The sequence below is a fragment of the Vigna angularis genome, chromosome 2, assembly GCF_016808095.1.
Source record: "Vigna angularis cultivar LongXiaoDou No.4 chromosome 2, ASM1680809v1, whole genome shotgun sequence".
Classification (NCBI taxonomy): Eukaryota; Viridiplantae; Streptophyta; class Magnoliopsida; order Fabales; family Fabaceae; genus Vigna; species Vigna angularis.
The window spans coordinates 45,768,598-45,820,100 of NC_068971.1; the positions used below are offsets into that span (position 1 = coordinate 45,768,598).

At 29.8% G+C, this 51,503-nt stretch overlaps 5 protein-coding genes and 2 non-coding genes across 9 annotated transcripts; 3 read left to right on the plus strand and 4 right to left on the minus strand.

Moving 5' to 3' along the window:
• The first annotated feature begins 1,709 nt into the window (after nucleotides 1–1,709).
• On the plus strand, nucleotides 1,710–8,386 carry LOC108326888 (kinesin-like protein KIN-5C). Its single transcript, XM_017560482.2, has 23 exons — nucleotides 1,710–1,904; nucleotides 1,993–2,122; nucleotides 2,241–2,399; nucleotides 2,489–2,838; nucleotides 2,923–3,061; nucleotides 3,167–3,264; nucleotides 3,359–3,515; nucleotides 3,948–4,017; nucleotides 4,129–4,205; nucleotides 4,467–4,520; nucleotides 4,617–4,697; nucleotides 4,778–4,889; nucleotides 4,970–5,056; nucleotides 5,142–5,317; nucleotides 5,462–5,623; nucleotides 5,724–5,831; nucleotides 6,000–6,158; nucleotides 6,246–6,329; nucleotides 6,452–6,657; nucleotides 6,734–6,835; nucleotides 7,396–7,505; nucleotides 7,691–7,842; nucleotides 7,955–8,386. Exons 1-23 carry the CDS (start codon nucleotides 1,846–1,848, stop codon nucleotides 8,150–8,152), a joined length of 3,030 nt encoding a protein of 1,009 aa, XP_017415971.1. The 5' UTR covers nucleotides 1,710–1,845; the 3' UTR covers nucleotides 8,153–8,386.
• Nucleotides 8,387–17,228: 8,842 nt separating this feature from the next.
• LOC108328364 (beta-fructofuranosidase, insoluble isoenzyme 1) lies at nucleotides 17,229–21,213 on the plus strand. 3 transcript variants are annotated; one of them, XM_017562223.2, is made up of 7 exons: nucleotides 17,229–17,476; nucleotides 18,816–18,824; nucleotides 18,900–19,762; nucleotides 19,888–20,046; nucleotides 20,158–20,396; nucleotides 20,471–20,564; nucleotides 20,660–21,213. In XM_017562223.2, the coding sequence occupies exons 1-7, from the start codon at nucleotides 17,293–17,295 to the stop codon at nucleotides 20,837–20,839; spliced, it is 1,728 nt and encodes a 575-aa protein (XP_017417712.1). In that variant the 5' UTR covers nucleotides 17,229–17,292; the 3' UTR covers nucleotides 20,840–21,213. The 3 variants fall into 3 exon arrangements, with proteins under 3 accessions (XP_017417712.1, XP_052729768.1, XP_052729767.1); XM_052873808.1 differs by lacking the exon at nucleotides 17,229–17,476 and having other exon boundaries at nucleotides 18,584–18,824; nucleotides 20,660–21,212; XM_052873807.1 differs by lacking the exon at nucleotides 17,229–17,476 and having other exon boundaries at nucleotides 18,584–19,762; nucleotides 20,660–21,212.
• Nucleotides 21,214–22,703: 1,490 nt separating this feature from the next.
• LOC108328043 (ubiquitin-60S ribosomal protein L40) lies at nucleotides 22,704–23,791 on the minus strand. The gene is made up of 4 exons (XM_017561820.2): nucleotides 23,634–23,791; nucleotides 23,365–23,554; nucleotides 23,037–23,103; nucleotides 22,704–22,915 (listed from the first exon to the last, which is right to left on the minus strand). Exons 1-4 carry the CDS (start codon nucleotides 23,734–23,736, stop codon nucleotides 22,889–22,891), a joined length of 387 nt encoding a protein of 128 aa, XP_017417309.1. The 5' UTR covers nucleotides 23,737–23,791; the 3' UTR covers nucleotides 22,704–22,888.
• A 3,368-nt stretch (nucleotides 23,792–27,159) lies between these two features.
• Nucleotides 27,160–31,378, minus strand: LOC108327084 (uncharacterized). The gene is made up of 5 exons (XM_017560796.2): nucleotides 31,035–31,378; nucleotides 30,716–30,951; nucleotides 28,482–28,594; nucleotides 27,768–27,908; nucleotides 27,160–27,564 (listed from the first exon to the last, which is right to left on the minus strand). The coding sequence occupies exons 1-5, from the start codon at nucleotides 31,273–31,275 to the stop codon at nucleotides 27,315–27,317; spliced, it is 981 nt and encodes a 326-aa protein (XP_017416285.1). The 5' UTR covers nucleotides 31,276–31,378; the 3' UTR covers nucleotides 27,160–27,314.
• A 69-nt stretch (nucleotides 31,379–31,447) lies between these two features.
• TRNAL-UAG (transfer RNA leucine (anticodon UAG)) lies at nucleotides 31,448–31,527 on the minus strand. Its single transcript has one exon. It is a non-coding gene; the product is annotated as a tRNA-Leu (tRNA).
• A 5,097-nt stretch (nucleotides 31,528–36,624) lies between these two features.
• On the plus strand, nucleotides 36,625–37,879 carry LOC108328327 (uncharacterized). Its single transcript, XM_017562187.2, has one exon. It carries the CDS (start codon nucleotides 36,923–36,925, stop codon nucleotides 37,553–37,555), a length of 633 nt encoding a protein of 210 aa, XP_017417676.1. The 5' UTR covers nucleotides 36,625–36,922; the 3' UTR covers nucleotides 37,556–37,879.
• A 6,502-nt stretch (nucleotides 37,880–44,381) lies between these two features.
• LOC128195699 (small nucleolar RNA Z266) lies at nucleotides 44,382–44,481 on the minus strand. Its single transcript, XR_008247495.1, has one exon. It is a non-coding gene; the product is annotated as a small nucleolar RNA Z266 (small nucleolar RNA).
• Nucleotides 44,482–51,503: the final 7,022 nt, after the last annotated feature.

The window sequence follows — 51,503 nt, forward strand, 5'->3', positions numbered from 1 at the left end:
AAATCGGTGGAGGTTGAAGCTATTAGACATTTTAAATTATTACTATGTATTGGTTTTTATCATTTAAGTGTAGTTTGATTTTGGCTTCTTATTTGGACAAATTATGATATTTTTATTCAATTAAAAATAATGAATTCATATTATCTTTAAATTCTAATGAATTCATATTATCTTTAAATTCAAATATTGTTAGAAGTGATTCACTTTTAACTCATTATAAATTATGTATGTTTGATAAAGTGACTTTCATGAATTCTTAAATACAAAATTACATATTACTAAACATAAAATTGACGAACTATGATTTAGAAACATTATGGCACATGCATATAGGTTATATTTCTAAAAAAGGAATTGAACAACTTTTGTCAAATGAGATATTTAACTCTGATTTTATAGTTACATAAAATCATACTAGCGAAAAATCATTAAATATTTAATCCAACTTTTACACGATGACTTGTATTATTTTATATTAAATGTTTTGTAATAAATTATATCAAAATAACTATTGAAGGAACTAATTGTATCAGCATTAATTTATAATATATATATATATATATATATATATATATAAATATATATATATATATATATATTAATTGTTTAACTTTTCATATTTTATGTGTATATATGTTCACTGCTTAAGGCATCAACTGAAATTGCAAATTTATTAACTATTTAATTATTTTAAATTTTCAATAATGATTTTACTTTTTTTAAGTTTACTTAATTCGATATTATATAAACCTTTCATAGTAAGTTTTTATTCAAAAATATTTTAATTAAACTGTTATTTTCAAACTAGCGTTATGCATATATTTCGACAATAAGCAATTAACGCATTATAGTTATTTAGTACTCAAAATTTGATGAATGATCATTAAACAAACAATTGTTTATGCAAAAAAAAAAAAAAACTAATAAATATGAGAAATGGATAGTCTCGAATACATGTTTGGTAAATTCTTTGTTTTTGGAAGTAGAAAAAAAAACGTTTTAGTGTTATATTTTTCAAAAACATTTTAAATAAAGTGAGATTTAACTTTCTCAACCTAAAATAAAAATTTTACAAAAAAATATATATTAAATTTATTAAATTATTGATATAACTATAAATAAAAGTTTAAATAAAAACAATACATTATTTTAAATATCTAAAAAAATCATATAAATATTTCCGGAGTGCCATGTAGCGTTCTCATTGCTCTTTTCGTAACCTTCTAAAAAACTATTACGGAAAATAAAATGAAAGTTTATTGGAATAAATTTGAAGTCATTTCAGGAAATTTGTTTTGTTATTAAAACTATTAATTAAAAGCAATTAAAATTAATCAGAGTCAATTAAATTTTGAATGCATTTCAAATTTTTCATTACAGGATCAATATTTCTTGAAATGTTTCGAAAAGTTTAATTTGAAAGTTTTTTTTTATATATGCACATAAGATAATATTTTTGACATTATTAAATTTTTAAAAGATTAATTTCAGTATTTTACTATAACCTAAAGAAATTACGGAGGTGTAAAAAGTAAAGAGGATTTTGGACTGATTGTTAGGGTAGTCCAATTGAGTCGAATAATCAAACATGCCAACGATAATATAGAAACGGGAAAGACAGGGGCAAAACAGTAAAACTTAGACAGATGGGAACACCGTTAGATCACGACCCCCCCAACTCTGAGCCGTAGATATATATGGAAGGGGAAATGAGAAGAGCGGATTTCAAAAATTCAAATCTCAAACTCACCACCCTTCATCCCCGCTCTCACACCTTTCATACACACACACACACACACAGAGAAAGAGAGGAAGGAACTTTCAGAAGCGGATCTGTGACTGAAAATGTCTATGCGCCACGAGAAAGAAAAGGGCGTCAACGTCCAGGTCCTCCTCCGTTGCAGGTATGCCGTTTACGTTTCCATTTCCCTTGTTTCTTCGTTTTTTTTTTTGCGTTCTGCAACTCTAACCCCGCAATTTGATTTATCGCAGGCCGTTCAGCGACGAAGAGTTACGGAGCAACGCACCGCAAGTTGTGACTTGCAATGATTACAGTCGAGAAGTCGCCGTCTCTCAGAGTATCGCCGGCAAGCACATCGATAGGGTTTTCACCTTCGATAAGGTATTGCTCACTCTTTTCTGTTGTTTGATAATCTCACTTTGAAAAGTAAATAGTGAGAAGAGAAGTAGGTTTTAGGGGGATTGCAAATCTGAAATATGTTCACTTTTGCTTTGTGTAGGTTTTTGGTCCTTCTGCTAGGCAAAAGGATCTTTATGAACAAGCTGTTACTCCGATAGTTAATGAAGTTCTTGAGGGGTTTAATTGTACTATTTTTGCGTATGGTCAAACTGGTACAGGGAAAACCTACACTATGGAAGGGGAGTGCAAAAGGGCCAAGGTATACTCTGATTTTATGAGGTGTGCTGATTTTATGTGACGCATGTTAATGAGCAATGTTAGTAATTTGATTTTACTATTCTAAAACAGAGTGGTCCCAATGGAGAGTTACCTCCGGAAGCTGGAGTCATTCCCAGGGCTGTCAAGCAGATTTTTGACACACTTGAGGGCCAGAATGCGGAGTATAGTGTGAAGGTCACCTTTTTGGAACTGTATAATGAAGAGATCACCGATTTGCTTGCCCCGGAGGAGATTTCTAAGGTTTCTTTGGAGGAGAAGCAGAAAAAACAGCTGCCTCTCATGGAGGATGGTAAAGGTGGAGTTCTTGTAAGGGGATTGGAGGAAGAGATTGTGACAAGTGCTAGTGAGATTTTTACGCTTCTGGAGAGAGGGTCTGCTAAACGACGGACTGCTGAAACTTTGTTGAACAAGCAGTCAAGGTGACTGTTATTTTCTATTTCCTTAATTGACAGGTGGTGGAATCATGTTTTCATATCTCTCACCAATACTTTCTTTGTCTACAGTCGGTCACATTCGTTGTTTTCAATTACAATCCATATCAAGGAAGCAACCCCGGAAGGAGAAGAACTAATTAAATGCGGTAAACTTAATTTGGTTGATCTGGCTGGGTCAGAGAATATATCTCGTTCTGGTGCCAGGGAGGTATTTATCATGAACATACCCTTTGTTCAGCGTACGCTCTGGCTTTCTCCTAATACATATTAATTTTGAACTATTAAGTTTATATTTGTGTTTGATAATTGTTAGGGCCGTGCAAGGGAAGCTGGGGAAATTAACAAAAGTTTGCTTACTTTAGGACGAGTAATCAATGCATTAGTGGAGCACCTTGGTCACATCCCTTACAGGTTTTTTTTGTGTGCCTTTGATACTGCTTCATTCTATTGAGTCTATAGCATTATCCTTTTCTGGGTGTGCTCACATGGAAATGTTGGCATATAGGGATAGTAAGTTAACTCGCTTACTGCGTGATTCACTCGGGGGAAGAACCAAGACATGCATCATTGCAACAGTGTCTCCTGCAGTTCATTGCTTAGAGGAAACTTTGAGCACGCTGGATTATGCACACAGGGCAAAACACATAAAAAATAAGCCTGAGGTTTGTTAGTGATTGGCATGGTGTTTAAAAATCTCCATGATACCATGCATCTCTAGTAGTGATAATGTCTTTGAAACATTTCATGTAAATATGTTACAAGCATAGTGCTTCTACAAAGATATTTAAAGTATTTGACTGCATTGTGTTTTAGATTTATTGTCTTAGTATACGATAAAACTGTCTTAAACAGAGTGACTGATTTGAATGTTCTTTTGTATTAGGATTAGGATATAAGACAAAATTATGAGCATGATTTGTTCATTTTGTTTAAGGACTGAACGAGTGCTGTTAGGGACATTTTCGTTTTAAGAACAGATTTGTGTTGATCTATTTAGCTCTAGTTTAGCTGTTTTTATTTTGACAAGATATGCAGGATATGAGATGCTTTTCGTTTTGTTCCCTTAACCTAGTTTTTCTTTTCTGATATTTTAGGTTAACCAAAAAATGATGAAATCAACACTTATCAAAGACCTTTATGGTGAAATTGAACGTCTTAAAGCAGGTGAAATGTGTGGCTCATTAGTCCTTGCTGAAGTATCTCTTGGGTTCTTCAGGTTTCTTGGTATATTGTCTTATTTAAGATATTAATCATTTAATTGGTGACTTTCATCAGAGGTTTATGCTACGCGTGAGAAAAATGGTGTCTATATTCCAAAGGAAAGATTCTATCAGGAGGAGAGTGAAAAGAAGGTTATTTTTCTCTTCTTTCTATTAGTCTGTTATCTTTTATTAATATGAAAAATTCATTTAGAGCAGTACTATTGTTCCATGTAACTTTCAGTGCCCAGATCGTGAAGATAATTTTATTTTAGATCCCTGGACGTTTTTTCTTGCATGGATTTTAATATTGTTCATGGGTAGATATATATTGGTTTGATGTTCATTTTTATGATATAGTTGTTAAAATCACTTTTGAGGCCTTTCATTGGTGCATTCTTTTCTTTTGTTCAGGCTATGTCAGATCAAATTGAACAGATGGGGCTCACAATAGAAACGCAACAAAAGGTTTGTTTTATTAAACAACCTATTATGCTTAGAAGATAGGGCGTGCCTGCTTGTTCTTTCCTGTTATATCTGACTTGTTTTCTATGTTTCAACCAGCAACTTGAGGATTTGCAAAACAAATTAGTCGACCAAATTCAACAGTGTTCCGATTTGAGCAACAAACTCGATAGTACCGAGGTGAGTTAACAAAATTTGTGCTCATTATTTTTATGAGATATACATCCTTGCTGATTGGGAAATTGTGATAAACCACACAGAAAAACTTGAACAAGACTAGCAAATTGCTTGCCAACAGAGAGGAAGAATTAAAAAAATGTCAGTACACTTTGAAAGAGAAAGACTTCATCATTTCTGAGCAGAGAAAAGCAGGTATGCCAAACACATGATCATCTTCTATCCCTGTTTCTTGTTTAATAGTCCTCTGAGATTATGTTAATTATGTGTGACAGAAAATGCACTGCATCATCAAGCATGTGTTTTACGTGCTGATTTGGAGAAATCTCTTCAGGATAATGCTTCGTTATTTTTGAAAATTGGTATGACTTATTCAATGCTCTGTTTTTGTTGACTAAGAATTGAAGTTGTATCTATTAACTTGTTTACCTGTTTGTTAATTTATAGGCAGAGAAGATAAGTTGAACTCAAATAACAGAACTGTAGTGAACAATTACCAGGCGGAGCTCGCTCAGCAAGTTGGTTCTCTTTGCAGCACTGTTGCAACGTCATTGTCTGAACAGAATGAACATCTGGAAGGTGTGAAGAAGCTCTGTCATTCGTTTTTGGACGTTCATGATAAGGTGGGTACATAAAGAATCCAATATTGTTGTTTGTCTTTCTTTCATGGTCTTATCCACTTCATTAAATCCTTGCTTTCCCCGTATTTTTGTGTGTCTTGTTATATTTTATCTCTAAATCCTCTAATTCCTCTTTGTTTATTGTAGGCCGTTGTTGATTTTAAAAAGAAAGTGACATCTCTGAGGTCCTTGTATATATCTCATATCGAGGCAGTACAAAATGTCGTGCGCTTGCATAAAGCGAACTCTGATGCTGCCTTTGAGGAACTTACTTCTGTTATATCCTCCAATGGCGATTCAATAGAAAAAGTATGTTTTACTTGTTTCAACTTTTAGCTAGTGGTGTGCTCTTTTTTCTAAGCTTTTCATTGCTAGTACTAATATAAATCTATAATTCGTGATAAATTAGTTTCTTGCATCCGAGGCTACCGAAGCTGGTTCAATATTTGATGATCTTCAGGGTTCCCTTTCAACTCAGCAGGGTGAATTGGCAGTTTTTGCGAGCGAGTTACGAAATGTACGTGCTTCAAGTTTTCCTTCTGTTAGTTCTAAACTAAATCGTCACGTGTTATGCTTTTCTCTTTTCTGTCCTGTACAAAACTGTTATTATTTCTTTTTTCTGTTCAGACTGGTGGTTTTTTTATCTTCTTCTGACTGTTATATTATTGTGTATTGTAAATCAAAGAAATTCAATCTCAGCATTGAACAAATAAAGGATATCTCCGAGCGCTCTCAAGAATTTGTGGATAAGCTTTTTGAAGAATCAAAAAAGCTTGAAGACTACGCTTCACAGGCTGACCAAGTGCAAATGAAGAGCATTGATGAGTTTAAAAAAGCTTACGAGGTTCTAACTTTGCACCAACAAGTATTATTTGAAAGATGGTTCTGGTTGTTGACATTTGATGTGGACAGCTTATTCTATTCTGTGCAGGAGCAATCAAAATCAGATACAGAGAAACTTATTGCTAATATGACTACTTTAGTTTCTGATCACATTCGGCGACAAATGGATCTGGTCAGTTTTGGATTGTTCATTTTATTTTGAGTGGTGGTTGTGGGGGAAGGGTCGGAAAATTTTATGTTCCTGTCAGTTTAGTTTGTCGTTCATATAGAAATCAAATGATGTTCGGCTTGCAGGTAGACTCAAAGCTTGTTGATCTTAGGGAAAGCGGAATGAAGAACAAGTCCTTCTTGGATGGACATTTGTCTTCAATGGGAGATATTGTTACCAATGCTAAAAGGAAATGGCAGGCCTTTTGCGTTCAAGCAGAAAAAGATGCAAAAGACACTTCGGATTTTTCTGCTGCTAGGCATTGCCGTATGGAGGTGCTCATGCAGCAGAGGTAAGTGTTCTTTCCCCAAATTTTCTTTATCCGGATACTCTCACTCACAATCTAACACTCTTTTTTAAATCCCTAGTTTTAAGACTGCTAAGTCGGCTTTTGAGCATACAAAGAGGACACATGATGCTGTGAATGAGATGGGGACCAAACATATTTCGGCAACAGAATCAATTGTCAGGTGCGTGGCAAACTGATTGTAATGAGTCCTAAGCACTAGTACCTTTCTAGAATAACGTATCACTGTGTTTTATACGTCTTCGTGTCCCACCGTTCTTAACCGTATACAATTGAAAAAATAAAATTTCAAGTTGAGATACCGCTTCAACACAAATTTTTGTGCGACGTTTGTTTTCGTAAGACTTAGCTAGTTATTTTAACTATCATGATATATGTTTCTTAAAATTCTATTATTAGAACCCTTATTATGGAAAAACCATAAAACTTTGGAAATTTGTTTTTGTAGTGATTTTATATGATTTTTAGTTGTGTTGAGAATTTTGTCATGCAAGTCATATGCACTGTAACCATATTTTATATTTTGGACATTAACCGTGTGTGTCATGGCGGAGCCAATGCTTAATATAATGAGCCTCTCTTCGCTGCCGATCTTTAATATAAAGAGGGAGTGTTGCACTAATGTCGTTATTACCTCTGTTTTTCTTGGGCCATTTTACTGCTTTGATGCCTCACGAATGGTCCATGCGATTTGATAGGGTGTTGCCGTTTTGTTTGGTTCAGGAATGCTACTGATGGCAATGAGCAACATGTCGTTGAGGTCAATTGTGCACGAATTTCAGCAGAAGAAGATGTGGCAAAGAATAGTGAGGAGCTTATTGAGCAGTTTGATGGTGAGTTATGATTCGTATCATGGTCCTTTGATTAGCAATATCCCGCAAATTTACGTCTGAGACTTGGGTTGTTTGATCATGATTATTTTCTTTAAGTGAATGCAATGCCAAGATCTCACCTTTTTCTATCAAAATGTGTTTGTGTATGTATTTATCCTTTTTTTCTTGGATTACATTTTTTGCAGTCACTTCAGCACAGGAACGGGATTCCATATCTGGCGTATTAAATGTGGTGAGAACTCATGCAAATACACTTGAGACGCTACGAGAGGATCACGATGGCCAAGCTGCTTCGATTGAACACAGAGCAAGCGAAACTTTTCAACAGCAATTCAGGGTATGTAAACTCGGTTTCTATTTTGTTTTCCGAAGTTATAAAACAGTCATTGTTGACATTATTTAGCATTTGATACAATAATGTGAGGGTTGTTGTTTCTGATGTCTTGCAGGATTATGAACCTACCGGTACAACACCAATAAGATGTGAAGCTGATGTTCCGACAAAGGGGACAATAGAGTCTCTTCGATCCTTGCCAATGGAATCCCTGCTTGAGGAATTCCGGGAAAACAACCCATTCGAATCTTCTGATGTAAAGGAGTTGAAACCATCTCTTATTCCACGTTCGCCTCTTACTCAACTGAACTAAATGGTGGTATAGTATAAGCTTGCACGGTTGGGTCCTTCATTGTTACAAATTTGTATTTCTATTGTAACATCACATTGCTTTTGTTAGCCATAATTGTTCAAAGAATGCATCCTTGGAGGATAGGATTGTAATGTGATATTTAGAGCAATGTACTCTGTAAATCCCACCTTGGGATGAAGTATAGGTTAAAATAATGTTTAATTTTAAGTAAGGCTCTCGCTTTTGTTTAAGTTTTTTATTCTTGTCATATTTAGAGCATACTTGATTTGTATTTTTCGTGTGCAGTTCTTGGAAGATCAAAACATTTCTTCGCTGCCTTAAATTTGAAAATATTTATGTTTCGCCATTGTAATCAAACTGTTTGATTATTTTCTTTCTTTCTAGGTATCGGGCAAGAACAAGTGATTGATGCGACGTGATTCATTAGGGTTGGAAAATGCGATACCATTTTGCCAATGGGGAAAAAATGTTGATAATAAGACAAGTAGTTCTGGAAGACTTCATAATTATGCCAAAAAGAACAGTAGCCAAACATTTGTGTTTGGTTACTTACTTTTAATTTCAGTAAAAGTACATTGGGTCAAGTTGTTTTAGTGTCTGATTTTGGTATTGGAAAAAATATTAAGATAAATAATTGCAAAACGGCCATTAAATGGCAAGAGAATATATTTTTTGGATTTTCGTTATTTTCCATAATATTCATTATATTGATTTTCGTTATTTTAATTGAAAATTTTCTCAAAAAGTCATTCGATCAAAAAGGAAAGTTATTAATAAAAATAAAAATATATTAAAAATTAAAGAAATTGAAAAATTGATTTAACATATTTATATTACTTAAATATATCAAATAAAATATTTTTTATAGAGGTAAATTTTATTTAAATTTATTCTTCTATCAATTTGTTTTTATTTTTAACTATTCTTACATAAGTAATAAAGTATCTATATTTATTCATGATGTTTTTAAATGTAAAAGAATATCTTAATATGTTTCATATATATATATATATATATATATATATATATATATATATATATATATATATAAATAAGGGTTTGCTACATTTTTTTTTTGGGTTAGTATATTTTAGCAATGTGTACCGAGTTTTAGAAGACAAAAATACCCTCATAAATTATGAATTCTAAGTTTTAAGGTCAAGGGTATTTGAATAATTTTCATTCTCAAAACTAAAAAAAACAATAAACCTTAAAACTCTTACTCACTTTCCTCATTCCTCTCAACCCTTTCTCTTTCATCTCTCTCACTCTAACATTTTTTCCGTCAACCCTGTTGTAGCCTCAACTAAAAAAATCAGAAACACTCGCACAATTTGTCTTTTTAAAGAGTTGAGTCATTGACATATTCGCCTTCAGGCAAATGTTCATTCAAGATCTCTTCAATTTCATCGTCTTCACTAACCTCATTATAAAATTAGATAAAACAAAAATTATAAAATGAAAACTCATTACAAAATCATTTTATGTAAGAAATTGTTTAACAACAAGTGTTTCTGATTTTTTTAGTTGGAATTACAGTAGGGATGACAAAGAAAATGTTGGAGTGAGAGATGAAAGAAAAAAGATTGAGAGGAATGAGGGAGGTGAGTAAATGTTTGAGGATTTCTTGTTTTTTTTTTAGTTTTGAAAATTAAATAAAATTAGATGAGACAAAAATTATAAAATGAAAACTCATTATAAAATCATTTTTTTTGTAAGAAATTGTTTAAAAACCAGTGTTTCTGATTTTTTAAGTTGGAGTTACAGTAGGGATGACAAAGAAAATGTTGGAGTGAGAGATGAAAGAGAAAAGATTGAGAGGAATGAGGGAGGTGAGTAAAGGTTTGAGGATTTCTTGTTTTTTTTTTAGTTTTGAAAATGAAAATTATTCAAATATCTTTGACTTTAAAACTTAGAATCCATAATATATGAGAGTATTCTTGTCTACTAAAATCCTGTACACATTGTTAAAATGTACCAACTGACAAAAAAAAAAGACACACGTAAGTTAGTAAACTCATATATATATATATATATATATATATATATATATATATATATATATATTTCCAAATGTATGTAGGTATAAACTCATTAAAACGTTGAGATAGATCCAAATGTTAAGCGAAAAATATAAGCTTAAATTAATAGAAAAAGCCTACAATCTTATTTTGGTTTCTCGTTTTCGAGGTTTCATAATTTTCTCTCCAAAAAAAATATTTTTCTTTTGATCCACACTTTTTAAAAAAAATTTAACTATATTTAACAACTTTGTTTTTTAATCCTTACACAAAAATTAAAATTATAGTTAACTATTAAACCAGGCCTATTTTACTCCTATTGGATCTTTGCAATTAATTTATAAATTGTTTTTCTTTTATTTATAGCTGCAATTGATAAATATCTCTTGAACTTAAAAGTCTAGAATTAAGTTTAACACAATTTTGAAATACATAGTTGAGAATTTTGAAAAATATCAAATGAAATATGCGAACGGACTTCAATAATTCATATAAATATATTAAATCTTAAATTCAAGAATCAGTGTTAAGCCTATTTTTATGTTTTAAAATAATAAATTTATTTTAATATTTTATATCTAATTTAAAGTGTTATTGGCCTTTTCACTATTTAGTATTGATTTAATTTAGCTAATTTTTATTCAAATAACCTCATTTATTAATTCAAGTTATGATTTAGAGAAAAATGATAAAATTTAATTAAACAGAAAGGACAATAAATATTCAAAATAACAATAAATACGTTCTCATTCTATTAATTTTGTGGGCGTACATAATTATTTGTTCAAACAAGTTACAAGTCATTATTTGTATCCAAAAGCAGTCTTTATGAGCATGACGTTGAGATTGGAACACACCTTTTATAAATTTCATATGGTACACACCAGTTGCACAGCCACGTTTTAAATGAAAAAAAAATATTTTTTTCTTGTCGTGTGAGTTAAACCAATAAAACATCTCTTGAATAATTAACTCAACTCAAATTAGATTATCAATTACCTGATTAGAAAAATCAAGAGTTCAGGGGAAATCACAAACTGAACTTAAATTTAATTACAAAGTTTCAAGTACATGTCTCAACAAATGTATTTAAAAGTATAAATAACTATTTATTAGCCTGATTCCTTTTTCGAATAATTTCACAGTTCAATTAAAAATAATGTTATATAAAAAAACCTATTAAAATTATAAAAGTCTTTCAACTGGATTAAAATAAGAGAAAATACGTAAATAAAAGAGTTATTATTGAATGGATTGAACAGTAAGTTACTTTTAGATAAATTGTGTTAGTACAACTGAATTTTATGAATTTAAGTTAATGCACATGTTGTGGTTATGCAGAAAGGATCTAAGCAAACTGCATCATATATTTTTAAGTATACATATTTAAGAATATATTTAAAAATGTAAAATATTTTTCGTTCTCCTAATTTTCACCTGCAAAATTTAGATTGAAGAGATAGAATAGGGGTGTTAAAGCTGTGAAAATCAAGATATTGAGATCGTTTAAAAAATCATTTGCTTTCATTTCATAAAGAAAATTAGTCGGTACAAGAATCTTGTGCATATAATTTGTCTGTTAGTTTAAAAACTAATTGAAATGAGTTATTTATTTTAATTAATTTTTACACAACTAGAAATTGATTTTTGCTTGTTTGTGGTAAAAAGAAATTAATTAAAAGTTTAAAGAATGAAAGGTAAAAGAAAGTTTTATACGAAGAAGAGAAAAAAGCTAAAATGACACCAAGTATAATAACGTTAGATCCTGTAAAATTTGAAGGATAATTTGCTAAACAAAATTGATAAACACAGTGTTAAAAATTACATCAACAAAATATTTTATTAAAATATCATTTTAAACCAATCTTTTGTTTGGTTACTAAATTTTTCTTTCCCACTTATATTTTCACACACTAAAAAATCATATATTATGTTTTTAATTTTTACAAAATATTGGTTTCTATTATCTCAAATAGTCTCGTATTACTTAAAAGTTCACGTCTAAAACAATTTTAACGATTTTTTCTCTTCTATCGTTCAAAACTCCTTTTGAAGACAAAACCGTAACAAAGTTTCACGTTTCAAAACTGACTTTAAATAGATGATCATTGAACCAAACAATATCATTTAACAAATTTAACATTGAAACATTGACATCCACCATAACACCGATAATAAAGTTTTTAGATGAACCAATATCTAAAACTCTAAATTAAATATTTTTTCATCCTTCAAAATGTCTTTTAATTATAAAACCATCATTTCAATCTTAATATTTTAAAAATGTGATAATTGACCCAATAATTCTATCTGAACGAATTTAGAATCAGAAACATTCTTATTTTTGTTTTTAATATTTATCAATTTTTCTTTGTTTTCATTTCCTTTAAATTTGTTTTTAGTTTCTATAAAATAAATAAACTTTGATTTCTGTGTCGGTAAAATATTTTTACAGATCCATTTATTCAATCATTTAGTTTTTATATTGAATTTATAAACAACTAAAAAATATATCCTAACTTTTTCACAGGTAAAAATTATTTATAAAGAAAAATATATCTAAACCTGATTTTTCTTAAAAAATTAATCATCAATAAGATCAATTCTTAATTATCTACTTTAGAACACTGGACCACGTCGATAAAAAAAATATCATTGAACTTGAAAAAGGCAAATGTGTCCAGTTCTGAACGGAAATAAGGTACAAGGTGGGCTGTTCTTTATTTTTGAAACTAAATATACAAAGAAAACAATACTATCACAACATTTTGGATACGATTTTGTCGAAATAGCACACTGAAGTAAGTGGGTGCAGTGTCATATACCATTTTCACTTTATAATCCTATGTGTTTTTAACTTGCCATGTGTTACACCTTTTTCTCAATGCCAATTCCAAATGTGATTTATGGACTATAATATATTGTGAAATATTTATTATTATTATCATTATGTACCAACACCATTCAAAGAAATGTATGATTCAACATCATAAAGTACATATATATGCTAAGTGCTCACTTATACTAATTTAATCATACTTTATGCCTTTTCTTTATATCCTTTCCATTTTTTTTCTCACATTCAGCTTTGATGATATTGTATAATAAAAAAGAAGAAACTAACGTCCTTTTCACCTTTTCTTTAACTCAAATTATAACTTATAAAAACGTTTATGTTGCAATAAAAAGATGGTAATAATTTAAATTAATTTCAAAATATAAATGTATAAGATGAATAATATTTAAGTAAAAAATGTTAGAAATTTAAGTATGAATTTTAATCTTCCAAGTTGCATAATAATTATTGGATATATGTTTTAACTGTTATAGTGCTAGAGACAAGTTGATGGGTTTAATTTTTAACCGAACAAATATTGAAAAGAAGATTGTTATAATATTAATTATTTTGTAACAAAGATAAATCAAGTTATAATCAATTGTGGTGTTTAACTACACTCTTTAAGAAAAAAAAGTTATACTTGAGTCACTTATAGTTTTTGATTTAATGGTAAATCAATCCAACAATTCAACAAGAATGATTATTACAATATCTTAGCAGTGTCACATGGTTTAAATTTAGAGACTAAATATAATTTAAATACATTTTTTTAAGTCAAACTTATAGTAAAAGTTTCAATATATTATATATGGTGATTAATTTTAACGATATTATCTTTTATATATATCCAAAATGATAAAATTAAATAAAATTTGAAAAATAAAAATACTTATAAACTACAAAATTAAAACTTTGATTTAAAAATACTATTTGAAATCTAAGTTTATTCATACCTGGTATTGAATATTCCTTATGTATCTATTTATCAATTAAAAAAATTACTATCAACATATTTTTCTTTAAAATTGAAGTACATAATAATTTCTTAATTTTTTATATAGTTTTATTAGATATTACATTTTCTGATCACTCTTCAACAATCCTCACAACAAATGTTTACTTTCTATTATTTTCATAATGCAGATATCCCAAAATATGGTATAATAATTGAAAATTTTAAAGGTTTAAATTGTGGACATGTATGAAGGATATTATATTATGTATTGAATATATATATATATATATATATATATATATATATATATATATATATATATATATATATATATATAGGGTTTGCTAACGCGCGTATGCCTGTTTTTCAGTTGGTACGTTTTAACAATGTGTACCGGGTTTTAATAGACAAAAATATCCTTATATATCAATGGATTCTAAGTTTTAAGGTTAAGGGTATTTTAATAATTTTCATTCTCAAAACTAAAAAAAAAAAAAAAACCCGAAACCCTTACTCACCTCTCTCATTCCTCACCCGAAACCCTTACTCACCTCTCTCATTCCTCTCAACCCTTTCTCTTTCATCTTTTTCACTCCAATCTTTTCTCTGTCATCCATCCATACTGTAGCCCCAATTGAAAAAATAAAAAATTTCTCTCAACATTTTCTCTTTCATCTTTCTCACTCCAATCTTTTCTCTGTCATCCCTACTGTAGCCCCAATTGAAAAAATCAAAAACACTTGCCGTTAAACAATCTTACAAAAAAAATGATTTTATAATGAGTTTTCATCTTATAATTTTTGTCTTATCTAATTTTATCAAATTTTTACAAGCATAAAGGAATTGGTAATTGACCTGGAAAAAATCAGAAATACTCGTTGTTAAACAATTTTTTACAAAATGATTTTATAATGAGTTTTTATTTTGTGATTTTTGTCTTATCTAATTTTCACAAACATAATGACATCAAAGCAATTGATGATTGGCCTTGAAAAAATTAGAAACACTCATTGTTAAATAATTTCTTACAAAAAATGACTTTATAATGAGTTTTCATTTTATAATTTTTGTCGTATATTATCTAATTTTCACAGGCATAATGACATCCAAAAGAATTGGTAATTGGCATGGAGGATTTTTTTTTAGAGATGATGATTCAGCAGATGATGAAATTAGAGAGGTTAGTGAAGATGGTGAAATTGAAGAGATCTTGAATGAACCTTTGCCTGAAGGTGAATATGTCAATGACTCAACTCTTTACAAAGGCAAATTGTTTAAACACAAATGTTTCTGATTTTTTCAATTGGAACTATACAGTAGGGATGACAGAGAAAAGGTTGGAGTGAAAAAGATGAAAGAGAAAGGGTTGAGAGGAATGAGAGAGGTGAGTAAGGATTTGGGGGTTTCTTTTTTCTTAGTTTTAAGAATGAAAATTATTAAAATACGTACGCGCGTTAGCAAACCCATATATATATATATATATATATATATATAAACTACATTGAAATAATTTATTAGGCGTCGACAAACTAATTCCAATTCCCAAATTAACTATTAAAAGCTTTGAGTAAAATAAGATCAGAGAATACAGAATTAAAAATATATGTTATTTTGAGATTCTGTCGAAGAAATTATATAAAAAGTTCTTATTTATAGCAATGTTGTATCGACCACTTATTATTATCGTCATAAATAAACTCTCCGCGTTTTTATAATAGCTAATAACTTTAAGTTTTAATTGCATAAATCAAGTTTACGAATTTTAATGTCGTTTGGAAACTTTGATTAAATTCAAATTAACATATACTATTTCTTTTTCTCCAAAATATAAGTATTGTTTATAAAATTATGTAATAATAAATATATAATTTGGTTTGCTTAATAGTTATGATGATGATATCAGGATATTTATCGATTGAAAATGAAGTGAATTAAGGAAATAGTTAACAACTCAAAACTTGAACTTCAATTAATTTGATTTTCTAAAATGTGTGAAATATGTGCCATATCCAATTTATTAAGTCACATTAATTTGCACTTACTTACACTCTTCTTAACGTAACTAAACCAAATAGTACAAGTTAAAGTCAAAACAATTTGTGGTGTCTCGCAATATATTGTTTTCAAATACTTAATTGCTAGGTCTACCTTTTGCATATGGCAATTAATATCCAATAACATGTTTAAGTAAATGATAAATAATGTTATTACTAATTTTAATGATTTTTTAACTTATAAAAAATTTAAGTCAAGTCAAGTCAATTACATTAATAAAAAATTGTGCTAAGTACTATTACTTTTTCATGTGTTTTACTAATTGCTTCCCACTTGTCGTTTCAAAATTAGAAACATTAATTTTCTGCATTATTAAAAACATTTCAATAATATAACGTTTATCATTTCATCTCAATATTACTATTTGTACACTACAAACCACTTTTTTAATGTTCATGGGTTAGATTATATAAAATTTAGATAAATACATTACTTCATTTTCATTTTTTTTATATTTTTAATGCTAAATCAAAATCATCTTTGAACGAGTTGGGTTAAATTAGCTTAATTAAGTCATAATTAAAAATAGTGTAATTTTCAAATATTAATCTAATTGAAAAATAATATTTTTTTTTACAAAAACTAATATAATATTTGAAGGCAATATCAATAAATCCACCCAAAGCTAGTGTGTTCGACATGGACTGTATATCAACACGACAATAATAAGAAATCTATTGCTGTCAGAAAACATTTACCTAAGTTACCTAATGACAAAATTATCTTTTACATTAGCATATATTAATAGATAGATTTCTTACCCACCTGTTTATTTTAATTTGAAAGTAGTCTTATATCAGAGTTTATAAAACAAATTAAGATTTATATCTTTAAAATAGTTCTTTATCATAAATTTTAATTGTAATATAATTCATACATTAGGTTTTAATTGAAGTACCTATATTTGGTATTGTATTTTCGAAAAGAATAGGCTAAACAGTGAAGATTAAAAAACAAAAATAATACTTTAATACATATAAAATTTATTTTTTTATAATTATTTTATTTTTATTTTTATAATGTGTGTTAAATAAATGTAAAATATATATTATTTGATCGTTACTCGAACAAGTGCAGCTTTTGTGATAGCTAATGTTTCTGTTTTTTTCTTTATCTGCGTCCACCTTCCTCCATAGAAATCTCATTCTATAAATAGTGGAATTCATTTTATTCTCTTCACAGTTTCGGTTTCCATATTTTGCTTTCCCAAGCTTCATCATCCACGCAATAAATCCTTTTATCTGATCTCGTTTTCTGTTTTTTTTTCCCGATGGTTTTCCCTAAGTTTAGCACTACTTTTCTTTTTCTTTTATGGCTTCTATTATTACTCATCAACAATGGCGTTGAAGCTTTTCATAAAGTATATCCGCATCTTCAATCCGTTTCAACAATTTCCGTGGGTACACAACACAGAACTGGATACCATTTTCAACCTCGTAAACATTGGATCAATGGTACGTGTAGTACTACTTTTCAAGGAATTTCACTACAATTTTCTTTTTCTTCTTTAACTGTTTAATGCGAATCTGTCTTCGTTTTTTTTTTTGCTGTTTTTGACTTGAACATAATCATTAACAATCATCAACTGGGTAATTAATGCACAACTGCTTTCATAATATATAAGAAAAAATATGCATTGAAGAAAATCTTCTATAAATATATTTCTGCATAGAAGATGTTTTAGTTTATTCAATATTATATGGCAGCGGTTTCTATTAGCATCTAAACAACTGAAGAAAAAACAGTACATCATAGATAGGATCTAACAACGTGTTTACTTGCCTTTTATCTCTATACTCTTGATCATCGCCATTAGGTTGTTATAATCTGAGGGTGTCTTTGTTGTGAATGGTTTTGGAACATCCTTTTGAAGCTTAAATAATCGTTTCTATTGCATTAAGTGGTTTTTGATACAGTTAGGTGTAAAGGTATTTTTGGTTCGTGATGTAGAATCCTTGAAATTAATATATATGGAGCTAAACGTGTGCCTTTTTGCATGGTTTTCTAATGCTTAAAAATTATGCATGCGAAACTATTCTATTGGATAGACGAGGAGGGGTTATAAAGCTACTTTGCTAAAGTTTTAACGACCTGATCTACCACTTCTAAAATAAAATAAAAGAAAAGAAAAAATATTGAGTTTTTTTCACCAATACTGTAATTTTAAACATAAATTTTGAAATTTTAAAAAATTATGTCTATTAATAAATTGTATTTACATGACATGATTTTATCACGAACATTGTATTGTACTTGTGCAAAGTTTAACATTTATAAATAAAACTAATTTAAAATATGTAAATATACTTACAATTTTATAAAATTAAATTAAATTTAAAATCTACCTAAATTAAAAATACAATAATTAAATATTATCTAATTTCAAAACGAGACATGAAGTCAGGTTATCCGACATTTCTTCACCAGTGAAGTCATGTCTTACGAACACAATGCATAATCTTTGTACATTTTGTCTATTTTCATATAGAATTTTTAAAATTATATGGTGGGGATGAAAAAAAAAAGTTAAATTAATATTTTTATAAATTAAAATTACCTAATGTATAAATTAAAAGTAAACCTTTAACAAAAATTGAAAATTTTAATTGTTGATCGTTCAACACCAGAACTTGTCATCACTGCATGGATTTCATAAACGTAGAAACTCATGGAAGAAGTAAGTGATACCCAATTTCTGCTACCGAAAATTTCTTGAGTTTCCTCAGTATTTAACTTGCTTTGTTTTGATGGTTCCGCAACAACGGCTGGAACGGACGCAACCATGGCATGTAGATCCAAATGGTAAGGCAAAACATAATCATCATTTTGTTATAATTTTTTTGAGGAACAGCATTTGTGATTTTGCGAGCAAAACAGGACCCATGTACTTCAACGGATTCTACCATTTATTCTATCAATACAATCCGAACGGTTCGGTGTGGGGGAACATAGTGTGGGCACACTCAGTATCGAAGGATCTGATAAACTGGGAAGCTGTTGAACACGCGCTGTACCCATCCAAGTCTTTCGACAAATATGGGTGTTGGTCGGGCTCGGCGACAATAGTCCCAGGTATTGGACCCGTAATCCAGTACACTGGAGTCGTAGACGAGAAACAAACTCAAGTCCAATGTTACGCTATACCCGAAGACCTCAAGGACCCGCACCTCCGGAAATGGGTAAAACCCGATGGTTCCAACCCGTTTGTGGTCGCCGACAACCCTGTGAACGGTAGTGCGTTTAGGGACCCGACAACGGCTTGGTGGAGCAAAGATGGACACTGGAGAATAGTGGTGGGTAGCAGAAGGAAGGATAGAGGAGTGGCTTATATGTACAGAAGCAAAGACTTTAAGAAATGGGTTCGGTCCAGACACCCGCTCCATTCGAGGAAAGACACGGGTATGTGGGAGTGCCCCGATTTTTACCCCGTTTCGCTTAAAAGCAATTTGGGGTTGGACGCGTCGGCGGAGGGAAATCAAACGAAACACGTGCTGAAAAATAGTCTTGATTTGACTAGGTATGAGTACTACACTGTGGGAACATATCGTAGGGATAAGGATAGGTATGTTCCTGACAAAACATCAGAAGATGGTTGGGGTGGATTACGGTATGATTATGGTAATTTTTATGCTTCCAAGTCCTTTTTTGATCCTAGCAAGAACAGAAGAGTGATATGGGGTTGGGCAAACGAGTCTGATACCAAAGAAGACGATGTTCGTAAAGGATGGGCAGGGATTCAGGTACTGCATTTAAGTTACTTTTCAGGAGATTAACGTTGTTTTGATTTCAGTGTTTTGTTTGCATTTTGCATAGGTTTTTTTGTATGTATTTGAATATGCATTTGAATGTGTGTTGAAATAATCAGGCGATTCCACGAACGGTGTGGCTGGATCCAAATCAGAGGCAATTGTTACTGTGGCCAGTTGAAGAATTGAATAATCTTAGAGGAAAAGAAGTTAACATGAACAATCAGAAGCTTGAGAAGGGAGAGAAAGTTGAAGTAAAAGGAATCACTGCTGCACAGGTAACATGTTTAATAGGTTAAATTTGTTTACTCTCTAAACATGTTGAATTAAAAAACTTCATGTTGAATTAATTACAAACGAAGATAAAAGTGTATTGTATATGATTGCAGGCAGATCTGGAGGTTGAATTTTCAATTCCAAATTTGGAGAAGGCAGAGAAATATGATGACAAGTGGGTTGATGCACAGGAAGCTTGTGCCAATAAGGGTTCAAATGTGGAAGGTGGTGTTGGACCATTTGGGCTTTTGACTTTGGCTTCTGAAAAGCTGGAGGAGTTTACTCCTGTGTTTTTCAGAATTTTCAAAGATAAAAAGAAGCATGTCATTCTCATGTGCTCTGATGCAACAAGGTTAGTGTGATTAAATTTGGGATAAGAACATTAATTTTCTGTCGATTTAAAAACTAATTTGTTATTTTGAGCAGATCGTCTTTAAAGGGTGATTTGTATAAGCCGATATTTGGTGGCTTTGTGGACTTGGATTTGACAAAGGATAAGAAAATTTCTCTTAGGAGTTTGGTATGTGCAAATATGTAACAATTACTCTATTTGGTTTTTTATGTGACATTTATTAGAACTGATTAATGTTTTTGATTATGTTAACTAAATGACAGATTGATCACTCGGTAGTGGAAAGTTTTGGAGCAGGAGGAAAGACAATCATATTGTCTCGAGTTTATCCACAGCTTGCAGTGTTAAAGCAAGCTCATCTTTTTGTGTTCAACAATGGCACTGAACCAATCACCATGAAAAAGCTAAAAGGATGGGACATGAAATCTGCTCAAATAAAATGATTAACTAGAAATCAATTAGTATGCAGAAGATAATATATACCTTATCAGATACATTGTAAACAAAAAGAAAAAGTAGAAACAAAATCTTCTTCACATTTTTTTATCACACACTGAAGAACGAAGAGCATCATGTTTAGAAAAATGTGATCAGAAGATACTGTTTTAGGCTTTTATGTTATTTTACTTTAGTAGATTAAGAGTTCCAAATTGTGCTACCACTATATTTATGTGTATTAAATGACATTGGACTTTGATTATCTGGGTATAAAATAACTTACTAATAAATAATATCCTCACATTCAAAAGAATATAGTTTTTACCCGAGTTCAAAAGTACAGATTGGACCTAAGGTATTATTATTCATATCTATCTGTTACATGTATTCAATTTCTATGAATACTAACATTTGACATACAATAACCTAAAATTCTATTAAAATAAATAAATAAAGAGTGTGTGATAATATCATTGATATAAAAAAATGTTTAAATATTTTTTCCTAAAATGTGTGGGTCTATTTTTTTGGTGAATAAATTTTCTATTTGACTTTTGGTTACTGGGATTTCTTTTTTTTTTCTGTCCTTGTAATTAATACATCATTAGTTTTAATTCTTATCATGAAGTTGTGTATAAAAACATTAACTTGTAAAAATTATCTTATTTAATTTTAGATATTTTTAGGAAAATTGCTAAATATATATTCAGTTCCTTTTAATATATATTTTTTATTTCTATCGTCTTAGGTGTAACAATAATAAAATTGTCACATTATAAAAATATACCAAATTTACATGTTGAAAAGAAAGTGATATTTAAATAAATTAAAATTTTTAAAATATAATTTATTCTTAAGTAACTAGAAAACACGTAAAACTAGCATCGACAACTTCATAATTCCAAATAATTTGACAATTCTATTTGAAAATTGTTCCAAATCTTATATTTCATTTTAGTTCCTCATGACATTTTAATAGACCGATCTACTATAAAGAGGTTCTATATACTAGTATTGTTAAAAATTCAAACATATAAAATGATTGTAAAAGATGAAAAATACGACTACAGAATCAAATAGGAAGTTCAGCTAACAATAAAAATATAACTAACAAAATCACTCAATAAAATTTTCAAATTATCACGACATAAAATACAATTACACAAATATTGTGGATTATTATAAAAGAAGGACTCTTTACATTTCCCTTTACTAAATATTCCAATCTTTCATCAGCGATTAGTTGATCACTTAAACCTTAATAAGAAAATTAAACTCATTTGTTAAAGAATCATAATGAGAATTCGCACCATTCGGCGTAAGACTTCAGATGGCTACAATTCCATGAATTACTGTACTACCGATGGATCACAAAAATTTCATATTTGATTATCAAATAGCTTTCAACGGAGAAAATCATGATCAAACATAAATAACTCAATAAACAAACTAAATTTAAGACTATACCAAGCTGAATTATTTAAATGTATACAATAACTAAACAGTTAATTCACCACAAAGAGCAACATTGAAAAAAGTAAATCAAAATATGTAGTACGTATAATCCAATGATCGAATAAGCAGAAAATTAGAAAATGTTTACATTGCTAAATCATTGTCGAGCACAGTTCGTTATACTGAACTAGATATCTACTCCGGCATTCAACAAGATAAAAGAGGCATTAATGAAACTTATAGGATGCTGCAATCGCAATGTAGTTGTTTGAAGTGTTGGATTATAAAACACTTATAAAATTTTAATATTATAGTCTTCGCTTCTGTTTTAAGTTGAAGGCTATAATTTGTTAATCGTAACGTGAACAAGACAATATGCAATTGTAAAATCGACTAAAAGAATGCAATCGAATATGGATGTGAAAAGGAAGCATAATTTAATGTCGTCATCATAACAATATAACTGACCACTACAAAAATATCCACCAAAACAGGTCACATTAATAAAACCAAAGACAATTAACGACAAGTATATAAATCAACAAACCAGTCCCAGTCCCAAATCCACAACGAAAGAGACCGACAACATCAACCAAGATTTACTTGATCTTCTTCTTTGGCCTCAACTGCAAGAACGAAATGTTCAAAACGTTTTCAACATATTGGAATAAAAAAAAGGACCATGTTCAAAAACTGCTCAAAATAATGGAATAAACATGACAAGTGGTATAATTAACATAGACTGACCTGATTACTGTGGCCACACTTTTTCTTGCGGCAGTTCACAGCCCTTGGGTGAAGACGAGCATAGCATCTAACAAACCAAAAACAGGATATTGAGAACAGCAAAACTTTCATATCAAATGAAAAGATGTTTCACTAATAAAAAAAAACAAATAGGAATCAAGAAAGAATGTACCAACCATGAAAATCAACTGTGAATAATAAACCACAGTTAACAAAGTAGAGAAGGATATTAATATAGGGAGCAATTATAACCCCTCTTCCATTGTAAAAAAAAGGGAGCTAAGTTATCGTCCCATTAAAAGACAAGTAAAAATAATAGAGCACATACTTGCGGCAAATCATCTTGTCTTGGTTGTACTTGCGAGCCAAAGCCATGAGCGAAGGCTCAATGATTCCACCACGAAGCCTGAGGACAAGGTGAAGGGTAGATTCCTTCTGAATGTTGTAATCGGCCAAGGTCCTTCCATCTTCGAGCTGCTTCCCAGCGAAAATCAAACGCTGTTGATCCGGAGGAATACCTAAGCATCCATTCAACGAAGATTGATTATGTCATAGAAATTGAAATTGTGATCAATGGAGTTTGGAATAGGTTGTTACCTTCCTTATCTTGAATCTTGGCCTTGACATTGTCGATGGTGTCACTACTCTCAACCTCGAGGGTTATGGTCTTCCCCGTTAGGGTTTTCACGAAAATCTGCATATTTGCTTCTCCCTCTATTCTGCTGCTGCTTCACTATGACTTAACAAATGCCGAACCAAAGCTTTTATATTCTCCTTCCTAGGGTTTCAAATTACTGAGGCTGGGCCTTGGTTTTTATGGACTCAGGCCCACTCGTTATGGCAGTTTTGTATTGTTGGGCTGGATTTTGATTAATGACTGAATACTCAAATATTTGCATGAAGGGCATGTTTGGGTACAGGTGCAATTTTTAAGAGTTTTTCTACTTAAAATATAAAAGTTTTTATTTTTATTTTTCACATAAGAATCCCTCAAAAGTCTTCTAACCTTGCATCTTAACTGTCTGAATCTTTTATGTTGTCCTTATCAGTTATATTATTTAAACGGATAAAGTTTAAAACATAAAAACAAACTAAGGAATAATTTTTTGTGACCTTAATTTTCTTTTTGAAATAATGAAAGTTGCAAAAGTACAATCAATGAAAATCTTTGCTGTTCCCTGTTTATTCTTTTATAAATTAACAACCTTATCATGACAATGTTGAATAGATAATGATGTAAACAAAATTACATTGTTAATAATTATTTGGTATAACTTTTGTTTGTTTTGTTTCCAATTTTCAAATGTATGTTCATAAACAATGACAATATTTATTGTTCTGTTTACATTTTTTTGTTATATAAAAAAAAATAGTTCTTAAAATGAATATAAAATATGACTTTTTTTTTCTCAAACCAATTAGTTCTTAAACTCTTTCGGTTTAAGCATTTCTTTTCGTAGTATTTTTTGGTATATGATTTTTTTAAAAAAAAATTGGTTATTAATTGCTATATTTTTGTCACTTTTAAAACAAATTTCAATATATTAAAATGTTTATAAAGAGGGTGTTAAGTTTTAGTCTCATTGACATGTGTTTTAAAAAAAAACTGGGATGTATTTTCTCTTATTCTTATATTTGTATTTATTAGTTTTGTTTGTTCAAAAAGGAGAAAATTGAAAGAAGTGAAAAATAAATGAATAGAAGAAAAAAATGAAAAATAATATTTTTTTTTTATTAAGGGAGAGAAAGAAAAAAAAATGAATAAATAATTTGACAGATATGATAATTTTTCTAAAAAAGTATAGAAAAATATGTTTATAAAATTATGAAATTATTTTTACTGTACAGTTTAATTTTAATTATTATTAAATCATAATTCTATCATTATTTTATAATTTAACTTTATTATTATTATTATTTCAATTTTATTATTTTATACATTTATTATTATTATTTATTATAATTTAATTACTTTTAGTAGTACTATTATTATTTTAAATATAATTATTATTTAATTATATAATATTATATAATTAATTATAGTACATCATACAATATAACATAAGTAACATTCGGTTTTAATAGCTAAAATATTAATAAAATGATAATCAATCAAGGGCATGGATACACTATATATTAGAGCCATCCTTCCTTCAAACATGTATTGAATATATAAAAGTTATACACACATTAATTTACAATGTAGAATTTTTAAAGGAAAAAGGAATTATGCAAAATAAAATAATTCCTATATAAGTTGGAGCATCTCCTCTACTTTATACCGAATCGTTAAAGTAATAATTACAAACAAAAAAGACAGACAAACAAATAAAGATATGTGAAATGATAAGTTAATATATCAAAAGATATGCAAATCCTAACACATGTAAAGATTTATATCAACCAATCATGAGACATGCAAATCTATATTTGATCATCCGAATACATATATTGATATCAGACTTGGGAGTTATGCACTTATAGTGGTGAAACAGGTTGTCCCCAAGCTATCACTCACAAGGTTAGTGTGTCAACCATTTTTTGTCAAGATAAAGTCCATTGACTATGACCTCCTACTCCTTTCACTATATACTTCATGTTTTTCTACCTGAGATTGGATGATTGTTATGGAATCTCTATATAAATACACATACTACTTGAATCTAAAAAAAAAAACTTCTCACTAAAATTTCTTTCATAACATACTTGATACATTTATAAAGTTATAATATAATAGAAAATCACGTAACAAGAGCTCAGACTAACATTCAACGGATAAACTTTCGTAAAAAAGAAATTTTGGCATCAAAGTTTTTGCACTTTTGCTTCCTCTAAAAAAAAAAAATTAATCTAGACCTACAATAATATCTTACACTTATTGATTATGTTATGTTATATAATGTAATATAATTAATTATATAACATTTTATGTCATATAATTTGTAACATTCTTCTTTCAATTGTTTGCTATGTTATTTTTTAGGTTTATTTGTAATTGTATATTTTTTTATGTTTTTTTTTTTATTTCTTCTTATGAAAATGGACGAACGATTAATATATTTTCATTAAAATTAGTTGGTTCTTGTTTGCATAATAGCATTAACGTCCTACACAAAGGAATTCCAAATTGTTAAAGTATTTAAAGTGCACGCTTAAGGGCAAAGGTCCCTAGTTTAATAATTATTTGATGGAAACTATACAATAAAACAAATTATATAATATTATTTATGATTAAATATGAGTTTTCTTTATTAAAATTATCATTTAATTTTAAAATTAAATATATTTTTCATTACTAAATTATTATTAAAAAAACATTTCATTCTTAAATTAAATGATAAAATATTTAGTAACCGAAAGTTATTTAAAACATTATCGTGAACCACAATATATTTAGATACCGTTGGTTGAGAAAGATATTTTATATGATTTTGATAAAATTCAGTTTATTTTAAAAACGAAACACAATTTTATTATAATAATAAGTAACATAATTTGTTTATGAGTCACAATAGTTATAAATATAAATTCATATAAAATAATATGTTAAATGAAAAACTATGCTATATATTTCATGTAAAATTATATAAAAAAATACAGATTTTTATTTTATTCATTGTTACATTTTCTTACAAAATTATAAATAAATAAATTGTACAAGATTTGTAAAATTAATATTATGATTCAAGTTTTCTTTTTGAAAAAAAAAATATAAATAATAAAAAGATATTTTAAATTTTAATTATCATTACACTTAAATTAAATATATATACAAAGATGGGATGAAGAGAGAGAACTTATCCTTTTTTTTTTATTGAACCTAATTCATCCTTCTTTAATAATAAGAAATAAACTATTGAGAAGATAAGTGACAAAATAATCATATTATACTGACACAGCAGATAATAATTTACAACGAGATATAATAATTATCATAATAAACCCAGTCCACTGAATGAAATTTTAAAATGTAACCACACTATAATTTTTAAAATTAGAGCACATTTAAAGATGAACATGCATACATATATCGTAACAGTTAAGATACCAAAAAATAAGAGTTGGGAAGTACACTTAACAGTTGTGTATACTTATAGTGTGGTTTAAAAATCTGGCACAAGGATATTCAAATATACAATGAATTGTGTATAAATTATTTAGTACTATATAAAATTGCACATAACCAATTTATTAGCCGCCAACCTTTTGGGCTTATTGTTAAGATTTTCCACTCTGGACGCAACAATTTTCAATCACTAATGCCTCGAGCTCATAATCTCAAGAACACAGAATTTTGGGAGCCATAATCTCAAGAAGTCCCTTTGGGCTGTCCACATGAACCCAATGACCAGCATTCGGAAGAACACAGAAGGAAACTTTTCCCAAAGAGTCGGATCCTCGCTCACTGGCTAGTTTCTCGATTCTCTCAATAGCATCTTTGTCCCATCTATCACTTTTTTCAGCACGCAAAATTATTATTTCCATACCTTTGGGAGGCTTCTCCAGAAGATTCCAGTACGACTTTTCGCTGCATAATTGTAACGTTGAAGATTTGTTACTTTTGGCCGTGGAGGAAGATCACAGAAAGCATTCTAGAAAATAAAAGGCTTAAATAAACTTTCCACACATCTGTTTCGAATAACTGTTTTCTATTTCTATTACTTATTTCAAATATTTGTGTAAAAGATCATTTCAAATGTTTTTACTCAAACTAAACGATGCTTCATTTACCAGTAAGAATCGAACATCTCTTTAGCATTTTCAAGATCAAATATCCACGTCTCATGATCACCAACTTTTTTCACGTTGGTGCCTATCCAGTCCGACAGTGCTTTAGAGTAACCAAGTTCCATAAGATGACTAACAAGCCACCTGCAAAAAGGTGCAGTGTATATTTTAGTCCAACAATTGGCAGGAGGAAGATTCGTATATAGTACATTTTTTTATAGTGTTTGGTAATCAATACACTGCACTTTCAATAAGTTTCAAGACCTCAGTCAGTACTTTTGGATGTTAGACAAACAATCCGGTCATCAAAAGGAAATGAAGAAAGAACCTAGAGTCTCTTTCCTTCGGCAACATCAATAACCTCAATCACCATGCTTAAAATGTCAAAAAAGCATTTGTAGATTTACACAGTACATCAAATGCAATATCCAACACTGTGACCGGCACTTTATTTCATTATATAGAAAAAAGCAGATTATATACACGAAAAATGGGAAAATGAATAATTTTCAATCTACAGTCTCTAAGATCCCTAGGAAGACACAAAATTATCTTCAAACGTACTGATTATAATACATTCATCATATATCTTGTACTACTAAAATGCTACTAAAGGAAGAAACATATATCATGACATAGATAATGTCCACTCGGTACACCAAAAGTTATTACTGGCCTAGCATCATAACAAAAGGGTTCAGGGATATAGAGTCTCACTTGCGAGATGGGAATTGTTTTGGTAAACTTTGCAAGGTTGCTAGAACATCCCGGACTTCATCGTTTCTGTTTTCAGGGTTCACTTTACCAGGGACAGAATCCAATACCCAGAGCTGTTCTTCAGGAGGGATAAAAAAGAAACACAAAGAGGACTTCAGGCCTATAGTAAAAATGCTTCATTTTGAAATCCATAATACGATTCTTGAAAAACAGCAGAATTTGAGACAGAGAGAAAGTGAAAGAATTTATTAAGCTGAAACTTTTATCCAAATCAGATTTCGAGGTAAAAAACCAGCTCTGTTCTACAAAGATCCGACAACAGTGAGGTAAAATGTTTTGCCTCAGATGCCCATGAAACTGGCTTTGGATCAACTTGAGCTCACCACGAATGTTTTAGTATTTTAATTCATCTTCAATTTAAGATTGATTTCATTAAAATCAGACCTGTTCTACCCGGATACAAGAACAGTGGGACAACATTAGTTTCCAACTGTGTAACCTACATTTAATCATCTTAATTAACTACGAGATTTACCAAAATTATTATCACAAAAAGAATGCAACACAATTTTGAATATTAATTTTACAGCAACTCTCCATATATAATTCAAAATTCAATTCAGCAGCATATATATATATATATATATATATATATATATATATATATATATATATATATATATATATATATATATATATAGCCCATTAATAGCTTCTGAATATTACACAACTGAAGCAAAATTTCAAATACAACAACAGAAGGGTATCCACAGACGAAAGGGTCAAGAATGTGAGTTAGAGAACCCCCCTACCAAACTTAGGATCTTCTTTTCTTAACACACTGGTAAGATATTGTCCGCTTTGGGTCAAGCCTTCACGGATTTGCTTTTGGTGTCACTCCATAAGGTCTTTTACCAATGGAGGTATCTTATGTGTATATAAACCCATGTCCATCTCTTATTCGATATGGGACTTTGTTTATACCCAACACCCTCCCCTCAAACAAAGGACTATGGTTCTTCTATCTCCCCTAGAGCGGAAGTCTTTTCTTATCCTCGAGTACACCATGGTCAACACTGAGCATCTCTTTGCCCTCTTTCACGATCCATGGTCACAACTGAGCCCGGTCGCCAAACCTGAACCATGGGTTTTGATACCATATTAGAAAGTGGTTTTTTAAACCTAACTCAACCCCACAAAACCGACTTGTATGGTGAGGTTTGGACCCCACTTATATATTATAATTTGGCCTTATCTCTAGTCGATGTGGGACTTCCAACACACACTCTTCACACCGAGGTATAGACATCTTGAGCGTGAGAGTACAATTAATGGGTGGTCCGATAATGACCCGACAACGGGTGGAATAGAATGTCCACATAGATCTCGCTAGGATAGGCTTTAATCATGGCTCTGATACCATGTTAAGAAGTGGATTTTAAGCCTAACTCAACACCACAAAACCAGCTTATAAGGTGAGGTTTGCACCCACTTATATACTATGAATTGACCTTATCTCTAGTGGATGTGAGACTTCCAAAATAATAAATAACTAATATTACAGTTGGACAAAAATATGGATAGAAGATGGGAAAAAAGAGTCGCTCAAGAGGAGTTGAAGCCCTACTCTCCCTTTTTCTAAAAATGGTCGTGTTCTGTGTATACTAATGGACTTTATGCAAAGCTTTCAAAGTAAGTTTTGGCTTCAACAAGTTCAATTTTTAGGGCATGTGGTGTCCAATTACTCGATCTTACTAAAGTAGAAGCAGTAATATGACGGAGCCAATCCACTGCACCTACAAAAGTAGAAGTTTCCTAGGATTGGTAGGGTATTATAGAAAGTTCATTGAAGAGTTATATAGTTCGAGTATAACATCAATTAGTGCATTCTACTCAATACAAGAGTCCAAAGTCCTCTAGTTTGTGGTATAACAACATATGTTGTCCCTCTTTTACAATTTACCATACACTCACAACAATGTAAAACATGACTCAAATCAACTGCTAAATAACTTATCATGGCATCAGGAACTGTTTTCTGTTTAGTTAACTATGGTTAGTTTAGAGTTTGTTATTCCTTTTTTTGTATCATGAGCTCCTATATAAACTTGCTCCATGCACCTTCTTTAGGCGTGAAAAATGAAATATTCTCATCTTTCAAAGTTCACTGCATGATATTGTATTCAACTGTTGAAAATATAACTAGCTATTACAATAGAGAAGAGAAGAGAAACCTGTTTAGGAGACAGAACAGAATGGCCATAGTCACCGCGGCTACAACTCTCAGCAAACTGCAAAGCAACCTTTCCACCCATGGAGTGACCTACGACGACCTCAGGCCAAGGCCAGTCTTCAGCCTTCACCAAATCGGCCAAATCTTTGGCCGCAGATTCAATATTGTGAGGCGGATTCAGTTCTCTCTCCGTCGATTTCCCGTGGTTCCGCATATCCAACATCACCGTCCTCCAATCTGCACGGAAAGAAAATCGATAAATGATAATTCGATTCAGAGTTACAAAAAAAAAAGGAACATGAGAGTCGAGCGCGAGGTACTGCTAGAGGGAGAGGAATTGGAGAGAGAGGCCAAGAGGTTGCGAGAAAAAGAGCGCCAGTTTCTGGAGGATCCCAAAAAGCCATGGATGAAAACGGCCGTTGAAGTGTAAGGCTTCTCCGGATTTGCTCGCAATTCCTCGTAGGCTATGGTTTGTAGCGACCTTGGACGAGGGAGAGTTGCTGAGTTGAGGAAGCGAGTTAGTAGAAGGGAACTGTTTCTGATTCTCAGAGATGCTGCCATTCTCTGCTTTGTTTTTCCTTTTACTGGGCTTTTAGTTTTGCAGTGACATTAACGGTAATGGTGGACACCTTGGACCAATGGAGGCATTAAAGACACTATCGCCCTAGTTTAGGGTAGAAGTTTAGTTAAAAAATAATCTATCATAAGATGAGAAAAATATAAAACATAATTTTGACAGCTGTGGGATTTGAACCCACGCCCTTTCGGACCAAAGCCTAAATCTGGCGCCTTAGACCACTCGGCCAAACTGTTTCATATTAAAGATTTTCAAATTAATATTTTAATCACAAAACATAGCTTCCCCAAGCTGACAATGAAATTTGAAGTTGAAAATGGCTGACCGATTTTTTCACTTTTGCAAATATTAATGTATTATGTATGTAGCTCGATAAGCTGGTTGTGCTCATCAAGAGAACTGGACAGAGGGAATTTGGAGTAGTTTTTTTACATAAGAGTGAGTTTGTTGGTATTTATTTAGAAAAAAAAAACATTAATATTTTTATAATGAACTTGAAATAATGAAAAACTAAAAAAAAATTATAGGACCAAGACTCCTTCTATTTTTCAGGGTATAAAAAGAATTTAAACTTAAAGAATGTTTAAAAATAAGATAATTATATGTTTTTAGACGTGTAAATATAACTGAGTAATGTATATATTATTTAATTCAAATAAGTTACTTTTGTAAAAGTTTTTGCAAGTTAATTTACATATGAACTAATTTTAATATTTTTTTGTTCTCCTATAAATCTTTGTAGAAAACTTTGTTCATTTAAATTGTAATTGAGATATTATATCTATGGTCAATATAACTTTTATTTGTTTAATTGGAGTGTAAATTGAAAGACCAAGATTTAGTGAGATGACACAATAAATTGATTATCACATATAAAATTTGAGACACTAACTTGGACCCTAATTTATAAAAATATCCAATTGTGATAGTTTGCAACACCACAAATTGTTTCACAACTATTGAATGACATGAATTTAATGAGGTGATATTATACTTTCACCTATTTCGGGAAATCTCCTACCCTACCTATTAAGAGAAGCTTCACAAAATTGACATGTGTAATGATTTGATAATAATTACTTGACAAAAGCATGTAAAGTGGATTTGTACATGGAATAACATGCATGAGCTAGGATTGGTTTATCAATGCAAGGACTATTATTTCACACTCAATAATACATGGAATGCTACATAATCAATTTGATATATTTTTACCTTTGTTACACTTATTACACGATTAAATGACTTATAAATATATTCAAACATAACACTTATTACATTTGATCACGAATCAATTGAACCCAACACCCATGACACTTGCTTTTATGTCCTGGTTTATAGGACATTCGCATATACAAACACACTGTAAGTAGATGAAATATTTTGTCTTCTATTTTTAACATTCTCACTCGTGGCAGTTTTCTTTTTGTTTTTCAAAACCACAATCTCATGACTTTCATCAAAACAATAATTTACTTTCATGACCGTAGGTGTCACTGTTACTCAAAATTTTAGGTTTTATTATTCGTTTAAAAGGATTTACTACAAAGAGATTGAAAAAGAAATATTTGCAAAGAAATAACGTGTCCTTTGTAAATATTTGATATTAAATTAAAGTACGACGGAAACATTTTACAATATTATTCTATTTAATAATTTCCAACTTGAAGGGAATAAGAGCATTAGTTATTTAATAATTTATAATTTAATAATTTTCAATGTGTGAAAAATAGGAATATTAATTATTTAATAAATTTTAATTTACAACTGTAGAATAGGAATATTAGTTATTTAATAATAATAATAATAATAATAATATTAACAATAATAATAATAATTTTAAAAAAAATATTATTTTAATTATTTAATATATTTTTTAAATTTAATATTTTAAAATAATTTTTACCACAAAAATATTTTACTGACAGAAATGTTACTCTTCATGCACCTTATTAACATGATTCCAAAGGTCATAGACTTTTTAGATTGTGACTAGAAAGAAGAATATTGATGTCCACTTCAAGTTAGGTTTGGAATTTTATTCATAAATCAATTTATCGAAAAATTATTTGATGTGTTCCAGATGTTCTGATAAGTGGTTAGGAAACTTCCAATAAATTATGTTTTCTGAAAAACATGGGACATAAATAGATTGATTGTCTGTATAAAATATTTAGGATCTCTCAATCAGTGGTTAAGAATAATTATTAATAATTAAATTTTACAAACGTTTATAATTAACTATGATATTAAGTGAATTATGATTTCAATAATTATTAACGTAATTTAACTTTATTTAGAGGATAAAAATTTTCATAAGTATTATACAATTGTAATTGATAATTTATTTGATACATACAAAAAAGTTAAAATATAATTAAATAATAAAATACTTTTAATGTTTGTGCAATTTCTCTGTTTTTTTAATTCTTCTTTTATTTTAATGTTGCTAAAAATTAAAATATAATTGAATGTAAAAAAAGCTTAAATTAACATATAAATCAACAAAAAAAAACAACTGAGTGTATTAACGAAAGTAATAAAATGTTAAACATTTAACATTTAAAAAAAACAAATAAAATAGGAATTTGATATTTCATGCTGATTTCTTGATAACCTTTTGCAACATTCCTGTTAAATTAACAAATTTTCATGTATTAAACAAACAAACATTATTTTAATATATAAAAATATTAATTATAAAGACATTAAGCTAGAAATATAAGAAATTTAATTTACTAGATAAGTGAAAAATAACAATAGCATTAAATTTAAACTTGCATCTCCACTAGCTTTTTTCTTCTTTTCCCTTGCATGATCAGTATTTTGAACATTTTATTTCAATGGGCATCTACGAATGTTTTGTCCAATACCTTTACACAATCCACAAATTATTCTTATTTTGTGATAGTTATTTTTCACCTTTACATAGTCTTTGTTTCAGATGACCTTTTGTTTTTAAAATTGGAGGACACTGCACAACATTTTGTGAATAATTCATTGTTACTTATTGCTCAACAGTCTGTTGTACGTTGCTATTGTGATGTCAAGTAGTTGTAAGGGACACGACAATCTTTATGAATAAAATTGCCGAGAATATGATGACATAATTTTCCCAAAACTCAAAATGCTTACAACCACAAACCAACTATTTTACCATCCCAAAATACCTTATGTTTCTTACTATTTGCATCTTTATAATATTGCAACACATTTACATTACTATTTTCATCAAGAATATCAAGAATTGAATATTGGATGCATCTTTCATACTCCTCTTCAAACTTCCCAAAAGCAAATTGTGTGAAATTTTAAAAGTACTGGACATAAATACGACTGTGTAGACTATTGAAATTATAAAGTATCTGTTTTATGTTTAGAAAATAATTGTGGGTATAAAAGAAAAAAATGATATTTTTGTTTTTAGAGAATTTGTTATATTAATTTATATTATTTTAATCAGTGAAATTAATTATTCTTTATTTTAACATAAATGTAGAGAATTAAGGATCATTATTTATGTCTTAAGTAATGTTTTAGTACACTAATTAGCTTTTGCCAAACTATTTATATAAAGTCACAATGAATAAAGGATATATTTGTAAAATAAATTATATTTATTACTCGAACAAAGAAAAGAAAAATGAGTGCATATTCATGCAATAGTTAAAGGTTTAATTTTAAAATTTTAATTAAATTTTTTGTTTAAAATATTGATAAGGTGAAGGATAAAAAAATATATTTATAGGGTTTTGATCAGGTGAACGATTATAAAATATATTTATAAATGAAGGGGATGAAGGTGGTATGGTTTTTGTTGTGGCTATGTTGAAGATTTTTCTCACTATAAAACTCAAATTACAAACTTTTGCACAACTTACCTAATTTTCGTTGAAAAAATTGATAAAAATATCTCGGGTTGGCTCGAGTCATATTCCACGAGGTTTTAAGAAAGAAATAAATACAATGTTATTGAATTCACTTCTAGTAATAAATAACTTAAAAATCAAGTATTCTTTTACTAATCTTAAATAGTTTTAAAATAAATTCTTAATCAAAACAAAAACAGAAACTTTGCTAACAATATTAAATTAAATACATATACATTAAAATAAAAGATAAATATAAATAAAAATAAATAAAAATAAAAAAATTAAAAAAGTTTTGTTTGATTTTTGTTTAATCTAATATTTGGGTGTAATACACTTAAATTTCAATTATTAATGAAAAATTACTTAAATTTTTAATCTATAAGTTCCTTCATTACAAACAATAAACTACAAAATTTACTCATACTACCAATTAAAATTTTATATTATTAGAAATAAAGTAAATAAATATTTATTAATAAATACATTTCCCTTAAATATTAATTAATATTAACATAATCACTCAAATTTATTTTATATAAAATAATTTTTTATATGTCATTATTAATACTAATGATTTTTTTCCAAATAAAAATTAAGAACAACATTTAATATTACTTTGTATTACATTATTTATTCTAAATTATTGCAATATTTAATTTAAATTAAATTGAAACATTAGACTAATACAATATCTAATATTGTTTTAAATTAAATTATTATATTTATTAATTTATATTTAAATAAATTTAATATAAATATTTTAACACATGGTCATTGGAATAATCTTTTGGCGTTTGAGTAGGTTCGGAAAAAAAATTACAATTCGCTATATATTAATTTAAATAAACTTTTTCAAACTTATTTTAAAAGGTAACCTTTCATATTTTAAATAAATTTATTATTTTTATGTTAGCATACTTTTAAAGTGATGGTCTGTTATTATTATTCTAATAATATTAAAATAATCAAATTAAATATTACTAATTATTAATTAAAACTCCTAGTCTTTAAAAAAAATTAAATATTAATCAATTACTCTATACATAAAATCATACTAAACATATCAGTTATTAAACAAATTCATCAATTTTATTAAATTAAAACTAAACAATCAATGTAACTTAATTAAAAAATAAATAAAGAAATAAAAAAAAAAAAAATCAGGTCTGGAGAGTCTATTTATGCATGTCAGAGATCATCAGTAATTAGGTAAAGTAAATAAATTGATAAAAAGTTTATTTGAATATTTAGAAGAAGAAAAAATATAGACATGGAAATAAAGTAGAAGTAAGAGTAATTTTTGGAAAAAAATATTAAACGAAATTTAACTTATTTAAATGAAAGTCACACTTAAACATATAGAAAAATACAGAAAAAAAGTAAAAAAAAAATAAATGAATTTTTTTAAAAGTTGAGTGTACCTTGTTTGAAGTGGTAAGTGGACCTTGGTGTTTGGATTGAATGCGTGGCTTGAATTTGAATTCTGGTTTTCAAGGTCTGTATGAGGACTTCCAGGCTATGACTGGACAAAGAGGAGAAAACTAAAACCCGTTTATTAGCAACTTTGCCACGTCATGGTTAAAAGCGGGTCCCACAGAAAAAGAGGTTTAAGATTTTCTCATTCTTTTGGTTTTATTTACCACTCTGCGACCCTCCGCCACATCACCCTCTCATTTTCTTTCCCATTCACATTCACTCCTCTCTTTCACTCTTCCACTCTTTCCTATCCCCACACCAAACAAAAAAAAAATAACAACTAATGGACCCCACACCCTCCTTCCACCGTCGATCCTCCTCCTCATCCTCCCACCGCCTCCTCGGTCGCTACCCCGCCACCGCTGCTGCATCCCCCTCCCCTGCCGATGAGCTCAGCGAAGCCGAGCTTTTCTGGGCGGCCGATTCCCCTGAATCGGAACCCCAACACCACGCGCCCTCGCCCAAGCCTCGCCTCCGTAACTTCGATCGCCCCGTCGATTCCGGAATCCTCGTCGTGCTCACGGAGCCGGATTCCCGTGGCGGCGTGTTCCGCAGCAAGTCCCCTGTTCAAACCTCCTCGCGCATGACGATTCCGTCGCTGCCGAGGCCGCCGGCCTCCGACTACCTTGCGCAGTCCGCACCTTCTAGAAAGTTCCAGCAATCGGCGCCCGTCAAGGTTCCTATTCTGATTGCTGCCGGCGCCTCCAAGCGCCGCAACGCCGACGAATTCGCGCGCGTGATCGATGACGACGATGACGAGGAGATGCTGCCGCCGCACGAAATTGTGGCGAGAGGCTCTGGCGTTTCGCCCAAAACCACTTTTTCGGTGTTGGAAGGAGTTGGGAGAACCCTCAAAGGGAGGGATCTCCGTCAGGTTAGAAACGCCGTTTTGCGCCAAACCGGTTTTCTTGATTGATTAATTTAATTTTACTTTCCATTTCTATCTCTTTCTCTCTCCCGTTGAGGTGGGGAAGTTAAATTTTGATAGCTTCTCTGCACTATCCATGAAAGTGATAGTTTCGATCCACGTAACTTCGTTTTCGTTTTCGGATGCTCTTTTTGCTCTGTGCTTGGTATAGAATCTGGAAACATGTTAGTTGATGGACCAAACTTGGATAAAGTCTATCTTTTTTTTTCTTTTTCTCTTCCTCTCCATTTTTGTATTGGATGAACGGTTTTGGCTTCGATTTTGTTGGAACATTTAAATGGCTAAACTTTAATGTTCCCTGTTTTTATCCTACTTCATTTGCACTGACTCTGAAAGTTTAGTCACTGGAGATAAATAAATGAAACAATCCTGTGTTGATGAATGGAGTGAATACTCATCAGATAATTGGTGCTTTTCATGTGATTGTAAGCATTATTCACTTGCTTTGAAAGCAGGGGAAGTACAATGATTGTGCTTTGAAAAGCTTGGAGAGTTGGTGAGATTGTTGTCCGTATTCGTGTTAACATGTTTCATTATGAATCTTACACCAGGATTAGGTTCTTATTAAGCTTAATAAAGAACCATGATTACTGGTTGTTAGATCTAAATGCGACTTATTAGGTTTGTAATTTTCTGATATGGAATAGTTCTGATTTGTTAGTGACATTCCATGTTTCTGCATGTTCTGTTTCTCACTCTGCTTTCAGCCTAATATCGTACCATAGAGATGTCTGTCATGTAGGGAAATTGGTTGGGTAAAATGCTGATTACTATAGAATATAGGCATTGGTTGGAGTATATACAAGTTAAAGATTTGGTTCATTGACTTGTGTTGGGTAGATGATGAATTTTGCTCAGGTGAAATCCATTGTTTGGCCCACATGAGACAAAGTTGTGGGCAAGTACATCTATTCGTGGCCACGGGAAGTTTGGAAGTTGCTTGTTGAAGTGGTATTACCAGTCAGGGAAAATGGACAAATCGTTTTCATAATCTAAAATGTTTTATTTCTTCTTCAACCAAGGAAGCAAGTTGGACAAAAGTTTCAACATCAATTCATCTAAACACATGTTTTGTGTTGTTTTACAGAAAAGTAGAATGGTGTTTCACAAGATTGAATTTATTATACTGCTCCCGTGATAATCAAATGGTTGAGAGCTGGATTAAAATGGATCAATAGGTGCTTGCAAAAAAAGATACTTAAATTAGTTTAGTGTGAGAAAGGTATATTTAGATTTGGATAATACCGAAATCTAAATTAGTAATATATTTGCACTTACTTTAAGCATTGTGATTTAATTTAGGTATTTACAGGAATTGTTCTCTGATACAAGTTTAAAAACCAAGTTAGCGGCGTCTCTTTTAAGATGCCACTTAATTGTAGTTTAAGGTTTAAGATTTCTTTTCGAAAATCTTTTCTTTTCAAAAAAAACCTTTTTAATCTTTTTCTCCTAAATTTTTTCTCTTTTCTTTGAAAAAAATGTATAAAAAAGCAACCTAGTCACAATATATCTACCAAAACCCAATCAATTCTTCCAAGTCCAAAATTAGTCTCCCCAATGCTAAATTATGACTTTTTTTAAATATTGTTTTAAAAAATATTTTTTTTAAATTATATCAATATATAATTTATAAAAAATATTTTTTTAAAATTATATCAATATATAATTTATAAAAAATATTCATTTAGTGAGATACTATAAGAGTAATTTAATGCTAGAATGAGATTAATAAATTGGAAAATGAATAACTAATTTAAAATATATTATTATTAATTTAATTTCATTATTAATAAATCTATTATTTGAAAATATATTTTTTTAATTTAAACATTTTATTATTATTATTGTTAATAAATTTTAGTTTTATAAAAAATTTAAATATTTTTTATTTAAGCTTTATTAAAGTAGTTGGTTAAAATATTCTCTTTCTTAAGCTTTATTTTAAGGATTTAGAGTTTTTTCTTTTAAATCTTAGTTTGATAATGATCTATTTATGTCATTGAATCTAACAAGCTATTAATAGAATCAAGCTTGTAAATGGTGCCTCAAAACTGAAATAAATAAATATCTAAAGAGAAGTTTTTGAGGGAGTCATTACGTTGTTCTCTTAAATAAATATTCTGGCATGTTCATTTTTATTCTACGCTCTCAACTTACAATTTTATAAATTTTTATTTTATTATAATATTTTTATCTTTATTACTTATAATATTTTTATTTTATTATAAAAAGAAAGTGTTGGATGTAGATAAAGAAAAAGGCGGTGTTAACAAATATTTTTCCTCTTAAATATGCTAAGATTGTTTTTTTTTTATTGTTATTTTGGTTTTTATGTAACTAAGATTAAAGATATCATTTATGAGTTTATAAATTCTGAGCACAAATTTGCGAACTGCCCATAACATTGAGAAAATGAAATTAAGGATTTTATTGATTATATTAATAATAATATGGACAAACGTAAAATCTAATAATGATGCTTGAAGATTGTTAAAATGGTTTAAACTCTCGGATGATCCTCGTATTTATATGAAAATCTCAAATGGGTTATCGTTTTTTTTTTCGGTCTCAATTGGGTCATATTTTTTGTAAAAATGAGCCAATTTTACCCTAACCGTTAAGTGCTCTCAGACGGTGTTAAGTTTAGCTGAGCTGCATTTTATATTTTGATGGCGTGACATTGTTCATTAAAATTGAATGACTGATGTGTTTTAAATCACCTTCCATGGCACCGATGCTTCACCATTACAGTTCACAAACATTGATGTGTTCATGTTGCATTTGAAAGTGAGACCAGAAGAGAGAGAGAGAGGAATAACGGAATTATTCATGGATCATCTACAAACATTAAATTAATATGTTACTTTAAAGTTAAAATTATATCAATTTTTCCTTTGGGTCTGGATATAGTTTAGGGCTCCATGTTTGATTTTGTTTATAGTGCTTAATATTATTGACAGGATGATGAGGTGGGAGAAGAAGGGCGTTGGATTTGTTGGCGGAGAGGCAGTTCCAGCCCTTGAAGATCTCCTTGCAGGTGTGGTCGTAGGTTGGAATTCTGGGAGGATGAGTGATCCATTTTCCATCGGAGAAATTGCAGGAATATTGGGTGTGTTTGTGGAAGGTGGGAATAGAGTGGGCTATGGAAGGGGAGGAGGTGGTTCTGAATTGGGAGAGAAGGAGGAAGATGGAAGTGAAGCAGAGAAGAGAGAGAAGAGGAAAGAGAGGAACTTTCTTCTTGGGACTTTGCGAATATAAGCTTCCCTTATGGCCATTCCAATGCGAGATGAGCTAACCTCTTTCATCCTTTTGCATCTCACTTTTTCTTCTTTCTTCTCTCCAACTTTTGCAGATGTACCACGTCATCAAAATATAAAATACAACTCAGTTAAACTTAACGTCGTCTGAGAGCACTTAACAGTTAGGGTAAATTTGGCTCATTTTTAAAAAAAATATGACCCAATTGAGACTGAAAAAAAAATAATAACTCATTTGAGATTTCCATATAAATACGAGCACCATTCGAAGGGTTAAACCTTGTTAAAATATATGTTTATAGTGTGATTAGATTTGTAATGATAGGAACAATACTTTGAGACTTAGGCAACTTTACAACTTATTTTGTATTTAAATTCATATCAATATATATATATATATATATATATATATATATATATATATATATATATATATATATATATAACTTTTAGTAAGAAATCTAGATTTCATAAGTTGCTAAATTGAGATTTTCAAATCATCGGTATTAATTTATTGGTAGAAGTTAAATTAAAAAATCATGATTATTAAATTAAAAACAAAATAACATAAAGGAGAATACACTAAATTAAGGACAGTTTTTCAAAATGAATATTTTACAGTAATTAACTTCATATTAGCATAAGTTCAAATAAATAGTGATATTAAATTTAAGTAGTATTTAAATTAATACAAAATTTATTAATTCATCATTTTAACACAACTCTTCTATTATATAATGCAGTTAAATTAATATTTTAATTCAATGTTTGTAATTTATTAATTTTAGATATATTTTCCCAACTCATTCTTTTATAGAAAAAAATTTGATTTAAATTTGACCTCCAAATAGCTGAATTCCACTCATGGAAAGTCATTACTTCAAGTTCCCCAGTTTCGTTCCTGAAAAATCATATTCCTAACATTTTTTGGGTGAAAGGTCACGACGAATTTGAATTTTTAAAATCCAATTTCTGCTTTCAGAGAAAAAAGTAGCTCCACCGTTATTAAATAAAAATTGGGAATTATTTGTTTCTCAAATATTTCGGAATAAATCTTTCTTTTAAAAAAAATAGTTGTAAAATTGTTTAGTAGTTAACTTTTCTTTTTACTTTCCTAATAAATGCACACAATAATAAAAGTTAAGCAAAAGAAAATATCATAATTGAGAAAAAGAAAAAACGTAATTTGAAACTGATGGTTAAATAACATTTTTTTTAAACTTGCCACTTAAATAAATGAAATGAGCACAGTAATACATTTTCAAAAAATGTACAATTGTTTTGAAACTTAACATTAACAAATTTTTAGACATTTCATATCTACTTCTAAAAATAAATTATTAATTAAAGTAAGTGGTGTAAAAAAAAATCTTTAAAAAAAATAAAATCGACACCTGTGGGAATATAACTATTAGAGTGAAATCTTTGGCCAGTGATTGAAATTTAGGAATTTTTTTTTCCTTTTTTTTTAATTTTATAAAATCATTTCAAAACTAGACCTATATTTGATAGTTTCTTTTTTTTTCTCTCAAAATTCACAGTAATATCAGTGCATCATTAAATTTTGTTTGTCCTTTGGAAGTCTTCATTTCATATACAGATATCATCTATTTGATTGAACATAAAGAAAAATTGGTATAAACTAATCCTTTTTTTTATTTTTTCATATATTTATTTGATTGAACTAACCCTAAAAGTTGCATTTATTCCTTTACAAAACACGTTTAAACTCATTATTTATTAAGTTTATTATCAGCTGCTCAACAATGTCTTGTCCCTTTAAAACTTGTGTATTCATTTATCTGAGCTTATATTTGTGACTATATTTAAAACATTATTTTTTTGAAATACACATTTAATTAATTTTTGGAGTGACAATAAATGAACTGTATTTATTAATGAAAATGAATATTAGTATTATAATTAATACTATGACAAGTTATAAATATGTCAATAGAGTGGAATTAAGCTTTAAATAAACTAAAGATTCAACTCTTATAAAGAGAAATTAAAAATAAAAAAGGCTTTAAAAACAACATTTAATCTTGTCTAAATTAAATCAGTAAACAAGGTATAGTCAACATAACTTTTTTAACTTAGATGGTGTTTCATAATCTTTTGTAGCTACAAATATAAAAAAAGATGAAAAATTACAAATTATTGAAAAAAGTTTAGTATAGTAACGTACTTAATTTCTTTTTCTAAATCTTTAAACTAACAAAAAAATTGAATTATTTTATTTAAATTAGTTACAATTTATATTTATATATTAATAATGGAAATCAGAGAAATAATTCAAATATCATCTCTTTTCGGTGTACACCAACTTTATTCTCTAAACAGTGATTCCTTTTTCAATTAAAATAATTGTTTTATTACATTTATTTTTTAACCTTTTCTTTTAATTTATCCTGTTCTTAAACTTTATTTTTTAATTCTAAACTACCTACAAAATTTATAAAAACTATAACAACCTAAAAAATAGAGTATTAAAATAGATAAATATATTAAAATAATCACACGTACATTTTATTTTAAAATAATCTTATAATATAAATAAAACTTTTTAAAACTCGACTGACTTTTTTCTATTCCTCACATTTGAACTATTTGTTTGATGATACCCAGACAATCACGACGTTAAGAGTTACACATCTCACCAATCAATTGGGTGAATCAAGTGGGTAAGCCGTCAATCCTTTTCTCTAAGGTCTAAGGTTTTTGATTCTACAAAATGCTTATGTTTGCATGGATCAAGAATTCATTTTTTTTAATTTCTAGCTCAATTTAAGTTCTAAAGTTGGTTTTCATCACCATAGGTGATTTGTAGGATTTTTTTTAGAGTTGTATTGCGATGCAAGCGAAATTTCGTTGAACTGTTAATTAAGGAAAGCTAGATTTATGCTTTAATGAGATGATATTGGATTTGTTATTAGTTGTATAAAATGTTTGAAGTTTGTGATAATGTGGGTGATTTTGAGTAGAGGCACATTATCATGTTTAAAGTTGATTTTGAAGATAGTAGAGTGGTGGAAATGAGCATTTGGTGTGAAATTGGTTTGTGGGAAGGGTGTTGGCAAGTCAAATAGGACTTTATTGAGTAAACAGTGAATGTCGAATTATTCTTTTTTGTCGAAAACCTTTTATTTTCCAGAATAAATTTGAAAGTAATGAAAGAAAACAAAACTCATTCCACCAATTAGTCTTTTAGGTTTTAAATAAAGATGACAAAAAATGATATTATTATTAAAATTAATGTCCAAGCATTTCTAAATCATAACAAATCAACCATAAATCATACATATCACTCTAATCAATAAGACATTTACAAAAATACAAAAAAATATATCTTCAAAATTCTTTTGACTCCATTCACTATGGAGTTTAACAACAAAATTTAATCAATTTTCAAATTCAAAAAGCTAAATCTAGAAAATCCTAATATACTTGTTTCCAAATCAAATATTGAAACCTAGAAAAAAAAGAACACAAAACCAATCAAAATTGTGTTATCTTCGAATAACTTAAATCAGAACTTCACCAAGAAATCTTACGAGTGTAGGCAAGTCAGGTATATGAATGGATTGCCTCAAGATTTTGAATTCAGAAAGGAAATTTCCTTTCATACATCTAATTGAATCATCATCCTTGCCTTCTTGTTTCCCTTAAAATACGAAGAATAAATAAACACCACAGAATAATAAACACTCTAAAGCTAATAAAAAACAAATGGTTCAAATGTTCTCCACCAGATACAGAGGCACCGATACATGACCCAACCAAAGGAGATGAAGTCCAATTAGTCGAATCTAAAGGCAAAGCGAGAAAAACAATCCCACTTGCCATAGAAATCAACAAAAATGAAGATTCAAACTCCAGTGGAATACAGAGGGTTCAATGAATCTTGATAAGAAGAGAAAGGTGGAAAATAGAGGACTCAAAGGGAAACCCTAAAGAGAAACCTCAAAGCGTGTTGATATGGCGCTGCTATGACTCGACACGCTTCCATGGAGAAATTGGGAAGGCGATCTTAAGGGCAGCGCTTATAGCAAACAGATTCACCAACCAATTATATCATTACGAAACGGAAACGAAAACAAAACGAAAATGCTGTCTGAAACGAGAGAAAGAAGGTAAAACCCTAGTGGCTGGAGAACGAAACGAGGGTATATATAGTCTCATGGATATTCTGGAAGACAAGATTACCCTTATTGGGCTTTTCTATATCATGGTTCTGCTACCCGGTAAATATGGGCCGCAACTAATTTCCGTTTTTAATTCCGCATAGGGGGATTGCTTTCTACTCAATTTTTTTCTCGTCATTTTAATCAATTTTTTAAAAATCTACATGGGAATTTTGTTTAAAAAGAATTGAAGATAAAAATTAAAGTTTTAGGAATTTAATAGGAATTTTCTAAAATTTCTGGAACATAATTTTGAGAATAAATTTCTAGAATAATAAATATGTTTTATATCAAAATTTCTTGAACAAAACTTAATAGAATAAGCTTTTCAAAATGTGCGATATGTATATAACTAAATTTTTGGAATAAACTCTCCAGGATGTATATAAAATCTTTTAAGTTTTTTGCAATGACAATTCTGGAAACATATGAAATGTATTCCGAGGGTTTAAAAATGCACTTTTTTGCTAGGCTTATCTCTTCTTTTTCCTTTGCAGCATTTTCAATTATTCTTCCTTTGTACTGGAGGTGCATTTAGTCTTTGTCTATCAGTACGGAGTGCATTTAGTAATAACAGGAGGCAGGAAGCAAAAGGCCCAGACACGATATTCTTGAAATTCTTCCTACTAATGGTTCAAATAGGGTTAGTCCTTCCACCACCATAGTTGCTCCTGCATCTCTTCAACTTTTTTTATTTTTAAAATTAACCTTATTTAAATATTTATTTTTTATTTTTACTTATTTTAATCTAAAATTCTAATTTAATCTCATTCTCTTTCACTAAGAGTGGAGCAACCCCACACCCGAACATCACATAAAACCCTAATTTAATTTCATTTTCTTTTACTCTTCACTGTCGCAATCCCTACACCCCATACCACAGAAACTTATCTTCTTCCTCTCTTCCTATTTCCCTTTTTCACTCTTGCAGCCTCACACCCTCACATAAACTTTATTTTTTCCTCTCACTCTCTTCTTCCTCTTCTCCTAATACTTCTCTTATTTGTAATTTATGTTTCCTCCTCTATTTCCGATGCTTCCATTATCACTGAGTTGGCTCTAGAGATGGTTGGTTCGCGAAGAAGAGTATGGTTCATGGTTGATTTCGTTCTAAAAAATGCGGGTATCTATGCATTGTTCGGTCTTCAATGGATCTTGATTTCCGTCAACGAATGTCAAGATTCGTTGAAAGTTGAACGGATCTCCCATATTCGTTGAGGCCTTTGTGCTTGTTTTTTTTAGTTTATTAATTTTATTTTATTTTGTATACATTTTTATGGGTAATATATAATTTTAGATTTTTAGTTATTTATTAATTTAATTATAATTATCTAATGTTTAAAATTTGTTTTGTATTTGTTCAAAGGTTAAACGGATCTTGATTTCTCTTAACAGATGTCAAGATCCGTTGAAGCCAAACAAATCTCTCATATTCGTTGATCTTCATGACAAAATAAGAATAAGGAAATAAGAAAATAACATAGCAGAGAGATTAACCCTCTTGTTGATAAAAAGTTTGCCTAATAATGATCTTTGGACTAATATTTTAATTTAGGACTAATATTTTAATTTAGTATCGATTGAAAGATATTTTAATTTGAATTTGAAATTATAATGATTTAATTTAAAAAAATTACCATTATTTTAAAAATACCACAAGACAAGGATTATAGTTTGAAAATTAAAAAATGGATATTACAATTCAATAAAAAATAATAACACATTTCAGCATATGAATAGTAATATATGGTTTAGAAGATTTTAAATAGTTTTAAAACAATGATCTAACTTTCAATTTGAAAATATAATTGTTTAACTAATTCAAGACCAATTTAAAATAAACAAGCTTTTTTAAATAAAAAAGGGTAGAAAAATTTTAAACAGTTAACATTGTGAGGGTGGTGTAACAATGATGAAAATGTATATAGAAGACTTGGAAATGAAATTAGAATGAAATGCAAGGTAAATTATTTAGCAATTAAAAATTGAGGTATTAATTTCATTGAATGACTAGAATAGATGTTCTGTAGTGAAATCCATTGACCAAAAAGAAGCATATAGATTGTGGTTGATTGAGTCTATTTATCATAAAAGAATAAAAGGTCAGGTTGTTTTCGACCACTAAATGGTATAACTTGTAGCGGAAGAAAAAAGTTCTTACCACTCCATTAAAGAGGACTCATTCTCACCTTCCAAAAAAATGCATGTACATTTTCGGTAAAGAAATTATAACCAAAGAAAAAAATAATATAAAGATTAAAATTAACTTTACTACTTTTATAGAAAAAGTGTATATTTAAATATAAATGTATAAAGGTAAGAATTAATTTATAATACTGTTGTGCTAGTTGATCCAAGTGGTATTTTGTTTCTGTAAATGGTAATCTCGAATTGTTACCTGATAGTGAAAAGCGTTTTCCTTTTAGTATGCCATGTTTACTCCTTTTATTGCACTGTGTTAGAGTTAATTCGAGTATCTTTTATTTTTATTTGTTCTATTATTTAAGTTGGTAAATGAAACTTATTAGTTGTAATAAAATTACATTCATTTCAGTGTTTTTTTTATTCTTTAATATTTTTCTGATATTTTTCCTATGTGACTATTACCTTTCTTTCGACAAGTGGTATCAGACTATAAAGGTTACTATCATGGCATCATCAAATGGAGTTAAAAATTTATTTCTACATTGCCAATCTTTGATGGAAAAAATTATGATCATAAGGTCATACGAACGGAAGCTATTATTGGCTTTCAAGAAATTCTAAAAACCATGAAGAATGGTATCAGTGTGAAAGATGATGTTACAACATAAAAGAAAGATTATAAGGCTTGTTGCATTCAACGAGGGCTTTAATTTATGCATGACCTTTTATAAAAAAAATATATGATTTTTTTTTAAATTAACTTATACAAGCTCATAGCAATAATTACAAAAAAAAAAAAATCGGAAAGGCCTATAGGGAGAAGTTTCTGAAACATTACATTTAATATAGACATATTCATTGAACTTCAGTATTGAAATTCATATGGTTATATATTCTAAATGGTTGACATGTTAGGTGACTAAAACATGTTTAAATTCCTATTGAAAACAGCAAAGACACGTATATTTGTCTTGTTTCACACTACGAAACAATTTAGTCACAACAATGCATGGCTTCCCATTCAAAACCAAATGATGCAGTCAGTGTCACCTATATAAGGACGACACAAGAGTTTCCAAGTCAATTTTTCAACCCAAGTCATTAATAATTTCGTACAAAAAATGCCATCGTTCACCACAATGACCAAGCCCATTATCAAGTTTTCTATTACATTTTCTTTTGTTTAATAAAAAAATGCAAAGTTAAAATACAAATAACTAATAAAAGCAATAACATAAATTTATTTATCATTACATATTAAGTAATATAACATTATTTTATATAAATCATAAAATGTTATACATAAAAATAAATAAATAAAATGACGGAAACAGATAATTATCATATTACTTGACTAAAAAAAATTAAACGACACAATTAAAAAAATATAAAAAATATTAGTATAATAAAAAATTAAATAAAAATGCATAAATTATGAAAGAATTTAAACTTAACAAATAATAATAATAATAATAATATAGTTAATAAAACTTAATAAGATGAATTGAAAGTTTGCACTGTAATCTATTTAATCAATAAATACTCCTCTAACATAATATGTAGCGATAAATGGGTTATTATTTTATTAATTTATCAAATATTTTATTACAGCACCATGTGATAATTATTTTATAATATGATATTTCCTTTTCAAATAAGTACTAATATATTAGGGATCCTTTATTTTTTTTACGAAAAGCATAATAATATTAATTAAAGTAATCATAACAAAATGGTTTCACGTTTTTAACATTTTAAATGATGAGACAATATTTATTCATGTTAAAATTAATGGATAGAAATATGTATCGAGGTCAAAGTCTACAAGATATTAAAATTAAAAAAGTCATGCACGATAGAAAAGTATTTTGATCAACTCAACTATGACAATGAACGTATAAAATTGTTTGAGTTTCATCTTTTCACTAGTAAAAAATCGTAATTTTAACTTGTATATTACACTTCAGTTCGAGCAAAACCGAAACGTATCAAAATACGGTGACAATTTCGTAATATTTAGAGCACTATATGCCTCGGTTATCGAGTAACTGAGGTCTAAAGGAAATACTGTCTCGGTTATCAGGGTGAACCGAAGCATAAATCCACAAATATTATATTAATTAAGTCTTTTTTCTGGTGGTGGCAGAGATACTGCCTCAGTTGCTAGAAAGAATCGAGGCATACAAAGCTTTACAGCCTCGAAGCAAGAAAGACCGAGGCATAAAAGCCTCTCTTATATGCGAAGGAGGTCATTTTCCCCCAAATGTTCATCTAAGAAAACCTAGTGAGACTGCCTTCTTTCTCGCGTCGTCCAGCCTCGTCCCCAACCATTCCACCGGCGGCATCATATGCTCCGACTGCGGCCTCGTCCCCGACTACTCCACCGGCGACATTGTCTTCTCCGAGTGCGGCCTCGTCCCAGACCACTCCACTAGCGACATCCTCTGCTCCAAGTGCGACCTCGTCCTCGAGTCCCACTCTACCGGCGACATCGTCTTCTCCGAGTATGGCCTCGTCCCAGACCACTCCACCGGCGACATCCTCTGCTTTGAGTGCGGTCTCATCCTCGAGTCCCACTCCATGGACGAGATCTCCGATGGGCGACAACGACCCCAACCGGCCTCGAGTCTAGATCCCCTCGCGACGATGACGGTCACGACACCCACACAGCCAGCACAACCGCGAGATCGGTGGTTTCCGGCGAGAGAGAAACGATGGTGGACGCAGCGGCAGCGAGAATTCCTCGATCTCCCTCACCATCTCTGTTTTCTCTCCTACCGTCCTCTCTAGCTCGCGTATAGGGTTCTGCGATTTAAGTTTGGTTGCTGCAATTTGAGTTTGGTTTCTGCGATTTTTGAGTTTCTGGGTTCTGTGTGCAGGTTGGGGTGGAGAAGATTGAATCATGGAGGGACGATTTGGGTTCTAGGTTGTTGTTATGGTGGTTTTGGGTTGCTGTTTTGGGTTGCGAGTTGTTGTTCTGGGTTGCTGTTTTGGGTTATGGGTTGCTCTTCTGGGTCCTGGGTTACTGTTAAGGAAACTCTCTGCATTTTCGTCAATCTCAGACACCAAATCCTCCTGCTTGAACTGTGTTACCTAAATTTAAAAAAAAATTGAAAAAAAGTGTTATGGCCTCGGTTACCTAAAATTCGAGGCATAATCTTACCACTTTTATCTCAGTTCATAACCGAGGCATAAAACCTACCCTTTTTTACCTCGTCTGTTTATGCCTCGGTTACAGAACCGGTGCCTATAACCAATTTTAACCGGTGCTATTTCCTCTCCCTGCACTAGTGTTCTCATTTTTCTCACTTTTATTCTATACATTTGATAAGATGATGTTAGTTTTATAATTGTCAACAGTCAATTTCGTCCGGATAAATAAATAAAAAGATATAAAAAATAAGATAATAATAATTAATGGTGAGTAAAGAAAAAAAGAAAAAAAAATAATAAAATAAATTTGTTTAATACATGACACATCACTAGAAAATATTTTTGAAATATTAGTTTATTACGGTAATAATTTGAATCATTATTATGCCAATAATTATAAACAATAATTAAAATAGTATATTAATATAATTTGCTGCGTCATGGACAAATTTTCTAACAATAATTATAATCAATGTCTTGTATATTATTTGATTTTTTTTTCTTGGAACCAAGACATTTTCTTTTCTTATTTTGTTCGTTGTCAATTAATTGACAATTAAGGACAAGGTTACCATAATATTACAATGTGTGTATATAAATACGCACACTGTCATGGAAAAGAAAAAAAAAATAGGGATACACTCTGAAATAATAGAGATAGAAAGAGTGGGAGAGAGTATAGAGGAAAGTAAGTTCTCACGCTAGAGGAAGTCTGCCAAAAGAAACTACCAAGGGAGAAATCGGGGAATACTTAAAGCCAAAAATGTATATCATCTTTGCATCATTCTCCTTCTCTTTTTATTGTACTTTGAAGGTTTTTTTGTTAAAAGATTTTATTTTTTTACTATGCACCAATAATGTTTTTTTTCATAAAAAAAGAATATCTTTTCGCGTTTCTTTTGGTATTGGTTATATCTCCTGCATCACGTAATATTTATTTTTTAAAATTTTAATTAAAATAAATAAATAATAAAAAAAAGAAACTATTTCTTATCACGTACTATAAAAAAATATTAAATCATAATAAAGGGTATGGGTACGCGTCGGTTTGTGGTCGGTCTCTTTCTTTTTCTTTTTTTCCCACCGTATTTTTTCAAATAGAAGAATACAAAAATCTTTAAAAACAAAAATCCCAAATAATCCGTAATAATTTTCAAACAAATTTCACAAACTTTTTCTAAATAAAGAACTATGTGA

What these genes read in the sequence shown, in the direction of transcription:
- LOC108328327 (XM_017562187.2), top strand. Translation starts at nt 36,923, where the DNA reads ATGGACCCCACACCCTCCTTCCACCGTCGATCCTCCTCCTCATCCTCC.
- LOC108328043 (XM_017561820.2), bottom strand. Translation starts at nt 23,736, where the DNA reads ATGCAGATTTTCGTGAAAACCCTAACGGGGAAGACCATAACCCTCGAG. An exon ending in CAAGATTCAAGATAAGGAAG is followed by an intron (nt 23,555 to 23,633) that starts GTAACAACCTAT and finishes ATGGATGCTTAG; the next exon opens with GTATTCCTCCGGATCAACAG. An exon ending in AGTGTGGCCACAGTAATCAG is followed by an intron (nt 22,916 to 23,036) that starts GTCAGTCTATGT and finishes TCGTTCTTGCAG; the next exon opens with TTGAGGCCAAAGAAGAAGAT.
- LOC108327084 (XM_017560796.2), bottom strand. Translation starts at nt 31,275, where the DNA reads ATGGCAGCATCTCTGAGAATCAGAAACAGTTCCCTTCTACTAACTCGC. An exon ending in CAATTCCTCTCCCTCTAGCA is followed by an intron (nt 30,952 to 31,034) that starts GTACCTCGCGCT and finishes CTTTCCGTGCAG; the next exon opens with ATTGGAGGACGGTGATGTTG. An exon ending in GAGATGTTCGATTCTTACTG is followed by an intron (nt 27,565 to 27,767) that starts GTAAATGAAGCA and finishes ACAATTATGCAG; the next exon opens with CGAAAAGTCGTACTGGAATC.
- LOC108328364 (XM_017562223.2), top strand. Translation starts at nt 17,293, where the DNA reads ATGGTTTTCCCTAAGTTTAGCACTACTTTTCTTTTTCTTTTATGGCTT. An exon ending in AAGGATGGGCAGGGATTCAG is followed by an intron (nt 19,763 to 19,887) that starts GTACTGCATTTA and finishes TGAAATAATCAG; the next exon opens with GCGATTCCACGAACGGTGTG. An exon ending in AAATTTCTCTTAGGAGTTTG is followed by an intron (nt 20,565 to 20,659) that starts GTATGTGCAAAT and finishes ACTAAATGACAG; the next exon opens with ATTGATCACTCGGTAGTGGA.
- LOC108326888 (XM_017560482.2), top strand. Translation starts at nt 1,846, where the DNA reads ATGTCTATGCGCCACGAGAAAGAAAAGGGCGTCAACGTCCAGGTCCTC. An exon ending in ACATAAAAAATAAGCCTGAG is followed by an intron (nt 3,516 to 3,947) that starts GTTTGTTAGTGA and finishes CTGATATTTTAG; the next exon opens with GTTAACCAAAAAATGATGAA. An exon ending in GCTTATTGAGCAGTTTGATG is followed by an intron (nt 7,506 to 7,690) that starts GTGAGTTATGAT and finishes CATTTTTTGCAG; the next exon opens with TCACTTCAGCACAGGAACGG.